General features: G+C 40.1%; 1 pseudogene across 1 annotated transcript; it reads right to left on the bottom strand.

Moving 5' to 3' along the window:
• Nucleotides 1–39,382: 39,382 nt before the first annotated feature.
• On the bottom strand, nucleotides 39,383–49,414 carry LOC311171244 (GMP reductase 1-like; annotated as a pseudogene). Its single transcript has 3 exons — nucleotides 49,408–49,414; nucleotides 40,512–40,552; nucleotides 39,383–39,922 (listed from the first exon to the last, which is right to left on the bottom strand). The product of its transcript is annotated as a GMP reductase 1-like (transcript).
• Nucleotides 49,415–72,089: the final 22,675 nt, after the last annotated feature.

Here is a 72,089-nt window from a genome sequence, read left to right as displayed (position 1 = left end):
CTCCGATGAACATAGGGGTGCATATATTTTTTCAAATTAGTGTTTTTTTATATTCTTTGGATAAAGACTCATACAGCACTGTTTTACATCATACACAAAACTCACTCACACTGGATTAAAGACTTATATGTAAGATCTTTATTTACAACTGATATTGTTTTACCTGCCATATGGATTTCTTCCATGCAGTAGCTTCTGAATGGTATAGCATATATTCACTTTTACAAATTACCTACATCATCACACTCATTTATTTTAAGGTTATTTATGGGAAAGTGAATGAGACTTGTGTTTCAAAGCCTATGCTAGCATTCCTGATACTCATCTCATCAAATTCCCTATAAAGTGTCCTAGCAAATCCTTCAAAGTGTGCCTCATTATTTCCAAGGTCATTCATGTGTTTCGAACAGGCTTGCTGCCTGGTAAAACCAATCAAATATATAAAAGTGAAAACAAGAAATGTGCTCTATTAACAGGTGGTTTAGATACAAGGCATTGATCCCACAAGGAAAATATTTTTCATATCTAAAAGAAAGTATACTGACTCAGTGCATTTGCTGTGGAGGACTGAAGTTGGTTAATCACACTAATTAGGTGACACTTGAAGATACTCATTTCTGATCATCATAAGCAATGTCAGAAGCAGACTTTTCTACAGCTCATTAATGAATGTCTATGTCATCAAATATTAGGAGTCTTTATTATTAGCTTGCATTCTTTCAGTTTAATGAAACATTGCTCCTACTGAAAAAAGAATCTTTCAAGAACACCTATGCTGAAGGCTGTTTTTAATCAGTCATTAGCCTTCTACAATTTTTTTTTTTTTGGCTCCAAATAACTTTCTGATTTCCCAAGCAGTACAATTTCTTTTTTTCTTCTTTTTTGTATTTCTTTTTGACCTCCATTCACAGTTGACTTCTTAAAGACAGTAATTAATGTTTGCATTTTTCTGTTAATGATATTGACATACACAATATGATATGCATCAGATTCACCTTGAGAACTTTTAAGACATACATGTCTTTTTTAAAAGATTTATTTATTTATACATACAAGAACTGGGGTACAGGCCAGAAGTGTGGGGGATGAGAGGATTCACCAGAGACAGAGTGAGGAACAGAACAGGCATATCGACTGAAATACACTGCTGAGGGGAGCAGCGGGTGACACAGTAGAGTTCTGCTGCACCATATGGGTGGCTCCCTGGCTGGGGATCGAACTCGTGCTGCAGTTGCTGCGGATAGCTTCATAGGTTGCGTCTTAACCCCTTGCGCCACCAGGGAGACCCCAAGACATACATGTCTTAATGTGACTAACAATGGGCTTGAGAATATATATATAGTTCTTAAACATACCAAATATGAATTATCTCCCATATAATAGTATTTGCTGGTATCTTATCTTTTTTTTTAATGAATTTAGTAATTCCACCAATATGTTTCATGACCGTTGTATGAGATCTATGTGTTTGGAGTATTTCAGATATGAAATGCCCTCAGGAGCTTAAATTATAATAGGAGGGAAAAAGAACAAAGACATATAATAAGCAAACCATATAAAATGCAGCCAAAATGTGAACCTCTCCATGAGTAAATATGTAGCATTAATAAATGACAATTTCAAACTTGGAAAAAATCACTGGCGCAACTGCTTATACACATATATATGTATATAGGTATATAACCAAATGTATTTTCAAGCCCACATTCATGTCTACACTAACATTCATATCATATCTGTATCTACTCTCTAGCTATACCTAGATGTATACCTACAGCTATGTGTATATGTATATATTTTGTTTGTTTCTGTATCTGTATTTCTAACTATATTGTATTTATATCTACATATGCCTGTCCAATTCCTATTCTTTTGTTCAAACTGCAAACTTTGAATTTATCCTTTTGTTAGTTACCTCCTTATTATCAAATGGTGTCCAAATACTGCTCTTTATCAGTTTTAAACATCAAATGCTTGGTTGTTTTTGATTAAGTCCATAAGGACTTTCACTTCACTGCTCACATTTCCTATCTATCAATCTATCAATCTGTCTACCCATCCATCCATCCATCAATCTATCCATCTATCATCTATCCATCCATACATTTCTCTATCATCAGTTTTTCATTCCATCTATATTCATAAGATATGATTCTGTGTATAAATCCTTAATTTATTATCTAGCTTAGTACTAATTTGGTAAATTAGAATTAAGATTAATAAGGATTTGGTAAAATAAAGTAAAATGTATCTTGTTTCTCAAAGAATGAAGCATCTTAAAATTGTTCTTTACTAATTATAATAGTTGACACATGTACTATTTATGTTTGAAGACCATGTTAACTACCATAATTCCTTTAAGTCTTGTAACAATCATAAATGAAATATTATTTTTGCTTTCTAGTTGGCATTTGTTTATGAGAAAATCTTTCAAATTCAACTCTTGAAAAACATTATAGGAAGACTGTGTCATACATTTATTACAAATCAATTAGTTTACATTAGAAATAATATAAATTCTTGCACATCTGTGAAATATTGCATAATATATTCAGTGTACAAGTTCATAGATTTTTTTTTGGGTATGTGCGGGCTCAAATAATCTCAAAAATTTCCACTAAAATTTACTAACAAAAGGGTTAAGGGTTTTTTTAGGTTTATTTATTTATTCATACCTGGAACCTCGCCCTTTCCTGGGGACCACCCTGTTACAATACAAGAGCTGGGATACAGGCTAGCAGCATGGGAGGTGAGAGGATTCACCAGAGACAAAGTGGGGAACAGAACAAGCAGATTGACTGAAGTACACTGCTGGGGGCACACAGTGGGTCAGTTAAGAGAAGTCTGCAGTGCCATGCGAGTTGCTCCCTGGCTGCCAGGGATCAAACTTGTGCTGCAGAGGCTATGGACAGCTTCACAGGTTTGTGTCTTAAAAAGGGTTAAGTTTTTGTGATGCTAATATAAAAATAGAATCATTTCTCCTAATGGAATATGAAAAAAAAAAAGTACAGGATTGGATTAGCAAGTGCTATCACCCTACAGAGGCAAGCCTGATCCTCCAAACAGACTTACCTGTGTTTTGCATGTTTAATTAGTGATCCCATTTGCAATTTGGATAGTCATTTGCTGAGCTCTAGGGTAATCCTTCAAAAGTGCCTTTCAGTTTACTTCTCCTTATTGTTTTTCAAGCTTAATTAGGAATTTGAAACCCTGCTCAAATTATCAAGGGTCATATAGAAATTGAGAGTAGACCTATCTCCTGGAAGCAAGTAAAACACCACAAATTGGAAAGTTTTGTTGGAGTAAACTTCAGGGCACATGGAAGGAAATGTGAAATGAATTCTAGGAGATGGTAGAGCATTATCCCAACTAAAGGACCTTTAGAGATTTTTTTTTTTTTTTTTAATGCCCAAGGCCTTTAGACTTGCCCAAGTATGGAATACAATGAAGAAGATATCATGCTCTGATCATGAATTTCTATACCATGAAAAGTAGCTTTGTTTCCTTTACGTATAGAAATAGAAAGACATTCAATATGCTGAACAGGTCTGTGGCTTTTATACTCGGGGAATGCTGTAAACATCTTTCTGGTGACAGTAGAACAATGAGATTTGAATGGTCAGTTTGAATGTGAAATAATTCTGAATTTCATTCATAGCAATAGCTATGTGTATGGGAAAATGGGACTGATAAGTTTCTTATGATTTGCCTTAAAATAAGATGATGGTAAAGAGTAGATTCAAAAAGCAGGGTTTGAAGGTCCCTGGAGGTCCAGTAAACTTTGGGGACTCTCTGAAGTCCAAGTTAATTTGGATGTTTTTCTTTGTCCATTTAACTCTCATGGCATCAGTTGAATTTTTCAAAGATTGTGTAATGAGAGCTGACATTATCACTTGAAAGGGTATGAGTTATTTTTATGTTTGAAAATAATCTATTTTAATATATTGTAGCACCCACCAATGTGACATCACTTTTGTTCTCAGTACCCCTTTTTATAATCTTAAAATATTGAGGGTCCTAAAAAGACTGAAGTAATTAAAAGACTGGTTGCTAGATTGGTCAGTAGAGAAATTAGATGATCGATAGATATTAATAGATAGATAGATAACCAATAAAGAGATAGATGAATAATTGATAGTTAGAAATAGAACCATACGGGGCCTCCCTGGTGGCGCAGCGGTTGAGCGCTGGGTTGCGAAGCTGCCCGCAGCCTCTGCAGCGCCGGTTCGATCCCCGGCTGCTCCCCGGCCACCGGAGGAGGGTCCCACATGGTGCGCAGACCTGTCCTGCCGCCCGCTGCTCCCCTCAGCAGTGTACTTCGGTCCTTCTGCCTGCTCTGCTCCCCGCTCTGGCTCTGGTGAATTCTCTCACCCTCCCGCGCTTCTGACTGTACCCAGTGCATGTATAAACAAAACAAACAAACAAACAAACAAATAAATAAATAAACATGCCTCTATAAAATTAAAAAAAAAAAATAGAATCATAAGTACTTTCTGTATTGCCTTCCTACATGCTAAGTCCATCTTGTGATGATAGAAAATCTAGCCCATACTTTAAATAGGTTTATCTCACACTCTGCTGGGAAACAGTGATTCTTGAGCCTTATCAAGGCCAGTATTTCTCATTACCATTAATTAACATGTTCTAAAAGCATTCTATGTCCAATAATGTACAATTAAAGAGAATGGCAAACAATATATTACAAATCACATAGACTACATTAGATATGAAGCACATTTTTTACACACATGTGAAATTTTACATCATATGTTTAATTTATGAGTTCATAGATGAGACCAAATCATGTTAGCCAATCAAAGCTTTTTCTCAGAATTTTGCCATAGGTATGGGGAGGCCTGTGTTCCAGAATCTGTGGGAAATCTATAAGCATAAACAAACAGTGAGGAAGTGTGCTGTAAGACAGAGACTTCCTCCCTGAAAATAAGCAAGAAATTAGAAGAGCCAACTGAATTCTGGAGAGAAGTGCCTGATTTTGTTAGGGGGAAAGGCTGTACTAAAGCTAATTCCATACAGCCTTTGTGGACTCCACCCCCCACCCCAGGCCAAAGCCAAAGACACTGGGAACTCCAAATCCCATCACCACCCAAGGGAAGGTGGCTGGGACCTGATGGTGGGGTGAAGCAGCCAGGTTGGTATAAAGCCAGACACGTGGACTTTGGAGGGGTCCCCCATTTTGACTCTCCTCCAGCTTGCAGCGTCTGGCCAGCTCGGAGAGTGCTTTTTGGGTTTCCAGGTCGGCGGATCAGGTAGGACACATTAAAGACTTTATTTCCCTATTTTCTCCCTGAGTTGTACATTTTCTTTATTTCCTTTTCCCTTGTAAATAAACCTTTTATTAACCTTTTGTGTGTGCCTATAGTGGAGTATTAATAAGTCCCTTGTAAGCTCGCGGGTGAGGACCCACAGTCAGGCAACCCGTTCAATCTCTGGGCTGCCCTATAACAACTGGCGCCCAACGTGGTTTCTAACCTTCACCCGTGGTTGACCCGCCCAAAGTAATTTTTCTTGCGTTGGTCACCATAAAGCGCACTAGGTCTGCCGCCCTGTAACACTCTGAGTTAGATTCAAATTACTTTTGATTAAAGAACCCTAGAAAGTAAGACTTGATTACTTAAATATTCCTTCACTTTTTATGTTTATTTTTGTACACAGACCTTGCTAAATGTGTTGTAGAGCAGCCCTGATACAAAACGGGGTGCCTGACTGTGGGTCCTCACCCGCGCGCTTAAAAGGACTTAATGCTCTACTGCAGGCACACGCGAAAGGTTCATAAAAGGTTTATTTGCAAGGGAAGGGAAAATGAGGAAATGTACAGCTCAGGGAGAAAAGTGGGAGACAAAGTTTTAAATGACTCCTACCCAATCCGCTGGTCTTGAATCCCAAATGACACTCAGAGCTGGCTGCAAGCCAGGAGCCGTGAAACCAGGAGGCAAGCGATAGCGAGCCACCCCAAGGCCCACGTGTTTTGTTTTTATACCCAACCTGGCTGCTTAACTCCACCCTCAGGTCCCAGCCACCTTCCCTTTGGTGGTGATGGGATTTGTCTTTCCCAATGTCTTGATGGCTTTAGTCTGGACTGGGAGTGGAGTCCACAAAGCCTGTATGGGATTAGCTCAGGACATCATTTCTCCCTAACAAATGCACTGCATGCAATAAACTCAATTAATTTTCCAATCTATTCAATCTAATGTCAAATTAATATTCCCCTTTTAAAAATGAGCCACCTGAGACAAAAAGTCATAAAAGTTATTGTTTCACTAGACACCTTAAAACCCAGAACTTTCTCAAGAAAACTTGGTTTTATTAACCTACTAAAATTCTTTCCAGTTCATGTATTGAATCATGGAAAATAAAATTTAATAAATAAAGTGTAAAGCTTTGGAAACACATCCAAAGCCGTTGTGTTTATGCAGCCCTGAGAATCTTATACTGCAAAGGTCATCTATCAAATTCATTTTCCAAGTTCAGAGCATTTGAATTCTTTTTTTTTTTTCCAGCAAGAAAACTTCACAGTTAGTATCATATAACTTCTGCTTAAGAACTTAAAGGGGAATTATAAATCTCAGCCTGATGTTCACAGTAAGAGAAGTAGGGCAGTCATTTTCTAAGCAGGGAAGTCCAATTGATCCCCTATGATTCATTAAGTGTTTTTTTTTTTAAGACACAAACTCCCATTTTTGCCTCTGATCTAATTTTTTCATGATAAACACCTTCTCTGGATAGTACTGACAATAGTTTCATCTGAGTAGAGACAAGGAAAAAAAAAAATGGCTTAACCTACATTTTGTTCAATCAAGAAGAAATGATACACTCTCCAAATGACTATCCCATTAGGAGGATGCTGGGAGCCATACTACTCATGTCATCTGACAAAAGTCCGGGCATGAGGCAGATTTCTGAAAATTCAGGAATCTCTTTAGCTGACTCCAGGATTCTTCTCATTTGTTTATGGCTAGTTTCTACCATTGCTAAAATACTCATTTAAAAGTAAAACTACAAATACTGATCAATCACTGAATAACCAATTTGATGACAAATGGCACTGCATGATACAAATATTACATTTTTTTATAAAATTAGTAGTTCTCTGCCAAAAGGCAGCAATTCAACATTTGGCCTTACATTAACAAGTGAAAAAACTTCTGGGAACAAAAGGCTGTAAATATCCCTTGGCCAAGTCTTTGATATGGAGATGTGGTCTTTTGAGGCTAGGGCTAATTGGAGAGGAAATTCTTTTACTTTAAAGTTAAAGATAGCAGTTGGGTGGCAGAGGCAGCCTTGTTCCAAGCATAAGAAAATTCCTGATAAGCCAGGAGGTGCAGTAGTTGACTCCTGCTAAATTCTTCCTGTTTGTTTAGGGCTGATTCCCCTGGAGGTGACAATTGGCATGGTAGCAGTTAGAGTACGCATTCAAGAATAAGTCAACAGCAATTTTGTGACTGGTTGAGCTAGTAACCACAGCAGCACAAATAATGCACTCGGAAATAGTCAATATTACAACTACTGATATTGTTGTAGAGCAACCCTGATACAAAACGGGGTGCCTGACTGTGGGTCCTTACCCGCGCGCTTAAAAGGACTTATCAATGGGGCCTCCCAGGTGGCGCAGCGGTTGAGCGCTGGGTTGCAAAGCTGCCCGCGGCCTCTGCTGCACCGGTTCGATCCCCGGCTGCTCCCCGGCCACCAGAGGAGGGTCCCACATGGCGCGCAGACCCCTCCTGCCGCCCGCTGCTCCCTTCAGCAGTGTACTTCGGTCCTTCTGCCTGTTCTGCTTCCTGCTCTGGCTCTGGTGAATTCTCTCACCCTCCCGCGCTTCTGACTATACCCAGTGCATGTATAAACCAAACAAACAAACAAATAGATAAATAAATAAGACATGCCTCTAGAAAATTTAAAAAAAAAAAAAAAAGGACTTATCAATGCTCTACTGCAGGCACACGCAAAAGGTTCATAAAGGTTTATTGACAAGGGAAGGGGAAAGGAGAAAATGTACAGCTCAGGGAGAAAAGTGGGAGACAAAGTTTTAAATGAGTCCTACCCGATCTGCGGATCAGGAATCCCAAATGGCACTCCGAGAGCTGGCCGCCAGCCAGGAGAGCCCTGCAGCCAGGAGGCGAGCGATAGCGAGACCCCCAAGGCCCACGTGTTTGGTTTTTATATCCAACCTGGCTGCCCAACTCCACCCTCAGGTCCCAGCCACCCTCCCTTTGGTGGTGACGAGATTTGTCTTTCCCAATGTCCTGATGACTTTAGTCTGAAGTGGGGGTGGGGTCCACAAAGCCTGTATGGCATTAGCTCAGGACATCCTTTCCCCCTAACAATATGTCACATATCGACCATTTTTGAGAATCAAAGACTATAACCATCTCTGCCCCTGTCCCTGATGAAATATTTGTAGTTCCTTAAAACAACCAAAAATCTTATGAAAAAGGAAATTGTCCTTTGATCTTAAAGTTAGATACGGAAACTAGGCTGACTAGATAAGTAGAGGAGTAATAGGTAGAAAACGCTTTGTTTACATTAGGAGAATTGGGTCTCCCCGGTGGCGCAGCGGTTGAGCACTGGGTTGTGAAGCTGTCCACAGCCTCTGCAGCGCCGGTTCAACGCCCGGTAAGTCGGGCGAGGGTCCCACAGGGCGCGCAGACCTCTCCTGACGCCCACTGCTCCCCTCAGCAGTGTATTTCGTCAGTCGGCCTGTTCTGTTCCCCGCTTTGGCTCTGGTGAATTCTCTCACCCTCCTGCTCTTCTGACTTTACCCAGTGCTTGTATAAATAAATAAATAAATCTTTAAAAAAATAGATTAGGAGAATTCCTCCCTTCATCGAGAGCTGGGGGCTAGGGAAGAGTCAATTTGGCTTGCCTGGTATTAACGCCCTCCAGGCCCTTGGTTCCTTAATATCAAATCAATATAAAAACAATATACTATAGATGATGATTTCTATATAAAAGCCTTCTGTTTTTTGCTTTAATCATTTGGTTATATGGTAGTCTAAACTTTATAGGCTAGTTAGAAATTATCCCTTTGTTTCCCCTCCCCCAGGTAACTTTTTGCCCTTGGTTCCCCCCCCCCTTAGTTAATCCTTCACTGTGGCAAACATAGAAATGTTAGTTGCGTCATGTAAGCCTTTTGCTAGTAATAAAATGACTGGTTGTTTAAGGTAAATGACTATTCTTAGAACACTTTTGTTTAGCAAATGTTCCTTTAAATCAAAAAATAATAAATGTCGCGACCTCTGCAGGAGGGCAAATAAACCTTTGGCTGTTCCTGAGAAAGAGGTGATTGTTATCTTCCTGCCCTAATGCATGTGCTTATGCACGCGCCCGGTTTGCTTGAAATGTATAAATAAAGGGCGGCTGATGTTATAGGGCAGCCCCAATACTGAACGGGTTGCCTGGCTGTGGGTCCTCACCGCGCGCTAACAAGGGACTTATGAATACCCCACTGCAGACACACACAAAAGGTTCATAAAAGGTTTATTTACAAGGGAAAAGGAAATAAGGAAAATGTACAACTCAGGGAGAAAATAGGGAAATAAAGTCTTTAATGCGTCCTACCCGATCCACCGACCTGGGAACCCAAAGGCACTCTCAGAGCTGGCCGGACGCTGCGAGCCGGTGGAGAGTCAAAATGGGGGACCCCTCCAAAGCCCACGTGTCTGGCTTTATACCCACCTGGCTGCTGAACCCCACCCTCAGGTCCCAGCCACCTTCCCTTGGGTGGGGATGGGATGTGGAGTTCCCAGTGTCTTTGGCTTTGGCCTGGGGTGGGGGTGGAGTCCACAAAGCCTGGATGGAATTAGCTTTAGGACAGCCTTTTCACCCTAACACTGAGACCCTCAGCAGAGGATGCCTGCACCCTGATCAAGTGTCCGCGTCTCCTCATTCCCCCTCCCCCCTCCTTCACGATTTTGCTGACGTCGTCCCATCCTTCAGGAACCCCTGACACCCAGACTGCTGTGGCTGGCTTGAAATGTAACAGGGTGGTCCCCAGGAAAGGGGGAGGTTCCAGGTTCCCTGCCCCACCCAAGGGAGGGTGGAGCTGAGCAGGGAGAGAAGAAGCTGCAGAGGAGACTGGGGAAGGAAGCAGGGTGGAGCCAGAAGGAGCCCTGGAGGAGGCACATGGATCCTAGAGACATGTGAAGAAACTGCTCTTGCCTTTTGGTCATGAACGGGGTGACACAGATGTGGGTGAGACCCGTGGGGAGGTGACCATGGCAGCTTTTATCTCGAATTTGATTTTGCTCTTTTCCTTCCGGGCCTGTCTGCTTGTTCTGATCCTTTTCTGTGGGTCCCCACTGGAAGGTGCTTTAGACTTGGGGCAGGCTTTGGGGCCTTGCTCTGGGCCAATCCCATTTGGATGGAGTTTTACCCACGAGGGGATGGGTCACTTTGGGTGCTTCATTTAGAAACTAGATTCTTTGCCTTTCCTGTCTTGTTTCCTAGTTGTATTAAAGTTCCTTCCCATTAAAGTCTCATATGTTTTGTGTTGATGCGGCGGATGGCAGAACCCATGGAAAATAGGCAGGTTTGCGGGGTTTGGGCTGCCCCTCTCCCTGCCCTGTAACAGAAACAGGAGTGTTGTAGAGCAACCCCGATACAAAACGGGGTGCCTGACTGTGGGTCCTCACCCGCGCGCTTAAAAGGACTTATCAATGCTCTACTGCAGGCACACGTGAAAGGTTAATAAAAGGCTTATTTACAAGGGAAGGGGAAATGAGGAAATGTACAGCTCTGGGAGAAAAGTGGGAGACAAAGTTTTAAATGAGTCCTACCCGATCCGCTGATTAGGAATCCAAAAATGGCGCTCTGAGAGCTGGCCCCCAGCCAGGAGCGGTGAAGCCAGGAGGCGAGCCAATCCGAGCCAGAGAGCGAGCCCAAGGCCCACGTGTTTGGTTTTTTATATCCAACCTGGCTGCCCAACTCCACCCTCAGGTCCCAGCCACCCTCCCTTGGTGGTGATGGGATTTGTCTTTCCCAATGTCTTGATGGCTTTAGTCTGGAGTGGGGGTGGGGTCCACAAAGCCTGTATGGGATTAGCTCAGGACATCATTTCCCCCTAACAGGAGGACTAATTCAAATGTGTTCTACACATTCAAAAGTTCTACAGAAACTACTTGTCTAAGAAGTTACCCAATTAAACTCCAATTTCAAAAAATTGCCAGTAATATGTTGCAAGCATTCCCTTGGATTTAATCAAAAGGTTTTCATGTTTCCTACAAAATTTCTTTAAAATTTTCAACAAAAACTGTGCTGTAAATCCTTAACTACTTCAGTTATGTTTGGCTAGAGGGTAGATCATGATACACAGTTAGACAGACCCTTATTTGTAACTCAAATTCTTGTATCTTTTCCTAAAATATGCAGAGGCACATAACTAAAGTGAAATCAGTACTATATGTATTATCCATTTTCTGGATTTGATGAATGTTTCAACTAGTATTAATGTAAAAGAATTCTTATGTTTGGGAAATAATAAGACTTTATATTATATAGTACATGAGCTTTTGATTATTTAAGAACAAAGAGAAGTCAAGTGTTAATATGAGGAAAGTCAGTAGCTCGGGGAAACATGCATTTTTTTTTTTTTTTTAACATGGAGTTGATCACGTGCCTCCCCGGTGGCGCAGCGGTTGAGCGCTGGGTTGCGAAGCTGCCCGCGGCCTCTGCAGCGCCGGTTCGATCCCCGGCTGCTCCCCGGCCACCGGAGGAGGGTCCCACATGGCGCGCAGACCTCTCCTGCCGCCCGCTGCTCCCCTCAGCAGTGTACCTCGGTCCTTCTGCCTGCTCTGCTCCCCGCTCTGGTGAATTCTCTCACCCTCCTGCGCTTCTGACTGTACCCAGTGCATGTATAAACAAGCAAACAAACAAATAAATAAATAAAACATGCCTCTATTTAAAAAAAAAAAAAAAAAAAACATAGAGTTGATCAGAAGAAATGCAAAAGGATGTTCTGAGTCCAATTTTTTTTTTTTTCTTTTCAGCCTCAGGGGTTAGGTTGCCAACCAGCCTTCCAATTACTTCCCATTGAGGCAGTGACAAGTGTCCTCCAAGAATGTGTCAAACCGATCACACCCCTTTATCTCAGTGTGACTCCATGACTGGCTTGTGTAAGGTCAAGAAGTGAAACTGACTTCTTTTCACTTGTGGCATTTTGTGCGCATATTTTAGAAACCAGTGCCCAACTCAGGATGACCCAAGAGTATGCTTGAGCTCTTCTACTCTAATCTTCCAGAAAACCTTTTTATTTATTTATTTATACAAGCACTGGGTACAGTCAGAAGCGAGGGAGGGTGAGAGAATTCACCAGAGCCAGAGCGGGGAGCAGAACAGACAGACTGACAAAATACACTGCTGAGGGGAGCAGCGGGTGGCAGGAGAGGTCTGCGTGCCATGTGGGACCCTCACCGGGGCCAGGGATCAAACTGGTGCTGCAGAAGCTGCAGGAAGCTTCGCAGCCCAGCGCTCAACCGCTGCACCACCAGGGGAGGCCCTTCCAGAAAACCTTTTATTCCAATTCCCAAATGATTTATTTAGCCTGATTAGTTCCCATGGATAGAGGTGAAAGCAAAAGAGATTTAAAAAAGTTTTGTTTCTAGAGCTAAATGCCAGTGTTCTGCCATATTTACATTGGAACTTGTGAATTCTATTACTCTTAAAGAAATCAGAAGGGGAGGGACTGCCCCGTGGCACAGCAGGTTGAGAGCTGCACTATGAATTGTGGGTTCGATTCCCAGCTGGCCAGGGAGCTTCCTACATGGCACAGCAGACCTCTCAGCCTCGCTAGCTGCTTCCCTCAGCAGTGTCTTCTGTTCTGCTCCCCAATCTGTCTGGTGAAATCTTTCACCCTCCCACACCTCTGACTGTACCCCAGTTCCTGTATAAATAAATAAATCATTTAAAAAAGAAAGAGGGCCTCCCCTGGTGGCGCATGTGGTTGAGCGCCCGCGCTGTGAAGCTGTCAGCAGCCTCTGCAGTGCCGGTTCAATCCCGGCTGGCTGGCGAGGGTCCCACATGGTGCAGCAGACCTCTCCTGTCTCGCCCGCTGCTCCCCTCAGCAGTGTATTTCAGTCAGTCTGCCTGTTCTGTTCCCCACTCTGTCTCTGGTGAATCCTCTCACCCTCCCGCACATCTGGCCTGTACCCCAATTCTTGTATAAATAAATAAATAAATCTTTAAAAAAAAGGAAATCAAAAAGGGAAATGAATTATGATATTTAAATTTTTATCCTTCCTTTACCACTAGCCATTCATTCTCATTATGTTTGCCTAATCTATTAATTTTTCAGCCACAGTGATTAAGAAGATAGAAAATTACTATCAAACACTTCTTTATACTTAAAATACTTAAAAATACTTAAAACCATTTGGCTATTTGTGTGAGATGCAGTACGTAAAAATGAAAAAGTATCAATTAAGATAGCATGTGATCACTTACATAGAATGCATTTAAAGGAATTCAACAAATTATTTCCTTCTAAATATTTCTAATATCTCTTGAACTGGGCTGAGAACAAAGTACTTCCACAGAGAGATCAGAATATCATTTGGAAATGTTTTCAGAGAGATTCTGGATCAAAAAATAATCTCAGAGTGAAAATATGCAAAACTAATGAACAAAATAATTGTGACTACAGAGTTGTGGGCAAAATGTTTAAAACCAATGGTTCTGAAACCTTAGCATATTGAGAAATACCTGAAGAGCTTGCTAAGACACACCTGATTGATCAACATTCCTAAAGTTTCTTGGAAACTTTTTGAAAAATTTCTGGAATCTTAAGTATAGACAGCTTTCCCAGGTGTAGAGTCCTACTGAAAAATTAATAGCCACTCATCGGGGCAGTATGCTAAGGAGTATACAAGTCAAACAGAGAAAAACAAATTTTATGATAGCAATTATTTGTAGAATCTAAAATAATCTAAACATGTAGAAACACAGAATGTTGTTTACCAGGAAACAGAGGTGGGGGAGACAGGAGACAGGGAAATAGGGAGATATTGATCAAAGTATACAAACTTGGAGTTAGAAAGTGAGTGAATTCTGAGGATCATATGCATGCGTTGTAATTATACATTACTGAAACTATATTATATACTTCAATTTGCTAAGATATTGGATCTTAAAGTTTTCACCACACACACAAAAGGAAATAATTATATAACATGACAGGTGTTAGCTAGAGCTATGCTGGTAACCATATTGCAATGCATAAGTGTATCAAATCGGCAGATTGTACACCTAAAACTTACACAATGTTAGCAAATGGTTGGCTGAGAGTTGAACAGTGTAGCATTCAGTGTTAGAAGTCTGTGGATCACTAACTATACAGTGCATGAACTATGAAAAATATATTTTAATGTCTAATATCTATAGCTCCTCAGATATATGTCACAGAGCCACATCTACCACCCAAACACCCATAGTCCTCACCCTAGATATTGGGCTCCCTCCCAACTAAAGGTCTCAATTCTTCAGTTGTATTTCTAGGATTTGTTTGGTTTAGTTTTGTCAGTTCCTTTATTTTGTTTCTCTGTATTCTGCATATGAGTAAAATCATCCATTATTTGTCTTCTAGATTTATTTTATCTAGCATTATACCCAGTTCCATCCGGGTTGTTGCAAATTGCAAGAGTTTATCTTTCTTTGTAGTTGAGTAGAACTCTATCATGTACACATATCCCATCTTTTTTTTTTAAAGATTTATTTATTTATTGGTTTGTTTATTTATACAAGAATTGGGTACAGTCAGAAGCTCAGGAGGGTGAGAGAATTCACCAGAGCCAGAGCAGGGAGCAGAACAGGCAGACTGACAAAATACACTGCTGAGGGGAGCAGCGGGCATCAGGAGAGGTCTGTGTGCCATGTGGGACCCTCGCCCGGTTGGCGAGGATCGAACCAGCGCTGCAGAGGCTGTGGGCAGCTTCACAGCCCAGTGCTCAACCACTGCGCCACCAGGGGAGGCCCAGATATCACATCTTCTTAATCCACTCCTCTGTCATTGACCATTTAGATTGATTCCATAACTTGGTCATTGCAAATAGTGCTGCAAGAAACATAAACGTTTGTGCATGTATCCCTTCAAGTTAGTGTTTTTGATTGGTTGTTTAGAGAATAAAAATTGAACTTACCTCTTTTCTCATTCTTTCTGGGAGCCAAGAGAAGGTGGAGGTGAAAAGAAGAAAGAAAACAAGAGAGACAAAAAAAAATGGCTCCCCCATTTTTTTTTGTCTCTCTTGTTCTTTTATACACAGTTCTTTTATTTGAATGCACACAACAATCCTCAGCTAAGCATTATTGTTTTCTTCTTCTATAGATAAGGAAACTGAGGCACAAATGGATGCAGTGCTTATCCAGCTAATAAATGATAAAGCTGTTTAACAAGCTAGTTTGAACTAGAATGACATTTAAATTCTAAATACCTTATACCAGAGATATTTGAATTTCATATTTTAACTCTTGCTCATTAGTAAATATATTCATAATATTTTTGGACATGTTTGTAGTTGTTAAACTTCTGCCACCTGTGATGTATAAGATTATATACTTCTGTTGAGATAACTTACTTTTTAGACTAGTATGATAATTTGCCTACTACATTTTTTGCACTCTTCCTGGTTTATTGCTCATATATTTTAGAAAGAAATTCTTTAGAATTCTCTTGTTAATCTGATTCATATTGTTCATAAGCAATCTGACATTTTCAACATTTTCCAGAATTTTTTATTTATATTTAATTAATATTAACTTAATTTTTAATCTCATTGATCCCAACTTTTATGATATTGGCTCCTATAAACAGAGCACTCATATCTTCAGCTCAATGAAATTTATTTTCATTATTAATGGGATTATATTCTTTGAGTTGAATTAGCAAATCTCTCCTTGAGGAGACATCACATAAGACTTTCAACACCCAAATCTTTACTTAAATGTCATTTCTGTTACTTTGTAAATGAAACCTGCCACACCACCCTGCTTAAAATAAAAGTTGTCTTCAATCTGGTCACACTCAAACCTCTCACAGCAGTTGCACACCCCTCCACCCTCTAACTTTGCACACAGTTTACAGATTTCAGGAGTCTATTGTGAATTGTCTGCCACTCACATTATATAAACTCCACAAGAGGAAGAACCAGTATCTTTTAGAAAAATTTGGGCAATGCCTGATATCTACCAGGAGCTTCATGAATATTTGTTAAATTAAGAGAAAGATATCTTAACTTTTTAATCTCTCCTCTATGGCTCTTGTCCTCTCTGTCACATTTTCTTTGTATCATATTCCACGGTGATCTCACAACTGGGTTCAGCTCATTATTTCAGTCATAAGATATAGCTCCCCTGCTGACATTTTGCTGTTATTGTTTTGTTTCACTGTTCAATAGTCAACTTAGATTGCGTTTACTTCCCATCCCCACATTTTCATGGGCTAGACATAGAATATTCTCTCAAATCTCTCTGTTCATATAAATTACATGTATCTTACATGTTCTTCTGTTTTCCATATCAACATTTTAATTAACTGCATTTTTGTTCTGCTTTATGTGGGTTTTTGATCAATTCCCATATTCGGGTGTTTCATTTAGTATTTTTTCATTTTGGTTTTCTTTTTTTAAAAAAATATTTATTTATGCATACAGAGCTGGGGTACAGGCCAGAGATGCAGGGGGGGTGAGAGGATTCACCAGTGGGGAACAGAACAGGCAGACTGACTGTAATACACTGCTGAGGGGAGTGGTAGGCAAGACAGGAGAAGTCTGCTGCGCCATGTGGGTTGCTCCCTGGTCTTCCAGGGATTGAACTCCTGCTGCAGAGGCTGCGGATTCCTTCAGAGTGCAGTGCTTAACCCCTTGCGCCACCAGGGAGGCCCCCATCTTGGTTTTCTGTCCATCTTCATTGTTGGGAAGTAAATGAACAGAGCTTGAAATTATGGATACTTTGCAACAGGGACTATGGATTCTGATGACAGCCTGCCCAGAAGGAGGAAGTTTGGCTAGATGGGGGGTGCACACTGCCCCCCTGTACCTGAAAGTATCCCTCCTTGCAGGTGAATGACCATTATAGATCTTGTATAACAAATTCATCCTCTGAAACAAAATTCTCTGTTTAGCCTGGAGACTAAAAAAGAGGCCATTACTCAGTATTTAGCAGGTATTTAGTAGGTATTGAATAAATATTTGTTAAAATAAGTATTGCAATAATAGTTAATATTCTGTCGAAATAATATTTTAAATGTGAGTTGTTCAGAAGCATGGCTTTCTGACCCTAAGGTACTACAAAGGTCTGTGAATTCCTGGCTCTACACATTCAAATGGATCCTCTAATGAGTTACCCCAAACATATTGTAACATCTCCCCAGAACTCCTCCCCTGGACTGGCAGGAAAGAGCAAAGCCATCCTCAGACGCTCCATCCTTCTGCAGGAATTTGCTGCCTAACGAGAAAGTCATTCTTTGCAGATAAATATATTTTTTAGATAAATTTATTTAATAGTGAGTAGTCAGCCTTTACACTTCCCCAGTGCATTCCCAGGCAAGGAAAAAATAAAATAAAATCTTCTGCTAGCATCAGCATATCTTTAGGTCAGGACAACCTGCAACTAGAAACCCTATCAAGAATAATACATTATTACATTATTAATGTTAATGACTCACTGTTGCTACTGTATAAACTGTTGTACCGCTTCCGGGGTTCAAATCCTCACTTTGATTATCTAGTAATCTCTCTGTTTAAATATCACTGAGACTTTATTTTTCAGTTAACAGTTATTAATATTTTAAACATTATCTCTCAGGGCTAAATCATTTCCAGTGTCTGCCATTGCTCTCTCCAAAATCATGTTTTAAATTTGCGTGTAGAAAATCATAAAAGAAAACTAACTGAAATGAACCAAAATTCAACTTTTACTTTATGAGGAATCTATTTAATCAGTTCATAAGTCATGATATTGGGGAAAAATAACTTAGGGAAATACAAAATTATTCTTACAGGTGACCTTCTTGAATCATCAAAACTATTAGTCTAAAGAAAAGGTGAAATTTGTTCAGCAAAATACCTTGATGCCCATTTTGATCCTGACCCTCCATTTTAAGGGCAATTCTATGCCAGTGGTGGCTATTTGAGACTTGCTGCCTCTTTTTATCAGTGCGCATGCTGAATCCACTGACTCCTGCCTCAGAGCTCGGACTGCAGTTGTCTCTGTCAGTTTTCCGGGACTGTTGTCACCACATGCCACACCTTTGGAGGCCTAAACAACAGCAATGTCTGCCCTCGCTCTTCATGGGAGTAAAAGTCCAAAATTGAGCTCTCAGGCAGATTGTTTGCCTCTGAACTAGGAGGGAAGGTCCCATTGCAGACCTTGCTCCGTGGTTTGCTCCATGGCTTGGGGTCAGTGTCTGTCCCCTCTGTCCTCATGTCACCTTTCTCTGTGGAGGTTGGTCTCCGCTTCCAGATTTCCCCTTTATGTAAGTACCTCAACCTGCAGGATGAGTGATCTCAGTTTAAACAATTGTCATTGCCAGGACCTGATTCCAGAAACGTTCACGTTCTGAGATGCAAAGAGCGAAGGCTTTAACGTGTACGTTTTGAGGGGACACACTTCAGCTCACAACACTGGCGGATATAACAAATCTCCACCCTCAGAGCTCTTGCTACACAACCATGCAGCCTCCTGATTCCCTCATTTATGAGTCAAATATTCTCTGGCATCATATTCAGTCTACACAGACGTGCGAGTTGAGATTGAACATTTTTGGAAGTTTATGCTTTGAAAAAACTCTCTGAAGCTTTTGATAACTTTTAGTTTTGTCTCCATTTATGCCATAAGACAGGTCTCCCAAACTTAGAAGATCCTTTTTATTCTGTTCAAAAGACCATTTCTAGGGCAAAAGGTGCTCCCTCTTCCCCTACCCCCTGCCTAAATATCCAGAGGACGGGGAGACTTCCACTCCCCTGGACAGTAGACGCTGTCTTTGAAAGAAGGAGTGGCTTCTTTGATTCAGGAGTGTGGGTGGAGACTCTGCCCCCAGAACCTTCAAATCCCTTTGAGTGTCCTGCCCTCTTCCCACACCTTCCAACCCTTCCAGTCTGCCCCAGCAGGGATTTGCTGAGTAAAGGCCTGGCTGCCTGGTGGTAAACGACCTGCACCTGGCCTTGGTCAAGTGTGAAGTGACCAGCAGGGAGGGACATTCTGAACTTTCCACAATCACCAAAGGAGGAAAAGTCACTCATCTCATCAGCAAGTTAAAGAGAAAGAAGGAGAGCAGGCATGGGGCCTGTGCCTGCTTTAAATCTTCCTACCTGCGGAGAAAGTGTTGCCTTGCTGCATTGGTTTGTTTTCTGTTCTCAGTTATGTAATCTGGTAACACAGGTAGGGTTTGCTCTGGGAGAAGAGAGTAGGTACACCCAACTTTTTCTATGACTCAATAAGCATATTAATTCTGGATGATGTAGCATGAAGCCAATTGCAAATGCTCCTTTCCAGAACAATCTGCAATGCAGGCATCATCAGTTATACAGCTGGCATTTTTCACTCCTAAGTCGGACTTCTGTGACATCTCTCGATTCATTCTGAACACAAAACAGAAGAAAACGTGGGATTTTTTTTTTTTTTGGATCAATCTGGAACCCCCATCCCCAGTGATCTAACAAGTTAGACTTTTTTCTTTATTTTCCATTGTTGTTTAATGTGCCTACATCCCACATAGCCTTTTATCCAGTGCTGGCCAAAGCAAGGTTAGTAAATCTTCATTTTTCTTTTAAATCACTTCCTACCTCATATTCTGGTTACTAAACTCAGTGCCCTTAATTTTACTTGTGTTTTGTGATTTGTTTTTTCTAACCTCTGTGTAAAAAGCTCGTTCACTTTCATTGCTTTTTGAAAGAGAGTCATTTAGCTGAAGATCACCAGCGAGAATCCCCAAATAAAAAAAAGATGTCTTTTTTAAGAGTCTTGTAAGGTGCTCAGGGAACACATCTGCTTCTTATCAAATCAGTGTGGTGCTCTGATTTGATAGATAGGCGGTACCTATCTTCTTGTGGGGAGTTAAGACAAATTTTAGAATATTAGTAGTTTTAAGGATCAAGTCAACGTTGCTTCATCTAGCTGTTTCCAAATATTTTTGATGGTGGAAGATTTTGTTGATATGATGGTTTGTTTGTTTCCCAAAAAAGACATCCTCATCTCATACTTCAGGGAGTTTCCTTGCTCAGTTCTCAAATTAATAGCTATAATATTATTTGTTATATGTTCATTGGATAAATATATGCATTTATTGGTTCTATATATATGTGTTTCACAACCTTCCTCACTATATAGTGAATTCCACAAAAATAGAACTTTGTTGACTTTTTATTTAATCACCAGTATTTGAAAAGTCTCTATAGCAAACATTGAAACAAAGGACACAATCTCAAAAAGTAAGATTTCATGATACATTCATTTTCTAAAATTTCTGTCTTCCTTGTCTTTATACATTAGTAAACTATATTATGTCCCATTAAGGGCATTGAGTCGTATTTCAGCACTTATCAAAGCTATTGGATAGAGAAAAATCTACTTCCTATTTTAATTCCTTTGCCTCCTTTTGCACTGATAGATAAAGTCTATACAGGTATCAGAAATACATGATAGCAGAAGATAGCAAGAACACAATTTGAATAATTCAATATATTACCCATTGGCAATATTTCCAAAATAAAGGAAAGTAGGCTTGTTTTGCGTCTTTTTCTCCTTCTTTGCTAGTGTCATTTAAAGTTCTAGCAGAAAATTCACCCATTGTATTTCATGAACTTCATCCAGTATGAAATAATAATAATAATAATTTTTTCCAAATCAAGTTAATTTGCATTTTAATATATTGGGTAGAGTCTTTATTTATTTTTAAAAGATTGTATTTATTTTTGCATAGAAGAACTGGGGTGTAGGCCAGAGGTGCGGGGAGTGAGAGGATTCACCAGGGATGGAGGGGGGGAGCAGAACAGGTGGATCTACTGAAATACACTGCTGAGGGGAGCAGCAGGAGAAACAGGAGAGGTCTGCTGCGCCATATGGGTTAGCTTCCTAGCCCAGGGATCGAACTCAGGCTGCTACAGTGATAGTGTAACCATCAGGGAGGCTCAGATGAGAGTCTTTAAAACAGGAATGGAAGGTCTGAGCCACCTGGACCTATTGCCAGGACAGAGTCTACCCTATGTCCATTGCTTCTGTTTTTTTGCTTCTACAAGTAACATGCCAGACAGTTAAATGGTTTTCCACTAGACAATCAACAGGCCTTCCTTCCAATAAAATAGCTCACTTCATGTCTAAGAAGAATTCGTTCTCTTGGACTGGAAACTGTCCACATTGTTCTTGGGAAAGACTTCAATGCTTTTCTATGATGAGGTAATTTCTGATAGCATTTCTCCAGAAAACTCTATGTTTTCAGTCATCATAAAACTCTACTTTTCACATCTACCTAGAAGAATATGCAAAAAAAAAAAAACTTGCTAGATCTTCCTCTATGTATTCAACAATGACTCCTTTAAAGATTTTGTTTTTCTCAAGAGCATAAAAGTGGAGTGAATCCATACGCTGTTGTTGTCAATGTAAATGTCACTATATTTAAGGCAGTTGCAAAGACTTCTTCCAGCATTTTCCATATAACTGTTTTCACACATAAATGTATGTTCTATGCTTTTGTCCTTTAAGATCTCCAAAATCTGAAGTGATAGAGGGAGGATGATCTGCATATAGAATGAGAGTATGTTTAGTTTGCTTCACAGAACTTTGTTTTACCTCATTTGTATAGGTTTTGTTTTACTGTGCAAAGCATTCTTCCATTATAGATTTTGTTCAATTTATAAAATAAAAAGAAAGGAAAGAAAAAGTGAAATATTTTCTACTCAGAATGGAAAGTTTGCTGACTGTCCTTTATCTCCTTTACAGAAGTCCTATTTTTTAAATTTTTTTTGAGAAAATGTGTGTGCACTGAGCAATGATGATTTTTTAAGTAAAATATTAAAGCCTTGATATACTGTTTGCTGGATATTTACTCGCAATTAGTGTTCCTTGAGATGGAAGTTTGGCAGAACTAAAGGTTAATATGCTGGAATAACTCTTTCAATTACCCTCTCGTATATCTGCCTCTAAAATGCTTTTAGAATGCTCATTTCAGAAATCCACTGGCTGTGCATTCATACAAGAGCTTCCTTCTGTCTTTTATCTGACTTGTTAGCAACACTTTCAAAAAGTGCTCAGATACTTGAGGCCACAAAATATAGTCTCTCCTCTGTGTAATGCATTTTTTTTTTTATATTGGAGAGTAGAAAAAAGGCAAAGGAACAAATGGAAGAGTTGGTGTGAAGTGGACAATTATAATTCATGTGAGAAAGGAGCCCTGTTTTTCCAGAAAAAGCTAACAATATAGGTATAGATTAATAAATTTGAAACCACAATGCAGTCTGCTCTGGTTGCCTTAACAAAATACCACTGCCATGGATAACTTAAACAGAATAATAAATAATAAATAAATGTATTTTTTCAATTTCTGCATAGATGGGAATGACAGCAAGTAAACTCACTCTTGCCACTGACCAATAATCCCCTATTGGGAACACAGGTCCTGAAATGGTGGTTAGTTTTTCAAACTCTCTTATTGTAAGTAATAGGTTCCAACTGTAAGGTGCACAAGAGGCCCTCTCATACATGGCTTTGCATTGCCTATCTATGGCAGTCAGTTCTTCATTATCATTCTGTGGAATAGCAATAAAATTGATAATAATTAATCAAAATCACTTTATCATTTTTCATGTTTGCCTTATTTTTAATTTTTTAATATATTTTGCATAGAAGAACTGGGATGTAGCTCAGTGGTGCGGGGGTGGGCCATGGGGGAGAGTGTGAGGATTCCCAGAGACAGAGTAGGGTACAGAACAGGCTAATCTACTTAAATACGCTGCTGAGGGGAACAGCGGGCGAGACAGGAGAGGTCTGCCACGCCATTTGGGACCCTTGCTGGCTCGCCGGGATCGAACCTGCGCTGCAGGGGCTGCGGATAGCTTCACAGTGTAGCGCTGAACCACCTGCGCCACCAGGGAGGCCCACCTCCCCTACTTTTTAAATGCGTGATTCATTTACTTATCAGGATAGTCCCATCCAATTGGCAACCTCTCAGTCATCACCAGTGAAATATTAAGTGGTGGAGCCATGACCCTGTGCCAATTGACTAGTGCTTACCCTACAAGCATCTTGGGATGCAGTTTTGATAACCATTGGAACAGTGAGATGTCCATTTCCAAAATTCTGTCTTACCACCTACTTTTTCAAACCAAGTTGATTTAGAACTTTAGTAATCTGACCCCAACATCGAAGACTGCACATTTATTTTATTAAGTTAATTAAGATAATGCCTGAAAAATATAAAAGACAACAAAGTAGAACTAGTCACAGTTAGCTTCCAGATGTTGGTGAAATTAAATCCCTAAGAAAGGAGGCCAAAGAGAAGAAAAGATTGAACAATGAGAGAATCAAATTAAAATTCATCTGAGACATGTTGGTCACCATAATAGGCCAAAATAACCACTTAGATGATTATTACACTAGGCAGAATTTGCCTGATCTTAGTACTTACTTCACCTTTGTGTGTTCTTAGAGGGAAACTGTTCGGCAAGAATATAGTCTCAGCTTGAATTTCAGATGGATCCAGCAGCTAATGTGGCTGGAAGCTGTCAGCCATCTGTACTCCCTCCAACTGAACAGCAACTACATCTTGAAGAAAGATCTGACAGGCACACCTCCATGACTGCCTCAAGGTGTGAGGATAACAATATGTAATTGATATGGGGAAGCACATTGTCAAAATAAAACCATCAAATGATTTATTTTGATGCAGTTTTCACAAAACGAATACTTGAAGATCAAAACGGTTTAGTTATGTTACCAAATTGAGAATGGTAATTTACTCTACTTGATATTTCCAAAATTCCCATTCTTTTTCATTCTTAAGATCATGATTAAACTTAACTCATCATTTAACTTAATGGAAAATTACTGCAATATGCTTAAGTATATGTAGTCACTGATAGAGTTTTATCCAAAGGTCCCTAATAAAACATGCTTGTCTTTATCCATGATACCAGGGAGACCACTCCCACATCAACTCCATGACACTGAGTAAGGCATTGCACTGGATTTGCCCTTGTACAGTGTTGCCAGAAGATCTCCATGTTATGGAGAATCTGAAGATTGAACACCATGGTAGAAAGAAGAGCTCTCACCTGTTTGTTCCTGTGAAGAATAACTTTGTTCCTTCTGCCAATTGACTAGCGCTGCCTGTGAGAGCTGTGATGCAGGTGTATCCAGAAGTGCTGAGTAGGGCTTTCCTGGTGGCACAGGGGTTAGTATAAGCACTATGGAGCTGTCCACAGCCAGCACGGGTTGGATTCCCCAGCCAGGGAGCTTCCCACATGGTGCAGCAGACCTGCTGACTCGCCCCCTGCTCCCCTCTGCAGTGTATTTCAGTCAGTCTGCCTGTTCTGCTCCCCACTCTGTCTCTGGTGAATCCTCTCACCCCCCACACCTCTGGTTTACACCCCAGCTCTTGTATGCATAAACAAATAAATCTTAAAAAAAAGAACTGCTGAGCAGACATTTCACAGACTGGTGAGAACAAGTATATTTCTTTTGTTCTAAGTCATTAACTTTTACGACGCTTTGTTATGCAACAAAAGATAGGAATGCAAGGTTTTTTCAAAAGCATTCAGGTGCCATCCATCAATCATATTTTTTAGAAAAAGAAAGAAAAAACTGAAATGGCAATTCCCCAAGTAACAAATATTATCTGAAGAAAAGAAGTTACAACATTACTCATCTGAATAATCTTAAAATATCTTAAGACTCAAATTTTCTTAAAAAATTATTTTTGAATGTTAGAGAAGCTGTACTTTACCCTTCTGATGGAATATAAACATCTAGATTATACTTATGAACATACTTTTAAAAGCACACTGAGATGGTAAATTCATTGTTTTTAACTTTTCGTCTTTAATAAATGTCAGTGTAGAGATCCACATTATTTTGTAGAAACCCAAAGACAGACAAGACATGTAAATATGGACAGACTTTCTGAGTAATAAAAATTTTACTCAGAAAAAGAGATTCCTTAACAGATGACTTCACTGTCTATTTTATTTTATTTCACTTATTAAATGCCTCATGTTTTTCTGTCACTATGTTCAATATTTAGTACATAAAGTTGACAAAAGAAACATTCTCAGCTTCTGTAAAGGAAGAAATAGACATCAAAACAATAATACTAAGAGACCTTAATGCAACACTTTTATCAATGGATAGATCACCCAGACCGAAAGTCAATAAGAAATCTTTGACCTTCAGTGACCAGGTAGACTTAGCAAATGTCTGTTTCTCTCAGTGAAGCAGCAGAAATATAAGCTAACAATTGTCATTCAGAGTTTTGTGTCCTGTGAGAACAATAAGAAGATCATGTCTTTCACAGGGAAAGGAGATGGAGGTGAGATTTGGTATGCAAAGGAGCTAGAAGAATTGTGGAATTTGACTATGAGGTGAGGGGATATGGTGTATTTGAGAAGCATTTTAAAATCTCACAGGAGAGTTCACTAATGATGATATTTGTGTGAGAATAAATGATGTTATGGAGAGACCATTGCATGTTCTGATCTCAGGTTCTCCACTGGCAAGTTGGTGAAGAGAACAAATCACCAAAATATGACTAGATTCAGTTCTGAATTAAAACTATTCCTTCAAGTTTGGAGGAATTAAATGAGATAATGACTGTGAAACAATTTTGAAAAGTGTGAAGAGCTATAAAAATTTCACATTTGGATTTCTATTATTTTTCTTTATCGTGTTAATCATAGATGACTGAACAGATTTAAAATTTTTTGTTAAGTATAGCTTGACATTTAAATGTTCAATGTCAATTTTAAAAGTGTAAGTTGACTAGAAAGACTATATTTCCCTCAAACTTGGAAATTTAAAGGTAAAATAATAATAAAAAAAAAGAAAACTCATTTACATGTATGGTAGCTTTTATTTTTTATTTTTTTTATTTTTCTATTTTTAATTAAGATAATATTAGGGTACCCCCGAAAGCATTACCACCACAGAGTACCCACTACCAACTCACCCATATTCAACACCATAGACCACTGTACCTCCTTCTCTCTTTGTTGAGACATGTAATAGCCTTTAAAAAGAAAATGTTTAGGAATTCATTGGGGTGTAGGAGTTAAAGTCTCAGTGCTATTAAGCTATTACCAGCTACTGAGGCATGAGTTCGATCCCTGTCCAGGGAAGTGACCCACATGGTGCAGCAGACCTCTCCTGTCTCCCTGCTTCTGCCTCAGCAGTGTATTTCAGTAGACCTGCATGTTCTGCCGCACACTCGGTCTCTGGTGAATCCTCTCACCCTGCACCCCTAGCCTACACCCCAGTTCTCATATGCATAAATAAATAAAACAAATATTAAAATAAAAAAGAAAATGTTTATATTACACTCAAACATTGCTTTCTGAAGTTATTATATGAAAATATTTTAATGATTCTAACACATCAGGGTTTCAAAATGATATGGATGTGATTCCAAGGATAATGATGTGCTTTTTTTTTTAATAAAGATTTATATATTTTTACACAAGAGCTGGGGTACAGGCCAGAGGCGTGGGAGGGTAAGAGGATTCACCAAAGACAGAGTGGGGAGCAGAACAGGAAGACAGACTGAAATACACTGTGGAGGGGAGCAGCAGGCCCAACAGGAAAGGTCTGCCACACCATGTGGGGTCTCCCTGGTCAGCCAGGAATCGAAATGCTGCTGCAGAGGCTGAGGACAGCATCACAGCGCTGCGCTCAACCCACTGAGCCACCGGAGAGGCCCAATGATGTGCTTTGTGAATGTGACAGGCAAAATGAGAACAGCTTTTCAAATGGGAGAAATATCTGTTCCAACCATATTTCCTTCAAAAGCATTTTAAAATAAACGTGCTTAGTGGTGAACAAAGCATATTACATACTGATCTTGACTCATAATGATGCACACTTGAAACCTATACAAGAGTATAATAAATCCAATGTTTGTTCAGTAAAATTTTATGAAACAGTTCTGCAAATTCAAGTTAAATTAATAGATACATGTTTGTAAAATGGCTTTTAGCAAGCAGGTTTGGTTTATATGTTATAATGATCATATCATAATTATGTAACATGGTTACATAACAAATTAACATATATTATTAAATAACACACTGATTATAATGTAATTTTGCATCTGAAACAAATATGATCCACATCTTCTAAGTATTTGTTATAACATATTAATCCTAATATCTGATCCAAGCTTTTATTTATGTTGCCTTTTAAGGGACATAACATATTTGATCATATTGCATAAGCCTTTGAAATGAGAGTTCAATATGAAATCCTTTCAGTCAAACAATAAGAAATGGTACTGTCAGTTATATCTGCCTCCAGGATTCAGGCCATTCCAGAGCTTCAGAATATTTTTGTTGCTTTAGCAAGAAAAACACTTGAAGTAACTTTGATTTAATCTACTTAACTCAGCAATAAACAATAAAGAATCCCCACATGCCAGCAATTATTTCTCAAATTCCCACTACAATAAGAAGGATTATAAACTTTAAATGGCCCCCTGGGAGCACTGAGTTAGAGCTCTTTAGAACATAGCAGGTCGATCTGATCCAGTTCTACCACCTTCCATTATAAACTTTGTCAGCCTGGTTCTTCTAAAAATATACGGGAGTGCACACACAGGGACTGTGGTGAGGGTACACGGGTGAATTGGTGATGGGAATTTTGCAGGGGCTACACCTGAAAAGAGAAAGCATGCATTGTGCAAAAAGGAAGAACGATGCAAAAATAGATATAAAATAAAAAATATATGTACGGGAGTGCAGCTGATGTTACCAAAATAAAAGAGCTGTGGGCAGAAATAAAACCAGTGACTATGTAGCAGCCACCAGGGAAATTCCTACTCAGAACCTTCATCTAGAAAGACCGCTGTAGAGGCAATGCCCAAGGCAGTCTGGGAAAGGCTGGAGGATCAGAGGTATAACTCTGGTCCTAGGGTACAACTCTCTGATTCGGGGGATCAGAGAAGGAAAATCTCAAAGTTCCCACAACACCCCTGGTTTTCTAGGCTTGAGGGCAGAACAATTGGAATTCCGGGGCGCCCAGAACACTTGATAAATCCAGAATGGCTTACACTTTTGCTTTACTTTGTTTTTTGAATCTAAAAGCCAGTTTTATTGTATGTTAACTAAAAAAGTAAAATTACAAAAACTTTGTAGACATCAACGTTATGACAATATTTCAGGACAGTTTTCAAGTGGTCTTTCCTATACGAGTAAAGCTTCTTTATTCTATTCTGAAAATCTAAGGCACTCATTTTAATTTCTAATGACACTAACTGAATTCCCTTAACTATTTTTAATTGCATAACTTTGATTTATAACAATATATACATTTCAAGTGAACTGCATTAGAATTGGACCTGTTTATACACTATAACATACTTGAAACCAAAAGTCTAATTTTCAGTTTATGTTTTCAAAGCACATGTGATTTCATTTCTGAAGAAAAGAATGGGGGGGAGCATTGTCACTCCAAAGAAAACATCTGTAGGACTGGAATTTTCCAAGTGATAGCTAACTTCGTTAAAGCAGTATTCACTTTCTTGACCCACTAGTAGTGTTGAAACAAAAAGATGTCAAGTCTAGCCACTGCCTTAGAACCTGACAAGAATATATTGAAGAGCAATAAACAAATACAGAAAGCTGGTTTCCAGTAGTGTTTTTAACTCGGAGAAAATATTTTATGCAGATTTAATTTCCTAGTTCCTCAGGATCTCGCCAAGTATGGTTGAACTTGACCCAGAAATATGTTTGTATAATCCATTCATCTAACAGTGGTATATTGTCTGTGGAGTAATTTATTTTAAACATCCTTCAGTATAAATCATTTTCTCTCAGTGTAAGAAAGTATACTCTAATCTACAGTGTGGAAAAGGATGGTTAGTTTTTGAAGCAACTTAATCAGTGAAGCATGCTCCAGACCTGGCCTCTTAAGTGCTTTAGATATCATTATTAAAATTTCCATCATGCTGTTTGTTAATTATGAAAGGTGTTAGAGAAAATTTAGGAAAATGAGCGGTATTGAAAATGTGTGTCTCTAGAAAGTCTATGCATGAAAGAGGAAACTAGCAGAGCCGGTAACTACTTCTTTTGATTTCGGTTTCTCAAGGTAGAGCTCTTTTGATTTTTGTTTTTTCTGTCTGCTGATCCAGCTCAATTTTTAGCTGGTTTTATACTAATACTATATTAGAGCTGCCTTTCCTATAAGATAGTTGGACTTTTTTAAAAGAGAGAGTAAGATTTCCCTGAGCCTAGAAAGAAATGTTCTTTGAATCATTTTCATTTGCTTTCCAAAACATTGCATTTATTTCACAAAATTTGGTCTAAAAAGACTACATTTCCAGTGAGCAGATAATTTAATAGTGAAATTGTGGAGAAATGAATGTACACTTTTCCGTGATCTGCCTCCAGTTTTTGAAAGCGTCCATATTTTGTAAAGGTACTAATGAAAGTTAAATGACAACGTTGTCTCAGATCAGTTTGCAACACACATCCAAGAGGAAGATTTTCTTTTCTTTGAGTGATGAGGGACAGGAAAAGGAAGTTCAACCACTATTTTGTGTGCTTTTCTTTTAGATTTCAAAAAAAGATACTCGAACATACACATGTATGCACAGACACACACATAACAACAGCTAGCTAGGAAAATATTCTGAAATATGAAAGGCAAAACATAAACATCTTCAAAGATGAAGTGCAAAGCAAATGCAAAATAATTGGTAAGAACTGAGATTATAGATGTCACTGGTTTTGTGTCTTTCATTATATAAAATTTCTGAAATAAGAGATTCAATATCATTTTAAAAGGTGATTGAAATGGAAAATACACTAGCAGCAGAAAAGTTAGTGTGTTGCCTATGCTTTTCTTTTAAACCCCTTTATCCTACCCAATCCATACAGTGAGGTGGGGTTTATAACGAGGGGTCAGGTGTGATCATGTCATTCAAATAAGCTCCACCCACCTGTAGCTGCAAGTGATTGATTCAGGGATAACCATATCAGCAAAGCAAGGCCTACAAGAAACCTTCCTTGAATTTGTTCTTGCAGAAACTGGCAATGAAATGCTAACTTTCATTTCTTGGATGCCTGGCTCAATGGACAAGAGCCTGAAACTATCTGTAACCATAGATTCAATCTCACTTAGCAGCTGGCATGAGAGAATCGAGCCAACAGGCAGAGAAAACACATACAAAAGAAGAGAAAGTCTTGAAAATATTCAGGTTTATGAACCTTAAAGTCAGTTTCATCCTCTCCACAATTCAATAGCAGAAATCAATACAAATCTCAACTTCCCTTAAATGAGTGTGTAGGGTTCCTGTCCATCCCAAACTTGACTAACATAAACAGAAAGAGATGCTGCCAATGACAACTATGAAATGTGACCACACTGAATAAAGAGGGCTGAGAAACAGGGTTCTCTCACAAGCTAAGATGATGTTTCAGGATGAATTGCATCCTACCCAATTCAAACATCGAAGTGCCAACCCCCAATACCTCCCAATGTCAGGTCGCTGAAGAGGTACTGATCCAGGGTAACCCCAGAGAGAAATAGGATAGCCTGGGAGTGAGTCCTCCCCAGGGTGCTTGAAAATAACTCAGAACCAGACCTAAGGCCAGGCACACAGAGAAAGGTTAATAAAAGGTTTATTTACAAGGAAAATGAAAATAGAGGGAACAGGAAGAGAGATAAAGACACCAATTGGTGAATATGTGCTACCCATAATGCTGTCCGAGCTGGTCCCCTGGGTGAGGGTGCACACTGAAGGCTGGCAAAATCAGGGCAGTCCGAAGGCCCACAGTCTTTGGTTTTATACCAAACATGGGTGCTTAACTCCACCCTTTGTTCCCAGCAATCTCCCCTTCAAGAAGTCAAGAGTCAAAGCAGATCCATGGCATGATGGAGCTTGTAATCTTCGGTGCCTGAGATCTCTTTGGCTTGGAGTTGGGGGTGAAGTCCTTAAACATCAGGGGGTGGAGTTCTCTCAGGACATACTGTTCCCCCAATAGTACTGCTAAGTTAAGATGTGCTGTACTTATAAGAAGGGGAAATTTTAACACAAACACACATGGAGGGGAGTGGTGTAGAGACACAGGGAGAAGCTCTAGGAGAGGTCTGGAACAGATGCTTTCTCACCGTCCTCAAAAATATCAAACCCTTCTGACACCTTGATTTCAGAGTTCCAAGCCCCCGAACTGTGAGAAGATGCATTTCTGTTGCTGAAGCCATAGTTTGTGGAATTTTTCATGGTAGCCCCGACAGATGAATGCAGATGGCACCAATCCAAGTGCCCAGGCATGACCAGCTATGAAAATTGTTCTATTGCATCTGATATTTTCCAGGCTGGGGTTTATTATTTGATCTGGAAAGATATTGATCAGAAATTAAAGGGGATTTTTCACTTCTTTCTGCCTTTAAGGACAAAATGCTTCCAGTTAAAAGTGAGTAAAAATAAAAGGTGGCCTGTTGAGAAAGAGAAAAGATGAAGCAAAGCACATGGACAACCTGGTAGAGGCGGCCACTGCAGCCGTGACATGCTGACCAAGGAGGAACGCCAGCATATTCCCGCCACTATTCACCACACCAGAACCTAAATGTGCAGGGAGGACTCAAGTTGAAATTTCCTGACTCTAGCGGGTTTCTCGCAGCTTATTAGTCCTGGAAGCTGACAGTAAGTCAATTAATATTTTAAAGTCTTGCATTGTCAGAGAAATACCTTGGGATTCGTCAACAGTTAAAGAAATTCTCAGACCCTTCGCTTACTCAGTTATAGGGGAGAGGCTAAAGCTTGTCGGCCTAATAGGGCAATTTTCCTGAGTTAATGAAAGGGGTGGGATTTTTAATTAGACACCCATTGATCAAAAATCTTACCCAAGATCTATCTTGATGATAATTCCAGGTACCCCAGCAATGAAGAGGCTCTGGTGAAGAAGACAGAGGACATTAACACTGTACATGATTCCAGGGTCTTCTCTCTCTGTTTTCTGTCTCTGTCTGTCTCTCTGTCTCTGTCTCTTTTTCTTTCTCCCTCTCTCTCATACACACATGTATGCGCCCACGTATGTTCAGCAAGGAATCATGCACTAATTCTCTAAAGTACAGAGCCTATTGTCTCACATAGCAAGGACAGTTATGCTTTGAAAAAGCTGTTCTAGAGCTTCTACTCACCTGGTGTGTGTCCCAGAATTCTACGGACCTGCCACTGGTCACCATAAGCTCTCCTGAACCGGGGTGTTTGGCTGACAGCATTCTGCAGATAAAGCATCTCTTTTTTTTATTTTTTAAAATTTCTTTATGCATACAAGAACTGGGGTACAGGCCAGAGGCGCGCCAAGTGAGAGGATTCCCCAGAGAAAGAGTGGGGAACAGAACAGGCAGACTGACTGAAGTACACTGCCGAAGGGAGCAGTAGTAGAGGCAGAGAGGTCTGCTGCACCATGTGGGTAGCTCCTTGGCCAGCCAGGGATTGAACTCAAGCTGCAGAGGCTGGAGACAGCTTCACAGTGCTGCGCTTAACCCCCTGTGCCACCATGGAGTCCCCAGATAAAGCATCTCTCACTGCCAGTGTTACCAGGCTCTTTACCAAAACACAAATTTTTTAAGGGGTTAAGCTGGGTTCCCTGCTTTCTTTCAATGTGAGTGTCTATTTATCACGGGACATTTAACCAATGGAGGAATGGATTCAAGGATTACTCTTCATTTCTGTTCTCCTCTGACCCAATGGCCCTTTGTATTGGACAGAAAACAAGGAAGAAAGGCAATATTTTCATCAGCATAATCTGGGGAAGTTAAGAAAATATCACTTCTTTCTTCCTTCCATTCTCCATAAAGAGATAAGATCCTCTCAGACCTGGCCTCCTGCACAATGTAAGCTCATGATGGTGATGTTTCTGTGCTACTAGCACTTCTATTCTTTTCTTCATGCCCAATTTTGGGGATTTACACAACTTTCCCTTGTCTTTCGATGCTAACTACATGAAAGGTAGATAAACTTATCATATAGTCCATAAATTTCATGATTTACATAGAGATAAATCTAGGCCTGACTGAAAAAGTGTTCACATAATGAGTGCTCCTTGCAGTAAGATGTGATGAAGTTGGAGATTAAGGTTTTCTCCTTTCTGCGAGTATTTTTTGAGTTTTATGGGGGGTGATAGCTCAGTCTCATATTGAAAACAACTGGAACACTTGTTCGTTAAAAGTAATGTTTAAAGAGTGTGTGTGTGCGTGCATGTGTGCATGCGCACACACACACATCTTAAGCCTTTGAATTAGCAAAGAAAATTGCTTCTGCATTGGCTGGAGTAATTCTCAAGTGGAAATTGGGCTACAAAGAATAGCCTGAGGTATGGAAGAATATGACTGGAAAATGGGAAATCTCCTAGGACATACCTTAGTACTAACATATCCTCTGACTAAGGTCTATAGAAAACTACAATCATCCAATTTTAGCAGGACTGTTAATGTCCCTGACACTCAGGATAATAGATTTGGATAACCCCACAAAGAACTACAACCAGCAGAGGTGCTTGCTGATGCAAAGGGAATATGGAATGCATAGTGAATCCTTGCTTTTAATTAAAGTTTCTTTTTTTATACATCTTATAATACACTTTAAAATATAAAGGAAGCATGAGTCAAAGTCAAGTAATTAGCTGAAAATCATATTAGTAAGTAGAAGATTCCAGAATGCCTACCAAGGCTTCAGAATGTCAAAGTGCACCTTTTTTCCCCCTAAAAACAAACTCAGAAGAATGGAAGTATGAGTCACAGCACATAAAAAAAAAAGATGGTTAAATAGAAAAGATCATAAAGGGGGAAAGAAAAGAAGCATTTGAATGAGTTCATATTGCTGTTAGCTAAGTATTAGCATTAATAATTGGCCAATTATGATATCAATGAGAAAGCTTGTAGAAGTCACTAACAGAATGTGATTCACCTGGTGTTTTGCCATAATAATCAAAGCATGAACTTCTATGATGGATGAATTTAAGTGTGAGGACAGACACCAAATTAAGGGAGCCCCTGCAGAGAGCAGAGTCAGACACCTCAGTTTCACACTTTGCTGATTATATGAATAACTCAGAGCAACGGATTTTTAGAAGAGAATTAGCAAATGATTAGGTATTGAGGCTTTCAAACTTCTAAGAGCCAAAGCATCCTGCTGCCTCGTATCAGAGCAACTGACAGGGACTCCAGGGTCTATTACACTTCTATGATTCAAAAAATGAGCACAGTGTTGAGGGGTAATGACTTTAAGAATGGGGACAATGGTTGAGATATAGTTTTCAAAGGCAGCTGTGTGAGATTATTAGCAAGGGGTGATTTCCTATATTTTAAACTAGTCATGGAGGAAAATTGTAGAAATTTTACAGGCATATCAAGAAACTTATGATCTGGAGTTTTGCTAGGAGTATTTTTTACTCAATATGCATCAACATTTTTCTAAAATTCATGTGAAAATTCAATATATATAAATTCTGATCTATATCCATATCCACATCTATAAACCTCTCCTTATAGATTGATAGAGACAAATATACAATATAGTCTAATATTTGTATTGAGCATATAATATACTGATACCATATGCAATTGTATGTTGGTATTTCATATTGATTTCTCTAGGTAGACTTTGAGATATGTGTGTGTGTGTGTGTATGTGCATGCATGTGACCCTTACAACTCAAAAAAGCCTCTCAAAAATTTTAACATTTATATATGATCCAGAAAAAGCACGGGCTTCCATGTACACAAAGGATTTCTGAAAAATGGCAATTACAAATATGAGTGAGGACTTAGTGAATTTGAAATATATATTGCTGCTGAAAATGTGAAATTTTGGAAAGTACATTGGAGGTTTCTTTAAAGTCATATGTACTTATCCTATGACCAGTCTTAGGTATTTAAGAAAAAAAAAAAAAGAATGAAGACATGTTATTTATGTGGTACATGTATATGCATATCAGCATTTTTTTCATTGTAGAGAAACATTGAAAACAGCATAAATATCTATCTGTCAACAGAGGTGACTAGATTAAAAAATGTGGTATAACTTATTCTGGACTACTTCAGTAATTAAAAAATAATAAACTTGTTATGTTCAACAATAAGAAAAAATATTAATTGGCACTCATATGTACAACCTAGTAAACAAATTAGTTCCTTGATGTAATGAGACTGAAATGTGCAGGCTGTGATTATGTTATCACATTCCCTTGGTCAAGGAGAGATGCAGGAAGCTAATAAGGTACTGATATGTTCTCTTCTGTCACCCGAATACAATTGTTTATAAGAAATTAATGTTTGCTTCCTCTGTTTCTCAGTTGTTTTCCCATCAGCCACAGCCCATTATCCATGCAGTGTCCACTTCCTGGTAATGTATCTTTATACTTTTTTCAACTAGTCTTTTCCTGACAAGAAGCTACTAAAATAAAATTACACAACAATTAATTTTGAAAGTTCCTAAACACCATGAGTCATGCCTTCAAGGATTTTAAATGTATAAACTACTTTATCTTTTGCAACATTGTAGGAAAGCAGGTACAGTCAGATTCCCATTTTTTCAGATGAGATGTTTAAGAAATAGTCCCAAGACTGCAGGGCTAGGACAGCACAAACCTGAAAGTCAAATTTGACATGGTCTGATTTCAGAGTTTCTGTTTTTCAGCCTTCTTCTAAGCAACACAGATAGAACAGATGAAAACCACTAACCCCCAGGTTTACTACTCTCACCATGAAGAGCTAGTGGTGCTTCAGTTACTTGTCTATTAGAATATCTTTTGTAAATAGAGTCAACTAAATAGGGAGATGGGGTAGAAATGTAAATAAACAAACAAACAAAACCTCAGCATACTGAAACAAAGCAAATGCAATAGTGACAAATGTTCACATCTGATCATTCCTGAGCTTCTGTCAATCTGGGAAAAAGTGCAATCTCAAAATATAAACAATAAGATCGTGTTTGCCCTAGAATGGGGGGCATGAATAGTGGGGAAATTTATGTGCAAGTCTTTGATTATAAGATAAATAAGCTTAGGTCCTCCCTGGTGGCACAAGGGGTTAAGCATCAGCACTATGAACCTATCAGCAGCCACTGCAGTGCACGAGTTCAATCCCCGACCAGGGAGGTAACCCACATGGCGCAGCAGACCTCTCCTGTCTCCCTGCTGCTCCCCTCAGCAGTGTGTTTCAGCCAGTCTGCCTGTTCTGCTCCCCAGTCTGTCTCTGGTGAATCGTCTCACCACCCCCTACCTCGGGCCTGCACCCCAGTTCTTGTATGCATAAATAAATAAATCTTAAAAAAAAAAGATGAATAAGCTTAGAGATTGAATGTATAGGTTAAAAATATAGTTAATAATGCTGTGTGGTATACTTGAAATTGCTGAAAGAATTGAGTTCTCACCACACTTACACAAAGAAAGTTAGCGATGGGAAGTGGTGGATGCGTTAATGAACCTGACTCTGATAATATCACAAAGTGTGTGTCTATCAAATATTCACCTTGTACACCTTTAACATATACAATTTTATTCGTTGATAAAGCTGAAAAATAATATAATAACATAGTTGGAAAAAAAGAACAGAGTTTTAATCTCCATCTCCATGAGATGAAAATATGTTAAGGGGAAAAAGTGACAGCTGTTTTTTTTTTTTTAACTTTTTTTTTTAATAGAGGCATGTTTTATTTATTTGTTTGTTTGTTTGTTTTGTTTATACATGCACTGGGTACAATCAGAAGGGTGAAAATTCACCAGAGCCAGAGCGGGGAACAGAGCAGGCAGAAGGACCGAAGTACACTGCTGAGGGGAGCAGCGGGCGGCAGGAGAGGTCTGCGTGCCATGTGGGACCCTCCTCTGGTGGCCTGGGAGCAGCCGGGGATCGAACCTGTGCCTCAGAGGCCGCAGGCAGCTTCACAACCCAGCGCGCAACCGCTGCGCCACCGGGGAGGCCTGACAGCTGTTTTTTTATTCTGAAAAATCTTGTTTATTTTTATAAATTTATTGATTATAAATTTGATTATAAATTTCCACAATCTCAATGTAAAATCTGAAAACATATTCATATTATCTGCATTTTATAGATGATGAAAATGAACACAGATTTGAACAAGTTTACATAACTAGAAATTGTCAAAACTCAAATCTACTCACCCCTATTTTGATAAGGGGTAAACTTGATTGATTGAACTATCTTTTATATTTATTGTGTCAGATTTTATTAGGAAGATATGTGGAGGGGCGGGGAGAGGGAGGAGGGGCGGGGAGAGGGAGACATCTGAAGCACAGAGCATAGCGGAGCAGCAGGCACAGAGAGAAGAGACCTGCTGCACCACATGCGCTCTAGCTCCATGACCCCTTACGGGGGCTAACTCCCACGCTCCTTGCAGGTAGCTCCCTGGCCGGGGCTTGAACTCAGGCCGCAGGGGTGAGAGCGCTGAGACTAACCCCTAGGCCATCCTGGAGGGCCCGCCAAGGGCTTCGTTAAATGGAGCCTTTAACCTTTATTAGGAGGCTTCAGGAGAACTACTGACAGCTGCTTCTCCAGCAAGTCAGAAGAGACTACGGCTGCCCTGCCCTTCCCTTCCCTCAGTGATCATCACTGCCTCCTCCTAGGGCCTGTGGGCACTGAGGGAAGATGGCTTTCAACGGCACCTCCATGTCTCCTTCATCGGTGACAAGAGGGGGCAAAGTATGGGGATTTTTCAATTCTAAAACAAATATTTTTCATTGATGAATCAGAAGAAAAACCTACACAGTTCAGAAAGTAATCAGGATTGTACTGATCCTGAAAGATTTCTTTGGTGGTGATCATGTGTAAAATCAATATTTAGAAGTTTCTAGAGATTTAAGTATGCAGACTTCTGATGTCCTCATAGAATAATGAATGCTCTTAGCGAGCTGAAGAGACTAAAAAAAAAAAACAAATAATCCAGTCACAAAATGGGCAGAAGAGATAAAAAGGAACTTCTCTGAAGAGGAAATGCAAATTGCCAACAGGCATATGAAAAATGTTCAGCATCACTTGCAATCAGGGAAATGCAAATCAAAACTACCATGAGATACCATCTTACACCAGTGAGAATGGCACATATTTAAAAAACTAGCAACAACAAATGTTGGCGAGGGTGTGGAGAAAAAGGAACTCTCCTGCACTGTTGGTGGGAGTGCAAACTGGTCCAACCACTGTGGAGAGCTGTGTGGAGATTTCTGGACCTACTAAACATAGAGCTTCCATAGGATCCAGCAATTCCACTCCTAGGTATTTACCCAAAGGACACAGAAACATCAATTCCAAAGAACACCTGCATCCCTATGTTTATAGCAGCACTATTTACAATAGCTAAGCTTTGGAAACAACCCAAATGCCCAAAAATAGATGACTGGATCAAGAAGATGTGGTCCCTATACACCATGGAATATTACTCAGCATTCAAAAAAGATAAACACATGCAATTTGCAGCAACATGCATGGCGCTGGAAGGGATAATGCTCAGCGAAATAAGCCAGAAAGAAGACGAAAAACACCGGATGGTCTCACTCATAGCGGGAATTTAGAAACCAGCAAAGCACCTGTAGTCCATGACCTTAGTCTATCCTTTGCACTTGTTTTCTTCACATTATATAGAAGAAATGGATTAAGTAGAAGAAGCCATACATTTCTGGGCATTAAAGAATAGTTTGAGTGGTTGTTCAGGATCATCTTGGAAGGTGCAGTGATTTATCTCTCCATATCCTCTAGGTATTTCTTAGCTCGTGTCTTCTAGTACCACCGTCTCTTCTCCCATCAGTATACATTATGTTTGCCTTCCTTGCTCCTAGAAGCTGCCCAAGGACATATGACAATATTCTAAGATCTTTCCAGGCCCTCCATGGATGGCAGTGGTTTCATATCACACTTAAAAAATCTCCTGAGGTGGTGACCTCGGGGCGCCCCAGTGCTCTCCTCACCTATCAATTCTTTAATGTGGGAACTGAGTTTAGCAATTGTACAAGTGAAAAGGTCTGAAGATTTGATTTATTCAAATGAGTCCACACTGTTATAAGACCCTTAAAAAGCTGCCACTAATTCAGGATTTCATCCATATTAAGGGGAAGCTGAATAGTTCTATTCAATTACAGCCAACATGGTCTGTTCTGTTCTGAGCATCTCATCTAGAATGGGACAGATGTGAGGAGTCTCTGCAATGGTTTGAATGGTAGTCCTGTCAGTCCAGAGAGATGATGTGCCCCTTGAGGCCGTGGGTAGAGTCCGCGCACTCAATCACGGCGCTCAGCTAGGGGTAGCCCACCCCGGTCTTGGTGCGGGTGGTGCACATGGAACCAGGCCCAACTCCCACTTTGATTATATCTGCTCCAGAAAGAATCAGCTCTTCCACCATCTCGCCTGTCACCACGTTCCCTGCCATAATAGTGTTTTCTGGAAATTTGGCATGGACGAGTTTCACGAATTCCACAAAATGCTCTGAATACCCATTGGCCACATCCAGGCAAATAAACTTGACCTGTGGCACAGCTTCCAGGATGCTGCTCATCTTCTCCAGATCGTTCTTCCCACTGCCCGAGCTCACGGCTATATGGGGCAGGCATTCTGGGTGATTTGCGGCAAAGAGCTTCCAGTCATCCAGGGTATAATGCTTATGAATGGCTGTAAACATGGAATGCTGTGACATCACCACTGCCATCTCGAAGGTCCCCACGGTGTCCATGTTGGCCACGATGATGGGGATCCCTGAGTAGGTCTGCTTCTGTTATAGGGCAGGGAGAGGGGCAGCCCAAACCCCGCAAACCTGCTATTCTAAATGGGTTCTGCCATCTGCCGCATCAACACAAAACATATGAGACTTTAATGGGAAGGAACTTTAATAAAACTAGGAAACAATACAGGAAAGGCAAAGAATCTAGTTCCTAAATCAAGCACCTAAAGTTACCCATCCCCTTGTGGGTAAAACTCCATCCATATGGGATCGGCCCAGAACAAGGCCCCAAAGCCTGCCACAAGTCTAAAGCATCTTCCAGTGGGGACCCACAGAAAAGGGTCAGAAACAACCAGACATGCCCGGAAGGAAAAGAGCAAAATCAACATTAAGATAAAAGCTGCCATAGTCACCTCTCCACGGGTCTCACCCACATCTGTGTCACCCAGTCCACGACCAAAAGACAAGCACAGTTTCTTCACGTGTCTCTAGGCTCCATGCGCCTCCTCCAGGTCTCCTGGCTCCATCATGCTTCCTTCCTCAGTCTCTTCTGCAGCTTCTCCTCTTCCTGCTGAGCTCCACCCTCCCTTGGGTGGGGCAGGGAAGCTCCCCCTTTCCTGGGGACCACCCTGTTTCACTTCGAGTTCCGAAACGTGAAGGTTCGCTCCAGATCCACCCAATCTGCTGATCAGGAATCCCAAAATGGTGCTCTCAGAGTTGGCCTCCAGCCAGGAGCGGTGAAGCCAGGAGGCGAGCTATCGCGAGCCAGTATCTTTTATATTTAATAAGTAAGTTCTTAAGATGAATATGTGATAGAAGTACTAGTTATCTAAGAACATAAGAAATATATTATTTCAACTTAAACATAAAACTTTTTGTCATTACACAAACACTTATCTGTCAGGTCACGCAGGAAAAACAGATTACAGAAATAGAATGGCCACATAGCAGATATGAGAAATGATATAATAAAACACTGGATTAAAATTTTTATTTGTTTCAATATCATGGAATGGAAATGGAAGAGGAATATAGGAAACTTCAGTTATTTTTTAATGAGGCTTGCCTGGCTAAATACCAGATTTGATAGTGTTTCTTGTGCTTTTTTTTCTGGAAAATGAAATATTTAAAAATTTATAAAAGAAATAAAGATGACAATACATGTATATAACATACATGGAATGGCATTCATTATATTCATTGTAATATTTATCTATATAGTTTTCACCCTACTTTTGCCTGACAGTTTTACTTTGAATTGAGGCTGAGAAAAAGTAATTTAAGACAAAATTACTCTTGGTTACTAATCTTCTCATTTTCATTCATTCACCAGGTTCATATTGTTTTTATAGCTTAAGTAGTTTCAATATGTCAGTGAAAAATACTAAATATTGATGTTTGGTTATTATTTGTCTTTCCCTGATTTTTTTTTTTGATTTGAAGTTATGTGTAAGTCTGTTCATTTCAATGGATTGCAAATCTGATATGGATTCTATTGTACATGTCACCTGTCTTACTTTTTACAGAAATTTGTTACCTTTATAATTTGTTTCAATTGATGAAAAAAGACGATTCCGGTATATTCATTTTTTAAAGATTTATTTATTTATGCACACAAGAACTGGGATGTAGACCAGAGGTGGGGGTCTGTGTTAGGATTCACCAGCAACAGAGTGGGGAGCAGAACAGGTGGATCTACTGAAATACACTGCTGAGGGGAACAGTGGACTAGACGGGAGAGGTCTGCTGTGCCATGTGGGTTGCTTCCTGGCTGGGGATCAAACTCATGCTATAGTGGCTGGCGATAGCTTGACAGTGCTGTGTCTTTAACCTCTGCGCCACCAGGGAAGCCCATATATTCTTTTTTGATGGGCATTTATTGAGTGCTCAGGATGGTCCACGTGCTACTGTGTTTGGTAATTTCCTCAAATAACTTCACATATATATTTTTAAAAACAGTGAAAGACAAATAAATAATAGCCAAACATCAATATTTAGTATTTTCCATTGACATATTGAAACTACTTAAGTTATAAGAACAATATGAAAAGTGAAATCTGAATGAAGACTTTCAGACCAAGAAGGAAAGATTAGAAAATATCCTAAGAAATGATACAATCACATTTTTCTTTCTAAAATACCCATGCATTTTTTTTTTTTTTTGCTAGGATGTATTCAATGCTAGGACTTCAAAATGGAAAGGCTAAAAGATATACAAATAAATAATGAACTTAGTATCTAATATGCTCACAGAAATGGAACTCACTTCTGCTAATCTCAAATATTGTTTTTAATGATGAACCAAAGAGATCTCCCACTGGTATTCAAGTGAGCCATTTAAGAGAACTTGATATCAGAGGTCCAATCGTAATCCAGATGAGACCTTTATATTGTAAGAACTTTGAATGAACTCTAAGAGACATTCCCACAATCATCTTTTTTCCTATTTAAACACAATTGCCCCATTTCATATTGAGATATCAGTTGCCCAACTCATTAAGTACATTGCAAACTGCTAATAGTCTCCTTTTTAATTAAGGTTTCCCATCATTGGAAGATTAAGAGTTCATGGAGAACATACCCAGAGGAAATTGTCTGTTCATATTATTTAGGACCAAATCCCACATTTATTACTGCAATGAATAAAAATAGACTATTTTCTTAAAAAGTCATTTTTAACCCATTAGTATCATTGCATCTTTTGGAGTCTTCTTTGCTATTACCTAGTCCAGAGAAATTTCATATTGCTTCCAGGCCTCCTATTAGAGAAACAACACTATGCTTTGTCAATTTCATTCACACAAACATTTGAAAACAAAGAATAAATGCAAGGAAAATTCAAATCATTTCAATATTTAGAAATAAGAACAAAAGTATTCTTATGCATATTCATAATAGTGCTAAATTTAATGAAATTTTTTATCAATAAATGAGCTAATTGCTTCACATTTTTGTACTGATTAGTATCAGTATTATCATAGGATTGGAGCCAATATCACGTAATGAGAAGATGGAAAACAGCTGTTGTTAAAGCATTGCTTTTCAAATATTTCACTTCCTCCTATTGCTACCTCTTTCCCACTGAATTAAGTAAACAACAGACCTATAGTTTAATCATATACATTTTACCTTTCACTTTTTGATACTAATCACTTTTGGGACTCATTGGATAGCAGTTTAGAGAGTATAGGACTAATGCTCCTCAAATTTTATATATATATTTAAAATTATATATATAAAAGGTTTATTTATTTATGCATACAAGAACTGGGGTGTAAGCCAGAGGTGTGGGAGGTGAGAGGATTCACCAGACACTGGGGAGCAGAACAGGCAGATCTACTGAAATATACTGCTGAAGGGAGCAGCGAGTGAGACAGGAGAGGTCTGCTGTGCCATGTGGGTTGCTTCCTGGCGGCTAGGGATCAAACTTGTGCTGTAGTGGCTGGCAGTAGCATGATAGCACTGTCTTTAACCCCTGTGCCACCAGGGAGGCCCCACTTAAATGACATTTTATTGAAAAAAATAAAAGAAGTAGTTACACCAGGAGAGTGTGTTCTTGAAGATCATATGAGGCCAGTTCTGTGTAGAATTAATGAGCTGCCTATGGTCAGGATCATTTTACTCTCTTTCTCAAGTTATTAATCCCTTACATTTGAAGCACCACATCTTTCACAAGTTATGATGTCTATTTATATTCCAGATATTACAAGATATTCACGTTTGATTATCACTCTCACAAAACAAGTTTGAGAAGACTTTGTGATAAAAAGTAACAAATGTTTTAAAAGATATCCATGAATTCTTTGAACATTATCTTTTATTTATCCTTAGAATAGGGACAACTACTCTTCAAAAAGGTTTTCACAGAGCAAGGTAAACTGTGACAGTGCCAGTCTGTCAGAGGAAGAAATATGAATTGTTCATGAAAATGAGTCGATGTCATATGATCAATGGAATCCTCAAAATACTTGATTTTATCATTAAATACATTTTGGCCAATACATGTTCATATGAATGATATAAATGATGCTATTTTGTGGAAGATAGTGTTCATTGTCAAAAAATAATGAATAGGACTCAAATACAGTGTTGTGGATATTTTTCCTGTTCAGACAGCAAAATAAAAAGGAAGAATGCATTGAAGATTAAAAGACCTCGGCTATTGTAGCAGAACTGAAAGATAATTTAAGATAGCTTTGTACCGTAAGTTAGCCATTTCTATTTTGAGTCATGAATAAAAGTAAAATTGCAAGATTGAAAATTAAAGAGAAGGGGGTTTGTTTAATTATTAGGAGTGACCAAGATTGGAGTACATTTTAGAATAAAACTCAATCTTTGAAAAATATCTATAAATTTTGTGTGCATGAGTAGGTATACATGTTCGTCAATTACTGTCTAGAATTGCTGATTTCTCCCTGAAAACATTATAATTCTTTTTTTGTGAAATTAATACCATTAATTCTTTGTGTTTATTTCAAAGCATTAGTTCACCTTTTAGTATAGAGAGACACATAAAATACAGATAAGGCATTTTCTGCTTATATAATTCAATATTTTTAACTAGCCCATCTTACTCACTCAAGTTCATTATTCATGATTCACCTAACTATTCTCCAGCCTATTTATGTCAGTGAGTCACTTATAACTTCCCTTAAGGCTCCCGTTCTTTTCTGCATCTGAATGAGAATCCTTTAAAATGGAATTCTAGAGTCATAACTCTAAAAATAAACTAAAAGGACTATATCTGAGAGCTTTTGGGCCGAGGAGCACACCTATTGTTTCTAAAGGCCTTCAGATTGCTTTCCCCAAATCTCTTGCTAACTTATGCAGGCATTTGTATTGTTTCCATGCCATTCAGATTAGGAAAAATTTCAAAAACTTGCAAGAATATTTGCAAAATTCATAAATATTAACACCATAAGTGAATTTTGTCCTTAAATATGTGCATTTTTATAACTTTCCTCAAACTACACTCTTGATAAAAATCCATAGTACTGACAGAGTTTATAATGGTGTTCTAAAAATTAAAGATGAGTTGACAAAATAACAAAGAGTATGACTCTAGTCTCCATGAAGCTAATTCAGATGAAAAATATATTTCAGAGTACAACCTACAAGATTAGATTTTAAGAAATTTCAAAATGTATTTGATAAGAAAAGAAAAACAATTATTGATGAGGTCTTTCTGTATAACTCAAATGATTAGAAAATTTTTTACAATAAACTGTCATTAGACTTTTTATGACCTTGGAATAACTTGGCTCTCTGGGCAAACTAAAAGACCAATTAAAGCTTATACAATGTAAATTTGTTGATGAACTGCATCAAGATATCTTGGTCAAAATTCATGAGCATTGAAATATGGTACAGAAATATGATAGAGCATATAAATTATTTTTTTGTTTATTAAAGAAAACAAAAAGGAATAGAATCAATATTTTGTTATATATGATATAAAGGTTTTATCTTCTTTAAATATGTAAGAATACAAAATCTTATCAAAGAGATATGTATTTAATCTCGATAGTGCTTGTTATACTTACTATAGATTATTCTTAACAATTAGCACTACCAAGTTCCTGAATATAGTTTTTTTACACACATGCACACACACACACACAAATTACTACTCAGTTTAAGATTATCCAAAGAACTATAATATATAGACCTGCATCATTTCAATTCAGTAGCTATTTGTTGTTCTTTGTCTAGGCATTATGTACTAACTCCAAAGGAGAGTATTTTAATAAAGAAATAACCTACTAGATGTAATAGTCGGTTGATAGTAGTGGCAACATCTTTCTTTTTTTCTTCAAATAATTTCCAATTCTAAAGACCTACATGAGAAATTTCTTTCAGATCTCAGTAATAGGAGAAACAAGTTCATAGCTTATGTGGCTATTTTAAGGAAATTAATACAGTGTCAATTTATCTCTCTTTTTTTGCATTCCTACTAGGAAGCTTAAGGCCAAATGTGTTATTTCTGCTAATACTGCCTAATGGTATACTTTTTTTATACTAGCTTTATTCCCATTTCATCTAATTTTTCTACTGCTGTTTTTCCCCATGCTCAAGCTTTCAAGTTGTTAAATCTTCATTTTCTTTTGGTGAGTTTATATTCTTCATTGTTTAAGTTCAAGAAGTACTGATTAGATTAAAAATGTGCTGGACATACTTTGTTTTCTTTGTGCCTACACACTCTAGACTTTTAATTATAAAACTTTCTTTCTGGGCCTTCCTGGTGGCACAGTGGGTTGAGCGCAGCACTATGAGCTGTCTGCAGCCTCTGCAGTGCAGGTTCGATCCCCGCCAGCCAGGAAGATACCCACATGGCACAGTAGACGTCGCCTGTCTTGCCTGCCTCTCCCCTCAGCAGTGTTTCTGTCAGTCTGCCTGTTCTGTTCCCAGCTCTGTCCCTGGTGAATTCTTTCACCTTCCCGCCCACCTGGCCTATACCTCGGTTCTTGTATAAATAAATAAATCTTTAAAAAACCAAAAACTTTCAGTGATGAGTCAGGGTGAACACATTTCCTGGATCATTTTGAAGCTGGACTAATGAGAAGGAAACCCAAACCGTAGCAGAAAATCCATTACATGAGCACTTCTGCTAAACCAGGCATCTATTTAATTTTATACTTTCTTTGCAATTACTAAGCTTTTCAATGTGATGATGCAATAACTAAACAACCTAAGGTCACCAAAAAGGTAATTTTACAAAACCCAAATTCTCATCTGGTATTCTCTGATTAACAGATGTCTAGGAGTTACTTTAAATTGGGGCTTTTTTTTTTTTTTTGAAGAGTCCAGGAGGAATAAGTACAGTCCCTATATTTTTCAGTGACTTGAATGTTTTTAAAAATCCTTATTTTATGTGTGTTGTAAACAAAAAGCTGACAACACGGATGGAACAGTGGTTTACATAAAAGGTCTTTCTTCCCTCCTGCCTTGCACACAATGATCAAGAAATCACTAAATCACAAATGTAATCACTTGACACAAACTGAACTTAAATTTGTGTAATGAAAAAAAAATTCTAGAATACTAATCAATGATTAAAATTTCAAACACTTTTACGTACTTATATCAAGGGAATTTTTACCTAGAACATTATTTTAATAATTGTTTAAAATGAGAGTTTTTATACATGTCATACTTTATTTTAAATTACAGTATAATTTTGATAACTGCACTCAGTGAGATATTTCAGAAGTTATTATTCTTTAATGACTTACTGATGATCTCACATTTGATTTTCAGTAGAAATATGACAATTTTTTAAAAGATTTATTTATTTATGCATACAAGAGCCGGGGTACAGGCCAGAGATATGGGGGCTGAGAAGAATCACCAGAGACAGAGCGGGGAACAGAACAGGCAGACTGATAAACACACTGTTGAGGGGAGCAGCAGGGAGACAGGAGAGGTCTGCTGAGCCATGTGGGTTTCTCCCTGGCCAGCCAGGGATTGAACTTGTGCTGCAGAGACTGTGAATTGCTCCATAGTGTGGTGCCTAACCCCTTGTTACGCCACCAGGGAGGCCCAGAAATATGACAATTTTTTAAGACAAATCTATTTTCCTCCTTTTAATAACTTATAGTTTTATCAATGAGACTCTATGAAGTGCTATCAGATACATGGAGAGTTTCATTTAATCCCTTTCATAGCATCAAATATATATTAGAGTTTGAATATATATTGGGGATCAATTTATCAAGGTCCAGTCAATATCAGGGCACAAGGTTCCCTGCTCACTATCATGCTGTTTTAGGGACACAGTTATTCCTTTATAATTGAACTACTTCTTGTATGTTCTACATTCAGCCCAGTTAATTTATGAAATATTCCTTCCTAATGGTCATCTTCTTTTAAAACAGCAAAGTACGAATATGAACCACATAATGTATTAGATTGTTACCATGAGCTATGTTCTGTGTAAAGTTGCAAGGATCAAAAGCAACACCATCCACCTTAAAGGAAAAAATCCCTACTTAGTGCTTTATATGTCAGTTTGATTTTAGTTTCGTGAATGTGAAGACAGGGAATTCAATTTCAATAAAGGATATCTCCATTATCTTTATGATATCATTGGGAAATATTTACTACCCATTATAAACTTAAATCCCAATCTGTTTAAGGCTGTCCCTTGACTACTTCTAAATTATTATTTTCTTTTGCAAAGCACAATTCTAATTATGATCACACACAGTATCCTCTGTTCTCATACTTCTTGGCACACAATTTACTCCCTCAAATCATCTATACCACCTGATTTTCTTACTATTTTTTATTAATATTTTAAAAGTCATCACATTAACATTTTCCTTTGCTAGAATTAAAAAATACAGTAGGCAATTAGTTCACAGCAAGGAAACCATAGCACATATTTAAAATTACAGAATTTAATGATTGTTTTCTTTTATAGGTTTTCATATTAGTTAAATATTTGCTCTATTTTACTCAATCTGTTAATTTAAGTAATTTAACGATATTGAAAATGAATGCCATTATTTAATATAGTATTTATAGAGAAAGAAACTAAGTATAGCCAAATACCGATACTATTGCTTGAATGCTGATGGAAATTTCCAGTCCTACAACGGGAGATGTTATTTATTTTAATATAAGTATCTCTTAGCAATTTTAATAACTGTGAGAATCAAACTTATCAATTAATTTCTCACCTTATTAGTTGTTAATAACTTACTTATCATAAACACAAATGAAATTTCACATCTTATTTTCGTGAAAGTAATATATTATTATGTAAATATGGGTTCTGTAAAGGTAAATATAATCTCCAATAACATTAAAAAAAAATCACTCTTCTAGAATAAAGGAAAAGATATATTTACTTTAGGACTGTAATTATAAAGTCTTTCTTTGATCTTTAAAATGTATTGTAAACCTTCTTTTGCAAAAATTTGTAAACTTTTGGGCCTCCCTGGTGGTGCAGGGTGTTAAGATGCAACCTATGAAGCTATCTGCAGCCACTAAAACACAGGTTTGATCCCCGGCTGGCCAGGGAGCAACCCACATGGCACAGCAGACCTCTCCCCTCAGCAGTGTGTCCCGACCCGCAGGATTCGGAGGCACGAAAAGAGAAGGGCTGAGGATTGAAATGAGGGGCTTGAGACAACTTGACGCTAGCGTTTGCGTCTTTATTTTTCCTTTATCCTTTTCCTACTTTTCCATGCCTTTCTTTTCCCTGTCTTTCTTACTTCCCTGGCCTTCTCTCTGCTCCTCTCGCAGTACCCCTTGCCGTATCTCCTTCTCACAGTCTCCTCGCAGTCTCTCTCTCTCTCGTGGTTCCCTTCTTATACCCTGGTCGCTCCTCCCATCGTGCCTCTCAGTCTCGCGTGATTTACAGGAGAACGCAGGGGTTTCTCTGAAGGCGAAACAGTAGATCAAAACCCAATTCATCCAGCACATGTGCAACACGGCGCATGCTCCAGGCGGCTCCGGACATCTCCCCCTTTTTTCTTTTAAATGAGACACCTGGCCTGTCTTAGGTTGGCACATCCCATATCCAGCCTTACCCGTCATCGCTAATCCGGCGCACTTGGTCAGGACCGCTGTCTTAGGTTGGTCTGGACGGGCTACGCTCTCACCCGTCTTTGGCTTTCAGGTTCTCTAGGGCTAAGTTGACCCATCCGGATGCCACTGGGGAGTCCTGGTCAAGCACCATGGCGCCAAGTACTTGCCTGACCGCCATAGCACAATAGCTCTTTGTTTCGCCTCCGTAGCCGATGGAGAAACCATACACTGAAGGCACAAACAGCCAAGAGCTAGGGCTACCACCCTGCCCCAGGCTTGCAACTCTGGGAGGAGTCCTTTAAGCCAGGCAATGAGACCCTCACCCGTAACAGGGGTAAACCAAATAAAACTGTACAGAGGGTTACAAGGTATGTGAGCGGTTAACAAAAGTGTGTCTATCTCTTCTTACATGAGCTAAATGCTGACCAAGCATAAAAAGCCCATTCTGCAAATGTCCATTCATATATTACTGTGTTGACAATGCAGAAGCAACACCAGTAGCTAAATTGTCCATAGTGTCCGTATTTACAGCAGCTTGAGTGACAGCAACAGCGGCAGCAGCCCCGGCCACCGCTATTGAAACAGCAACAATAGCTGCAGTGATGCTAAAATCACGTCTCCTCCTAGGTAGAATAGGGGAAAGGTGTGCAGAAACATCCACGGGCATGACTAAAATAGAAGGTAGACGAACGATCACCGCCCTCTCCACACTCCGGGCCCAGCAGGCAGAGAGGGCGCAGGTCTCCACTGAACAGTTCAACACGGTGGCATTTCCTGCATTATTGGGGAAGACAAGAAAGAAAGGAGGGGACAGACTGACAGCAGTAAACATACTCTATAATCTATTATTCTGAATACTAACAGATTGATCAATGGTAGAACTAATGTTTGCAGAGTAAATGCCTTTAAATAATTTCACCTTACCGTGGCCCAACAGGGCACTATCCAATGGCTTGGAAGCCAGACCAATAGTAAGATTAGTGGCAAATACTTGCAGAAAAGTGGAATCATGACGATCAATGAGGAGAAAAAAAGTCAGCTGATGCACAATCGCCCATCGTACTAACATCTGGGACGCTTGTGTCATCAAGGTTAGCAGGGTCAGGTATATTGACAAACCAAACCAATCGAGCAGGAACCCATCGGGGTGCTTCTGCATCCTGTGGGAAAAGACAAATGCTGCCTGGCAACTGTATTAATACTGGCGCGGGTGGTTGCCACTCATTATCAACCTGGTCCTTCCATCTCGCTTGTAGCATCGTGACCTGCCGAGGGTCTGGCGACCAGTGCCGATCAGCAGCTGACCGCCCCTGGGTATCTAGGGTCAAAAAATTAAGGGTAAAGAGAGCTGTAGTCAAACAGTCCCTGGGGGAGTGTTCTCCCCCTGTTTGTTTTAAAAGCATAGTTTTCAGAGAACCATGGGCATGTTCAACTATATCCTGCCCCTGCGGGTTGTATGGAATTCCTGTTTTGTGCACAATGCGATGGACCGCACAAAAGGAGGCAAAAGCCTTACTGGTATAACCAGGACCGTTATCTGTCTTAATGACACGTGGGCGGCCCATTACCGCAAATGCTTGTAGCAAATGTGAGCGGACATCAGAAGTCTTTTCACCACAATGTGGGGAGGCGAAAAGAAAACCAGAGAATGTGTCAATGGAGACATGGACCAGGCTCTTTCGTCCAAAAGAGGGAACATGAGTCACATTGGTTTGCCAAATATGGTTAGGGAGGATGCCCCGGGGGTTAACTCCTGGGGGAGGCACAGCAGCTGGAGCAAAATGTGCACACTGGTGACAGGCACAAACAATGTCACGAGCTTGACGACGAGTCAACCCGTAACGACCCTTAAGTGACGTGGCATTGGTGTGCAAGACTGCATGTTCTTCCATAGCACTCTGAAGTGTTGGACAAATTAGATGTCCCCTAGTAAGAGAATCAGCTGTGGCATTGCCAGCCACTAAAGGTCCTGGCAATGGGAGATGACCTCTGATGTGACCCACAAAAAGGTGATGAGTTCTCTTACGAATCAGTGTTTGCAACTGATGAAGGAGGGGTGCAATGGAGCTATGAACAGAAATATGAGCAACAGTTTCCAACACATTTAAAGCATGTACCAAATATTTGCTGTCAGAATACAAATTGATAGGTTCTTGTGAGTAGGTCTCGAGAGCCGAGAGGACGGTGGTCGCCTCAACGACTTGGGCTGAACCAGTGGGCACCGAGACCACCTTCCGATCCCCTTCAGAGACAAAAGAGGCTGCACCATTACTGGAGCCATCTGCAAACACCATCCGCGCCCCCGCAATAGGTCCAGCAACGAGGATCCTGGGGAAACAGACCGGATGACCTGAAGGCCTTTAAGGGCACTGGAGCTGCGGCCAATTATTAGCCCCACAATTCCATCAGGGAGAGGGCCATACTGGCCCGTAGGTAAACATTTCACTCCCATGTTAGCAGTAAGAACAGTATATGCGGAGACACTCAAATTGAATCGGCCACTTCCTGGAGAGGTGCGGAAGAGGTCAGAGAAAAACTTTGCCTTATTTGGGGATTGCTCTGAACTGCCCCTATAATTGGCTGAGAGGGTCGCCAGGGCTGCGCCCTCCCCCACGCGTTTCCCGGCTGTCCTCCCATACGGGGGTCAGTGGATTTCCCTGATAATCTGTCTTAGACCAACACTCGTTCGCCCAATGACTACCCTTTTGGCACCGTGGACAAACTCCTGGTTTCTTTTGAGGGTTAGCAGTTCGTGGTGTCTTAGCGCCCCCGCTCCACCCCAAAAACAGGCAGGAGGCCTTTATATGCCCTTGCTGACCACAAGCGAAACAGACACGGTTTCGGGGTCCAGTTACTGGACCGCGCAAGGCCTGAGCGATCACCGCACCGGTAACTTGCGCTTCACAAATATCTTTACAAAGTCTCACATAATCATCCAAACTAGCCCTAGCTTTCGAGGGTCTAATAGCTTCCTGACACCATTTGTTAGCATTTTCAAATGCAAGCTGTTGAACTATCGGTAGGGAGGCATCAGTGTTACCTAGAATTCTGCCAGCTGCAGTCATCAACCTTGCTAGGAACTCCGCGTAAGGTTCTGTCGACCCTTGAATGACCTTTGTTAATTGAATGTCGGCTCCTCCTCTATCTCCTATTGTCTTCCAGGCTGACCGTCCAGCTGGGCAACTTGGGCAAATACAGCCGGATCATAATCCTTTTGTCGGTCATTACTATCATATTGCCCTTCTCCTGCTAACATATCCTTGTTTCTAACCGGAAATCCAGCATCAGCATTGAGTTTAGCTGTATAGGTGCAGTTCTCTAAAAATATACCTTTCCATACCAGATAATCCCCTGGGGAAGTCACCGCTCTGACTAGCGCCTTCCAATCATTAGGAGTTGGATTCGTGCCGATCCAGCTATCCAATAAGGTATGCGTAAAAGCACTCTGGAGGCTATACTGAGTAACTGCCTCCTTCAAAGCCTTCAAATCTTTAAAAGATGTGGAGACATGTACTCTAGTACGCTCCCCCTGAGGATCTGTCCCTTCCATGACTGGATAAGCATAATTAGGGGTCTGGGAAGCCAGAACTCTTTCCATCATAGAGCACAGTCTTTCCATTAACGGAAGATCAACCCTGTCGAGTGTTCTAGGAGGTGGCTCCCCAGGTGTTTTCCATCTCCTTTTACACTTCCCTGGCTTATAACAACCAAGGTCTTTCTCATCCTGTTCCTCCTCTCCTCCCGACTCATCAGTAGAATCATCTGGAGAAGGGTCTGTTGTTATTTTTTGAGTAAAGGAAGGGGGACTTACCAATGTAGAACTCATAATGGAACTTGTCTTCTTCCTCCGTTTGTCTCGCTGTCCTGACGGCCTCAGTGGCTAACTGAGTGGCAGCAGTGCCACCGGCATGAAGAACATCTCCCACCACTCTCCAGACCATCAAAGTAGTGCCAGGAAGAGACTCAAGGCCATGTAATTGCTGATGCAAGACAATATCTCCCTTCACCTTATTCCAATTGTCACTATAGACCTGATCCTGCTCCAGAAACCATTTACTAGTGATACTAAGGGTCTCTACAATCCTTTAAGAATTTTTCTACTGAGAGGAACCCCAAACTCTTTTAGGAGAGCTTCCAGGGAAATAACTAACTGCCCCTTGGACATTGAATTGCCCATGATCCCAGCTAACTTACCTTACTTTACTTGCCGGCTCACCACAGCTGGTCCTTCAGCGGTTCCTTCGTTCTTTTTCGTGCCCCACGCTGGGCGCCACCTGTCCCGACCCGCGGGATTCGGAGGCACGAAAAGAGAAGGGCTGAGGATTGAAATGAGGGGCTTGAGACAACTTGACGCTAGCGTTTGCTTCTTTATTTTTCCTTTATCCTTTTCCTACTTTTCCATGCCTTTCTTTTCCCTGTCTTTCTTACTTCCCTGGCCTTCTCTCTGCTCCTCTCGCGGTACCCCTCTCCCTCTCCCTCTCCCTCTCCCTCTCCCTCTCCCTCTCCCTCTCCCTCTCCCTCTCCCTCTCCCTCTCCCTCTCCCTCTCCCTCTCCCTCTCCCTCTCCCTCTCCCTCTCCCTCTCCCTCTCCCTCTCCCTCTCCCTCTCCCTCTCCCTCTCCCTCTCCCTCTCCCTCTCCCTCTCCCTCTCCCTCTCCCTCTCCCTCTCCCTCTCCCTCTCCCTCTCCCTCTCCCTCTCCCTCTCCCTCTCCCTCTCCCTCTCCCTCTCCCTCTCCCTCTCCCTCTCCCTCTCCCTCTCCTCTCCCTCTCCCTCTCCCTCTCCCTCTCCCTCTCCCTCTCCCTCTCCCTCTCCCTCTCCCTCTCCCTCTCCCTCTCCCTCTCCCTCTCCCTCTCCCTCTCCCTCTCCCTCTCCCTCTCCCTCTCCCTCTCCCTCTCCCTCTCCCTCTCCCTCTCCCTCTCCCTCTCCCTCTCCCTCTCCCTCTCCCTCTCCCTCTCCCTCTCCCTCTCCCTCTCCCTCTCCCTCTCCCTCTCCCTCTCCCTCTCCCTCTCCCTCTCCCTCTCCCTCTCCCTCTCCCTCTCCCTCTCCCTCTCCCTCTCCCTCTCCCTCTCCCTCTCCCTCTCCCTCTCCCTCTCCCTCTCCCTCTCCCTCTCCCTCTCCCTCTCCCTCTCCCTCTCCCTCTCCCTCTCCCTCTCCCTCTCCCTCTCCCTCTCCCTCTCCCTCTCCCTCTCCCTCTCCCTCTCCCTCTCCCTCTCCCTCTCCCTCTCCCTCTCCCTCTCCCTCTCCCTCTCCCTCTCCCTCTCCCTCTCCCTCTCCCTCTCCCTCTCCCTCTCCCTCTCCCTCTCCCTCTCCCTCTCCCTCTCCCTCTCCCTCTCCCTCTCCCTCTCCCTCTCCCTCTCCCTCTCCCTCTCCCTCTCCCTCTCCCTCTCCCTCTCCCTCTCCCTCTCCCTCTCCCTCTCCCTCTCCCTCTCCCTCTCCCTCTCCCTCTCCCTCTCCCTCTCCCTCTCCCTCTCCCTCTCCCTCTCCCTCTCCCTCTCCCTCTCCCTCTCCCTCTCCCTCTCCCTCTCCCTCTCCCTCTCCCTCTCCCTCTCCCTCTCCCTCTCCCTCTCCCTCTCCCTCTCCCTCTCCCTCTCCCTCTCCCTCTCCCTCTCCCTCTCCCTCTCCCTCTCCCTCTCCCTCTCCCTCTCCCTCTCCCTCTCCCTCTCCCTCTCCCTCTCCCTCTCCCTCTCCCTCTCCCTCTCCCTCTCCCTCTCCCTCTCCCTCTCCCTCTCCCTCTCCCTCTCCCTCTCCCTCTCCCTCTCCCTCTCCCTCTCCCTCTCCCTCTCCCTCTCCCTCTCCCTCTCCCTCTCCCTCTCCCTCTCCCTCTCCCTCTCCCTCTCCCTCTCCCTCTCCCTCTCCCTCTCCCTCTCCCTCTCCCTCTCCCTCTCCCTCTCCCTCTCCCTCTCCCTCTCCCTCTCCCTCTCCCTCTCCCTCTCCCTCTCCCTCTCCCTCTCCCTCTCCCTCTCCCTCTCCCTCTCCCTCTCCCTCTCCCTCTCCCTCTCCCTCTCCCTCTCCCTCTCCCTCTCCCGGGGTTTCCTTCTTATACCCCGGTCGCTCCTCCCATTGTACCTCTCAGTCTCGCGTGATTTACAGGAGGACGCAGGGGTTTCTCCGAAGGCGAAACAGTAGATCGAAACCCAATTCATTGAGCACATGTGCAACATGACGCATGCTCCAGGCGGCTCCGGACAGCAGTGTATTTTAGTCAATCTTCCTGTTCTGCTCCCCACTGTGTCTCTGGTGAGTCCTCTCACCCCCACACCTCTGGCCTATACCCCAGTTCTTGTAAGCATAAATAAATAAATCTTTAAAAAAATTGTAAACTTTTAAAAAAGTTAAATAAGACCTTTTCTAACCTGGAAATATTTCCTCAAGAATCTGGGAGCCATTTTTTGCAAATATCACCAAGGAAGATAGCACCACTAGGTTCTGGTTTCCATTGAGAGGAGGAGCTTAATTTAGACCAGTGTCTCTCCACATTGCTCTAATATCAAGGTATAAGCTGATTTTTTCTTTAATAAAAACCAATTTTCTAACTCCAGTGACTGTCCTAATCACCAGGTAAATCTGGGACATACCATGTGTGACAAATGGTGTTGCTGAATATGGACACACTGCGTAATGGCACAGAAAACCAACACCCCCCCACCCCAACTAACTTTTAAGAAAACAAGTAATTCAATGCAAGATCACCTGGCAAGGAAACTAGAGGCAGATTTCAAATCAGTGTCCCTGAAGATGAGGTTTTGGGCAGTATTTGAAGGGTTGAGGAATAGACTTCAATGCACTTTATCTACTCTAGCCATCCATTTTGTTTAATGGAAGAGAAACTAGACTAGTTCCATTCTTTTTGTCACCTGCTACCATTGTATCATCTGCCCCAAATGGGTCTATTCCTTAGTCCTTTATTGCCCTGAATAGACATCACAAAGAAACTGACACAAAGAAACTTACTAAAATGTATAGTAAAAAATTTATAGTAAAAAATAGCTTCAAACATCTGCACAGCAAAAGAGTTATTCGATTAAGTTCTTTCTTTGATATTTCCAATGGAAAATAAAAGTCCACATTGATTAAGCCAGGAGACTGGGCACATTATCTCTAGTGTATATCATTCAGTGCAATCAAAAGCTAATTTATGCATTGGATTTTAGGTTTAAGTGTAAAACAGAAGTGAATTAAGTGTGTGTTGACAGATAATGATAAAAAATATATAGTTATCAGCCAAAGAAAGAAAGAAATCCTGCTCTTTGTGACAACCTAGATGCATCTGTAGGATATTGCACTAAGCGAGACAGAGAAGGAAAATACTAAGTGGTATCACTTATCTGTGTACTCTAAAAATGTCTAACTCAGAAATAGAGAGTGTAATGGTGGTTGAAAGGAGCTGGGCTGTGGGGAATAGGTGATGTTAATATAGGGGTGCAAATCTTTATTTATCCTGTTAACATAATTAAAGGAACTAGTATAAAGCATGGCAATTATACTTAATAATGCTGTATTGTAAACTTGCAGTTATTTTTTTTTTAATTATCAGAGTGGTTTCTATTGAACAATTACCACCATTCTTTTTTTTAAAGATTTATTTATTTATGCATGCAAGAACTGTGATACAAGCCTGAGGTGTGGGCGGTGAGAGGATTCAACAGATACAGAGTAGGGAACAGAACAGGTGGATCTACTGAAATACACTTCTGAAGGGAGCAGTGAGGAGACAGGAGAGGTCTGCTGCACCATGTGGGTCAGCTCTCTGGTCGGGGATCGAACTTGTTCTGCAGAGGCTGTGGATAGCTTCATAGTGCTGTGTCTCAACCCCTTGAGCCACCAGGGAGGCTCCTAAACTTACAATTATTAAGGGAATATAATTATTCTCACCACAAAAACAATATGAAGGACACTGAACAAGGTGATGAATGTGTTCATCAAAATGACTGTGGTAATAGTTTCACATTTTTGACTTTCATGTTTTTAATTTATGTCAGACTTCACTAAAACTGAAAAAAAAAAAAGACTAAAATTCTTGGAGAAAAATGCATGTTAATGCTTAGGTAATTTTTATTGACACAGAAAAACATAGTAAAAGATACAGCGTTACCATACATAAATATATTTTCTACTAAAATAATTATTCATACAAAATAATAATAATTTTCCTTATTTCTATGTCAATAAAAATAAAGCAAATAAATTTAAAAATCATTTCTATTGCTAACTTTTATTGCATGGCGAAATAAGATACAATAACTTATTGTTAGATATTTGGGTTATTTTCATTTGGGTGACAGTAAAACACAAATTTCATTTAAAAATCTTATTTATAGTCCCCTGTTGATATGATTGATGGGTTGCCGAAGGATTCATTCATAAAAGTGGAATACTTCATTTATGAGAGTGTACTGTTCTGAAAATATGTTACTAAATAATTACCCATATGTTATGCCAAATTACACTTCAGACTTCAACATGTGATCATCCACTTTTCCAAACTGTGACAAAGCTTAATATTTCCCACTTCAAACAGTATTTGGCAATTTATTTAATGATATATAATATTGTGTTGTTCTTTTGCTAGGCATATTTGAATACTTGTGAGAGTAATCATGTTTTTCTCACTGTGCTTACTCACCATGCTGAACCCAAGTTTCAAGCACCCCCCTAAGCCCGCTTCTATAAACCTCAGGGATAACTGAGTTAGTTTCTTGAGATAGGAAAAAGTGAAAGCACCCATTTAGATTCAAAATAATGAAATTCTCCAACAAATACATTTTGCATTGCCAAAATATTTGGGTGCCTCATGCTTGATCAATATGAGGAAAATACACATATTCACACAAATTGTGAGTTCTTTCTTCTGTCTTGTATAATACTGCTTCTCACCAACCACTTGCCCAAGTATCTCCACCCCATCAGAATAATGTAGTCAGCACAAGATGAACTGGAACTTGCATTGGTTTGGATGCAATAACATTCATTTTCTTAATGTAATTTAGTGAGAAACGCAATTTTGGGCCTCCCTGGTGGCACAAGGGGATAAGACGCAACCTTTGAAGCTATCCGCAGCCACGGCAGCAGGAGTTCGATCCCTGGCCAGGGAGCTACCCACATGACACTGCAGACCTCTCCTGCCCCTCCTGCTGCTCCCCTCAGCAGTGTATTTCAGTAGATCTGCCTGTTCTCCTCCCTACTCTGTCTCTGGTGAATCCTCTCATGCCCCACAACTCTGGCTTATACCCCAGTTCTTGTATGCATAACAATAAATAAATCTTTAAAAAAAAAGAAATGCAATTTTATTTTATTATGACTCAATGGTGTACAACTCTCAGAGAGGAAAAAAAAGAAATTAATTTAGAAGGCAGTATGCATAGTGAAATAAGAAAGACATCACAAGAAAGACATTTCATAGAAAATATTGTAAGAAAGACGTTGGCATGATTTCACTCTTCAGTTGAAATAAAGCAACAAAACAAACCAAAAAGCAAAACAAAACAAAAACAACCATTTAGATTACAAGAACAAAATTGTGCTTCCCAGAGGGGAAAAGAATGAAGGTGTGGAAATTGTGTGGCCGTGGATGGAAGCTAGACTTTTTGTGGTGAACATAATATAGTATATACAGATGCCAGAATATAATGTGTTTACCTAAAACCTAGATATTGTTTTAAATACTTCAGTGAAAATATTTAAAAATTGTTTTAAAAACTAAAGTCATATGGCCTCAGCTCTGACTTAGTGAAAATGCAGAACTACTCACAATCTCCCCTCAATGTGGTGCTGGCCTCTGTTCTAACAACCCAAAATGAGAAATCAGAGGTCACTGCCTCTGCTGTCTAGATGTCACATTGTTCCTGACCCAGCTGCTATGTGCAGTCATTTTGGTCAGATTTCTGCTTTCTGCAGTGCTAAGCGACTGTTACTCAAAATAGACCCTGGCCTCTAACCTGTCTGGTCTGTCCGGCAGGGTAAGGGTCAGCTCTCCAAGCCCAGTCAAGTACATATTGCTTTTATTGTTCTGCCCGAGAGCATGTGACATTTCCTCTCTGTCCTTGGCCTTTCTTACCAAACTTCCCAGAAAGCTCTGAACCTTTTCAATTTGTAGATTCTTCCTTAATACAGGAAGAATTTCTGAATTCTTATTCATGTACACATTTTGCCTTGCAAATACATGCTAGATGAGTCAGGAGGGCCTCCGTGGTGGGGAAAGGGGTTAAGCACCGCACTATGAAGCATTCTACAGCCTCTGCGGCGTAAGTTCGATCCCTGGCTGGCCAAGGAGCAACCCACATGGCGCAGCAGACCTCTCCTGCCTCGCCCGCTGCTCCCCTCAGTAGTGTATTTCAGTCCATCTGCCTGTTCTGTTTCCACTCTGTCTCTGGTGAATCCCCTCACACACTCCCTCCTTCCACATCTCTGGCCTGTCCCCCAGCTCGTATATGCATAAATAAATAAATCTTTAAAACAAAAAAAAGATGAGTCAGACCACTGTATATGGGAACATCTCAGGAAACTGCATGTGCAGGGACCTTAGCTAACAGGATCTATGGGTTCTTATTTTTTTTCCCCTTGCGTTCCCAAGTCTGCATTTTTGCTTTGACTTTTGACATATCTCTCACCTCATAGTTCACATCACCCATTCGGGTCTTAACATTGACCTGCCCTTTCTTTTATTCATCCATGAAAATCTTGAACATTATTATGTTTTATGCATTTGAATGATTTTTTATGAACTATTGTTATTACTGGACTGTTATTATTGCTTGTATCGAAGCTGTCCATGTCCTGGTCATTTCTCTTTCCCTAAGAGCAGTCTGTCTGCTCCTTACTTCTTCCTACACTGGATGTGAAGTTCAAGTTGCCATGCTTCTCATTGGCCTGAGTTAATCATTGATGCTCAGTCATCAGTGGTTGGTGCATTGGGATTGCTACAGGCAACTGGTTGTGCAGTGGTGCCTTTCTCAAGGGGGCCACCAATGAGCCAGGTGACAGCAGAGATACCTGAGAAAATAACCATTGAATCTTTGTTGATTCCAATGGAGAAATTAAGGCTCTTCTAGCTTGAGAGGTAGAACTGAGTTTCTCCTACTTTCCTCAGGAGTCAAGGAAATGAGCTGGCCTGCCCCTGAAATCTCATTGGTGGGGTTACACTTCCACTCTAGAGTATATGTGCCTTTGAACATGTTGAATTTCCTGCAGGATTGAGGTATTTCATTGTCTTCTATTCATTCTATTGGTGACCGAAGGATTCTTGCCCCAGGGGATGCCTGAATATGCTAATTTCTGACACTGGGCAGAGGATAATAACAGCAGCTTATTCATTCACAGCCTGCAGGATGGGCCATCACTCCCCATCACTCCGTATGGGGTCTCTCTTGGGGGCTACGTTCAAGAATAGAGTCAAGAGGCAGCAAGTTAGACTTTATAGAAGTAAGATGGTTGGTGGCCCCGTTCGCATAGGAGGACGTGAAAGATTTGCTGGAATAATGCCATGTGCTGGCAAGGAACTGAAGCCCAGGACTCAGGGCTAAGTAGGCACAGTGCTTGTGGCCTTGATAAGGAAGTTGTGGCCTGGGGACTTTATCTGTAAGAGCAGAGCAGAGCAGAGAAAAACACTTTCATTTAAGTCGTTTAAGGCACTCCTGGTTTTTCCAGATGTCATGGTGACAAAACAGTGCCTCTAATTTTCAGGTCTTACATTACAAAGAGGGATGTGCTGCTCACACTAAGGATCTTGGTCACGGGCCTCTGATGACCATGACTGGTGGACAGCTGAGTCCTTGCAACTTATCTCAATAGTCTAGACAAAGTTTGGGGTCTGGCTTTTCCTCCACAGGCTGCGTTCGCTTGTGAGCACAAGCAACTGCCCAGTCTGGAGGGGTGAGGCGTAGTAAAGGTGGGTGGTAGAGCACAGCTGGAGGCTGAACTCCAACATCACCAGGAATCTATTCAGGGAGAGCATAGGGTTGTACTTACTCTTCTTACTGTTGTCAGGCATGCTACCATTCACCACTAGACACTCCTGATACCACATAAGTATTCAGTGTGATTTTTCTTAGCATCAGTATTACCTGGTGAAAGCGCAGTGGTAGGCCTCTCTGGTGGCGCAAGCGGTTATGTCTCAGAACTGTGAAGCTATCTGCAGCCACTGCAGCACGAGTTCGAGCCCCAACCAGGGAGCTGACCCACGTGGTGCAGCAGAACTCTCCTGTCTCCCCATTGTTCCCTCAGCAGTGTATTTTGTCAGTCTGCCTGTTCTGCTTCCCACGCTGTCTCTGGTGAATCCTCTCAACCCCCCACACCTCTGGACTGCACCCCAGCTTCTGTATGCCTAAATAAATAAATCTTCGAAAAAAATGCAATGGTAACATCAATGTGTACGAGTCTTAAGGACTGAGACAATTTGTGCATTTAGAAATATGACAATTCACAGCAATGCTGTGAACCAACAGACCCATTAGGCACGGGTGATTGGTTATCAGATGTTGTAATGTCAAAGAGTTATTAGTTTCATCCTAAAGAACAGCATTGCAAGAAACAGAGAAGCAAAGTGAATCAGGATGCACATTTTGATAGTATGATCATATTTAGCAATTCCATGCTTGAAAATGTCAGCATTTTCAAAACTATCTTAAGAAGGCTACTTAAACATTTTAGAATAAAAAGGAAACAATTCTAAGGCTCATTCAAGATTTGAGTAAAACATATGTCTGGAACTTTATAAAAAAATTAAAGATTGATCAATCAGTAACCCTTTGTTTAAGATATATGAGTTTTATAAGTCATGAATCTTATGAACAAGGTAAAATGTCTTGGAATGGGAAAATATTTGTATCAACTTTTTTGGATAATCACAGACAACTTTTTTAATCTTTTGCATGATTAATGCTACTAATTTAAATGTTTATATATTTGAAATTCTATTTACTGGAGGTTGCCATTATTTTTCTAGAAAATGAATTAGTTTTGTGTTCATGTTTGTCCATATATTTTCTTCTCCCCCACCCCCATTTCCCTCAGGGTTTTGATCTTTTAATGATCTAGCTTGGTAAATAAACTAGTTCCACAGTAAACATTGTATTAAATTAATTCCATTCTTTTCCCATGCAGAAAAGTACTAATAAATTATTCTGAAATAAATATGTTCTTGCCATATTGAATAGGATGAATTAATAAAAAAGCACCTTCAAAGGCTTTCACTATGACATTAATTTGCAAGGTATAGCTATGTAAATTGCTTTCATTTTATTAATTTTCAAACTTCCGTATGCTTTATGTGGCCTAATTAATAAAATTGATTTATGTTCATTTAATCAAAAGATAGATTAATTGTGACATATTGTCTTTAGATAGTATTAATACGTTTTTTTTTTTGGTTTTTTTTTTTATAGAGGCATGTTTTTTTATTTATTTATTTTATTTGTTTGTTTGTTTTGTTTCTACATGCACTGGGCACAGTCAGAAGCGCGGGAGGGTGAGAGAATTCACCAGAGCCAGAGCGGGGAGCAGAGCAGGCAGACAAATGAAGTACACTGCTGAGGGGAGCAGCGGGCGGCAGGAGAGGTCTGCGCGCCATGTGGGACCCTCCTCCGGTGGCCGGGGAGCAGCCGGGGATCGAACCGGTGCCGCAGAGGCCGCGGGCAGCTTCGCAACCCAGCGCTCAACCGCTGCGCCACCGGGGAGGCCCTAGATAGTATTAATACGTTTTTTTTTCTTTTCATCCCTAAGAAGTGACAAATATCCAATGTCTAATATTTAGAATTAGAGTAGATAACACTAATGAGCTATCATAGCTCTGTGCAATTCATGAGAATAGCATTTCTTCATACCTTCTCTGTCTATACTTAACAAAAGTATAATATCTATCTATCTATATAATATTTGAGATCATGCCATTTATAATGGAAAGCAAATTTTCTAGAGTATTTGATTGCTTTATGGTTACTTGGTCTGCTCTTAGCACTTCAGATTAAGTGTTCTACTTTTAACATCAGACATATATGATGTGTTGAAGTTTGAAGAAATTAATATTTAACGATCTATTTTTAATCATCTAGTTTTATGTCTAGGTATTTGCCTTTTTCTATTAATTCTAGGTAGTCATTGATTGATTATAATAAAGCCCATGAGTTACGGTTCTGGGAAATTTTGCTTTATTTTTATGAAATCTTTTTTTTTTTAAAGATTTTATTCATGTATACAAGAATTGGGTTATAGGCCAGATGTGTGTGGGGGTTAGAGAATTCACCAGAGACAGAGTGGAGAACAGAACAGGCAGATTGACTGAAATAAACTGCTGAGGGGAGCAGCGGGTGAGTCAGGAAAGGTCTGCTGCGCCATGTGGGTAGCTCCCTGGCTGGGGATCGAACTTGTGCTGTGGAGGCTGCAGATAGCTTCATAGCTTGCATCTTAACCTCTTGAACCACCAGGGAGGCCTTATTTTTGTGGAATCTTTATCTCTGTCTCTCTCTCCCTCTGTCTCTCAGTCTCTGTCTCTCCATCTATTGTCTCCCTCTGCCTCTCTGGCTGTCACTCTAATTTTATGAAAACTTTTGTGGACAAGTGGCATTTTATGTATATATGCATTTACTTCAGCATTTTGCTTTATCTCTGTTTTTAAAAAGATACTACCCAACTCATATTTATTTATCTTCTTAATTTTATATTGAGTCAGATACAGAAAGAAGAAAAATGAAGAGAGTAGAGGGGAAGAGAAGGGAGGAGAGAGGAGGAGAGACAAAATGAAAAGAGAAGCAAAAAGATCTGCTTTGGATGTTATAGCTGTACCTTGACAAAGGCTGAGATAAAAAATGGATAATCTCTGAGAAAAGTCACGATATTGTTCAACCAACGATACACCAGGAAATGTGATCATCATTCAGGAACAATGTCTAGAATTGAGTAAACCCCTACCATTGGTCACGTCATGTCACAGTTTTGACTATGGCATACAAAAATATCTGGATAAATTTCCACATAAACAAATTATTTAGATAGAAATTAACATTATGAAAATGATATTAATGTCCTTGTCTCTTCTGAACTTTCTTTTTTGTCTTGCCAATCCTGGAAGATCAGCTCTTTGCAAGACAAAATACACCTATAATTTAAAGGCAATTTACATTAATTATAATTCCATGAATATACAATTAAAATTATTCAGATCCACAAAGACTTCAAAAATTGCACTAAAGTGTTGAGAAATAAGGCTAATGAGTGATAAGAAGAAAAGAAAATTCTGGAGATCTTAATAGTAAGAAGAGTTATTTACATGTTTAACTTGAGAAATATTTCTGAATAAGATCTCTCCTTTCTAAACATCATAATCTCTAGCAATCTATGGTACATTTATTAAAATGCCTTTGATTGTTGTACACAGTTGTGAACTTTCTATTCATAACATGCTACTTCTATAGAATATGCAGCTTTGAATGATTCCTGCATGCTTTGATGAAAGGTTTAGAAATGTGTGGGTGGAATTATTTTCTCCATAAACACGTATTCTATTGGAATGTTCCCCCATGGACAAATATGTTTTTTAATAAAATAAAAGTTATGTGTATTCAAACAAATCTTATATTTAGCTTAACTTGAACTACAATACGATGGCCATTAGCCTTGGTAGCTATAAATGAAGGGTGCTCAAATGGTCAAATATGTGTTTTGCCAACTAGTAGTAAGTCAAAAATATATGTACTCATGCCAGGCAACTGGAAATTAAAAAGGAAGTACAGACACTAAAATAAATGAATCTCTTAGGAATACTGAAGCCAAATTTAATTTTCTAGCTAAAGTGTTAATGAAGGAATCTGCCTTGAGAGTTATCAAAGAAGCCTGACATGAAGTGCAATGTAGGAGAAAGTCTTACAAGGGAACATAAGCTCAAACCACGTCTTCACAAGGCTCATACATGTGCAGCATGTGTATATCAACCTAGCTGCTCATTTAAATTGGGATTAGAATGTTACAGATCATGTGTATGTATTTTGCCTGCTCTGATCTCATGAGCACGGGGTCAATTACAAGGTTGATTCTCTTACCCCTTTGCTCTGCTTTGTGGCTCTGGGACTATGGTTCCACACGTTTCAATTCTCTTTACCAACCTACTTCTGTGGAGTATTTGTTAATAAGTGCCAGAGAGGGATATTAGAAGCAGGAGGTGTGGGGAGTGAGTTCTCACTTAGTGATTTCCTGAGGTTTCTGCCAGACTCACCTTATCAATGTCACTGCATCACAACAGCTCTCCCCAAACAAGTAGCCACTGAATGTTTTAATTCTCTGAGAAGCCTGAATGTAAGCTCCATGAAAACCTCTGCAGAGTCCTTGTATTCTGATGATATAAAAATCTTCTCTTTGTTTCCTGTCCTAGAAATAAAGCTGCTCTGTATTGTTGTTATTTCTTGATCTCTCTAGTTCTGGTCGTGCAAATGCCTATATAAAATTCACTCCATTAAATATCTAGAAGAATTTGCATTATCCCCACTATACTTTAGGTGGTGACTAATGATGTCTTACAAATTTAATGAAATATCCCAAATTCCCAAGTCCAATAACCACTATCATTTATATAGCTTGGGAACAAGCTGGCTATCCAAATACATTCTGCATGGTTTAGTGTATGTATTATTTTCCATCCTATTGGAATTAGTCACTCAAATCCTCTGCATCTCCCAGTTAATTATGATCAATTGTTATTGTTTCAGAAATACTGTACTTGTTTTGGTTTATTTCACTATTTGTAATTGATCACCTCAGTGACTTAATAATTCAAGTTTTTATTATTCAGAAATAAGATCCATTGTCAGTTCCTGAGCTGTAAACTACAGTTATGTGTCGTAGACATCTATAAATATAAGAAATAAGGTTACTCCAGAGAGATAAGTGCAGTAGAAATAGAAGCATGGGGACAGTGATGGGAAAATTGGATGTAGCCCAGCTTGACTGGAGAATAATTCTAATTCTAAGAGTAATACCGAATGGTAAGACTAAGAATTTAAAATGAGGCTAAACTGCAGAGGGGTTTTAATGGATCTCAAACTGATTAACGGACAAAGAAAATAGAGTTGAATAACACAGTCTATTCATCATTACTCTCAGGCTCTGAATAATTGAGTAAATTGACAATAAAAATAAAGTTTGCTTTTATGGGGTTGTAAGGGAAGAGCACATTTATACCTGCAGCGTGTGTTAATATAGATCCCAGAGCTCCCTTCCACTCTGGGAAAACTCATACACTCATGGCCCTGCCGGAGCATAGCTGGCTGATATTACCAAAGGCCCAACTCTTGGCTGCTGTCCCCTCACCCAACAGAGTTTCCTCACCCAAGTTACAAAACCTTTCCCAGTGCAACACACCAAAGATGCACTGATAGGGTGGCCCACATATTGACGTTGTTGTGATCCTGACCTGTCGAGATGCTCTATGTATTGCCGTTGCTATGACCACGACTGATGGAGGAGGGATGGGGCAGCTGGGACAGACCAACTTCAAGTTCTCAATGGGAAAGCAAGCACTTGATTGTGAGGACACCAGCAGACACATGAAAGCAGAACAGATAAAATCTCCTCTCACTCAAAATTAACAGATGGTTGTGATGAGCTGCCTCTGAAAAGTAGTTTAAAGTGGCACCAAATTCAGGCCTCCCCTGGTGGCACAGGCGGTTGAGCACCGTGCTGTGAAGCTGTCCATAGCCTCTGCAGCCCTGGTTCGATTCCGGAGGCTGGCAAGGGTTCCACATGGTGCAGCAGACCTCTCCTGTCTTGCCCACTGCTCCCCTAAGCAGTGTATTTCGTCAGTCTGCCTGTTCTGCTCCCCACTCTGTCTCTGGTGAATCCTCTCACCCTCCCGCGCATCTGGCCTACACCCCAGTTCTTGTATAAATAAATAATCTTTAAAAATAAAGTGGCACCAAATTTAAGTCAATTGGAGATGACTATGCACCCGGCACCCATAGGTCTGATGCCTTCTCCAGGTTTTAGTAAGAGCTGCTGGGACCCCAGATCTGACAAAAGATTCTTCCTCTCCCTGCATAGTCATGGCTGTTATTCCCTCTCCAGGCCTGGTCCTGCTTGCTCTGTAGCTCTAGATTCTGGAATCTCAACGGTGGTGCAGCAGGATGAGCACAGTGCTGTGAAGCTGTCCACAGCCTCTGCAGTGTGGGTTTGATTCCCGGCCAGCCAGGGAGATTCCCACATGGCATGTCAGACCTCTACTGTCAGGCCCGCTGCTCCCCTCAGCAGTGTATTTCGGCCATCATGCTTGTTCTGCTCCCTGCTCTGTCTCTGGTGAATCCTCTCAACCTCCCATGCCTCTGGCCCTGTACTCCAGCTCTTGCATAAAAAATAACTAAATCTTAAGAAAAAAAAAAGATACTAACCTCCCTTCCGTGGCCAATTGAATATTATGCTTATATTATTGTATTATGTGTTCCCCCCAACAAATCCATACTGTGGTTATATGCACCTAGCTTGAGTCACCATGAAACCTTCCCTCTTCCTGGAAGTTAGCACGCTACAGATCCCTGCTTGGATAAAACAGCATGCATGGGAATGGATTCAGAGGTGGGTCTAACAAAGGGAGGTGATATTTACCTCCTTACATATCCAGAACACAGGGTTGGATAAAAGAGAGTTTAATAGTATGAAAACACTCTCCCATGATACAGAATTTAATATTATAACAGGAATACAATAAAACTTTGCAAATATGGTACAAGATGACTTGAAGAAATAATGATTCACATTAGGTGAGATAGAAATGTCAAAGCTATCATGGTGGATAGTCAAAGTGTTCACATGAAAATGGAAAGTTATATAAGACTGGGACATCCATCACCCAACTATGTTCTGTGGTAGGGCCTGGGGTCAACACATTTACCATAATGATTAAGTGAAGCAGTAAAAGGGACACCAAAATCACTGAGAAGCTCATTATGGCTCCCCTCTGAAAGGGGAGATTGAGGGGATTAGATGCTTTTGCCAATGTGGATTCCTTGATAGCATTGAGAAAATAGATCTCTGAAATCATAGAGGTCAGGATGTAGTGAATATTCATCAGAAGTAAGATGAGCAAATTATTTTAATGAGTCACTGGATCTGATTGGCATCCAGGGGTGTCTGACCTGCAAAGAGTTTTGAAGATGGTTAAAATAAATATAGCAACCCTAGGGCAAGAATGATGTGTATTCCACAAAGATAGTACTCCATCTATTGGCCGTAATCAGAATTAATGGTCAGGAGGTGGAATACAGCTGACCCAGTTAAAAACAATCACAATAACTTGTCTTTTTGTTTGTTTGTTTCATTAAGGAGGTTTTCAGACTCAGAACCCAGTGCCTGTAGAAGTGTTCAACTCCCTTGGAGAAAGGATCCTACAATGTCACATCAAGTAATCATGGTAAGATGGTAATAATCCAACACAGTCTTTCCTAAGGGGACAAATGACCTACAAGAGTATGTGTAAACTGGGGAAAAGGTAGTACTCAAATATTCTGAGGATGGAGCTAAAGGATTAAAGTTGCCCTTACTGTATAGAATATGAAATATCATCCTGGTTCTCCACTGGAAGGGTATATTACTTTCCCACATCTGATGCAATAAATTATAAATTTAGCAGCTTAAAGCAAAAAAAACAAATTTATTTTCTTATGATTATAAGGTCAGAAAACTGAAATGGGTGTCCTGTACTATAATCAAAGCCGTTGCCAGGAATGTGTTCCTTTCTGAAGGCTTTAAGAGAGAATTCATTGCCTTGCACCTTCCATCTTCTGAAGGCCAGGAACAGTCCTTGGCTCACGACACTGCTGTCCATCTTCAAAAGCAGCAGCTCATGGTTGATTTTTCACATCATATTTCTCTAACCTTTCTACTATGATATCTTCACATCTTCACTAATTCTTTTCCTCTCTTCCACCACTAAGGATACTTGTAATTGCACTGGCCTCAGCTAGATAATCAAAAAAAATCACCCCATATCCAAGTCTGCTGATTAGCAACGTTAGTTTCTCTTGCCATCTTAATATCCTATTACCCGAGGTAACATGAGATATTTATAGGTTCTGGTAGTTGGAAATGGACATCTTTAGGAGGTCATAATTCTTGCCTATCTCAGAGAGGTGTCATATTGATCTGATAATAAATAGAGAACCATCTCTGATGTGGCTCATGGTAAGTCTGGTGCATATACAGAGCCACTTAATGGTCATTTTCCTGGTCTCCTCATACATAATTGAAATGTAAACACATGCAGTTGACAGAGCCACCTTGTAACTTTCTTGGCCTGTGAATAAAGAGTTAATGCAGAGGGGGAAGCCAAGAAGTCTCTGAAATGACCCAGGATATCTTCCAAGAAAGTAAATCCAAATAACATCACATCCAAATGAAATGACTCTTCATTTCATTAACCTTAAATATTTGCATGATTCAGTAATCATGAATCCCAACACATTCCCCTTTAATTCACTTTTCTGGCTGCTACAAATCAAATGGATCTGGAAAATGACAGGTTAATAAACACATTCAACCAGGTTGAATTCCTAATTGAATTTGCTCTGCTGGTCAATGTGGACCAAGATACATGGTATACAGACATTCCCCATTTCCTGCCCAATGAGAAAAAAATCACCAGAAGCATTTCAAAATCATGTGAGACTGACAGTGATATGCATTTATAACATTGCCTCAAAACTACATTAACTCCCTCGAACTTGAAAATAATTTTAATTGAAAAAATTGGACTGTGTTCATTTTTCAGAATAATATATGGTTCCACCATTTTTAATTCCATTGTGTTATGGACCAAGTGACCAGTAAGTAAAGCTTTTCATGACATAAATGTGCTCCAAGGATTGAAATATGATCCATAAGATGATTCAGGAAAAGATCAATGAAGTTTACAAGCTAAATGCTTTAAGAATGCTGAAAAAATTCTTTTCAAACTAAAGTCATGTTATTGCATTTCCTTCTATTAAGGAGCAAGAGAAATTCTTGATGGGTCTCTTTAGGGAATGTCAGCAGCTTATCACATACATGGAAATATTGCTCCAAACCAATCTCTGAGTAAAAAAGATCGTGATCGGTTCTGAGTGAGGCACAGAGGAAAGTGTTGACAGCAGGTTCAGGCTGGAATGTAAACACACGGTCTCTGAGCATCCAGCCTGCCTGACTCCATGGTAACTGTGGTTCTGTGGTAGAAAACCACCCAGTTCGAGTAGATAGCCAAAGTCAACAGGAGAATCTTGGTGAAGATCACTGATGTTTGGGAAACAGCCCTGCCCTCAGCATCATGGATGTGGTGGGAAAACATCATTGGAAAAACAGAAAAGAAGTTGAAGTTTTCATTAAAAAATATATGTGTAAATATGTTTGAAAAATATGTATCTTTCCATTTGCTACAACATAAAAAGAGATGAGTTTCAAGACCTATCCATCAAGACAAGGAATACAATTATTTGAGAGAGGGGAAGCAAATAAAATGGGCATTATGATTGCCCTAACTTATTGCATTGAGATATTTCATCCATACAGAAGTTTGCATGTGAGTATCTGTAATAGTTTTATTTGCAATACACAAAATGCAGAAGCAGTCTAGATGCCAATCAATGGAAGAATGGATGGGTGGACAACTGTGTTACACCCTCACAATGGAACACTTCTTGGAAGTAAGGACAAATGATCCATTGACATGCACTGAAGCATAAATGACTTTTATTATAATTATGTTGAGTAAAAGAAAATAGACAAAAAAGAAAACATACCTATGAATCCTCTATTAATTTGAGAAAAGCAAACTAATCTATGGTGACAGGGAGTAGACTGGTGGGGGCTTAGAGATAAAATGGACAGAGGTGCCAGGAAAGCATCATAAAGAGGCATGAGGAAAACCTGCAAGTGGAAGAAATGTTTACTATAGTGATTTTGTGTACATTTTAATTACTTTTCAAGGGAAACTATATGTCATAACTAAATTTACCAAGGAAACAATTCTTAGAAGCAGTTACCAAAGATTTATGGGCCTCTCTGGTGGCACAAGGCGTTAAGTCTCAGCACTATGAAGCTATCAGCAGCCACTGCATCACGAGTTCAATCCCTGGCCAGGGAGCTGACCCACATGGCACAGCAGACATCTCTTGTCTCCCCACTGCTCCCCTCAGCAGTGAATTTCAGTCAGTTTGCCTTTTCTGCTCCCTACAGAGTCTCTGGTGAGTCCTCTCACCCCTCCTGCACCTCTGACCTGCACCACAGTTCTTGTATGTATAAATAAATAAATTAAATCTTAAAAAAAAGCAGTTACCAAAATTTTTAAAAAGCCACTTATTCAGCATTATTAAACAAAACAAGGGCCACCCATAACCCAGATTTCTCATTGGCCATACCTATTTGTGGACTTTTTTTTTTTTTACAATGAAATTGTGTTTTATTCACTGCAAGGTTCCCCTTCCCAGTTCAGCATTACAGGAAACTGAGGGGTGAATGACATAGAAATTATTTTTATATATATATTTCTTACATCATTTTTCATTTTTGCACAATGTATGCATTTTCATCTTGGTCATAGAGGAGGGATTGGGGTCAAAATAAGGGGGGTGCAATTGTATGTGGACTAACATTTTTAATGGAACAGAGACTTATTCCCACTGAAGGGATTATTGCACACACTGATAGCGGGCCATGGATTCTTCTAGAAAACAGGTCTTGTC

Source organism: Talpa europaea (genome assembly GCF_964194135.1).
Source record: "Talpa europaea genome assembly, chromosome: 5".
NCBI lineage: Eukaryota > Metazoa > Chordata > Mammalia > Eulipotyphla > Talpidae > Talpa > Talpa europaea.
Note: the sequence above shows the minus strand (reverse complement) of the source record. Positions and strands in the feature narration are given on the sequence as shown.